Consider the following 65,416-nt stretch of genomic DNA (forward strand, 5'->3'; position numbering starts at 1 on the left):
CTCCATCGTCTTTATCCCGACAGAACTCAAAACAACATTAATTTCAGCAACAATGCTGCAACACTAATTGAATTCACTCAAATCACCACACAATGCACTCGGGGGGAGACACGACTACCAAAGTCTTACCAGGTCCCAGACACCCAACACTAATACAGATTTTCAAAAATGGCTCTGCTCACCTTAGTTCCTAAGGGCCCTGTTGACTGGCCGAGCCGTGGGTCAGACGATGGTCCGCAGTTTAGACCATACAGCAGACCTTCATACTCACAGATTCAATTTGCACACAAAACACAGCAATGAATCACACAACACTTAACACACACACACACACACAGACATACTAACACACAGTCACACAACAGAACACCAAGATTCTCGAAAGCCACAGCCACTAAATAGCCTGGTATGTGCTATTAGTGTCAACCACTAAATAGCCCTCGGATCAGGGTACTGGAGGACCTTGTATGTATTTACGCCAACCCTCCAAGGCACCAAGACCTGTTATTAGGTTGAGAGCTGACAGGATACGTATGATTTCGGATCAGAAGATTGCAGGTACGACACTTTCACTTAAGTCACCACACATAGATAGATAGACAAAGGAACTGATGGACAGGCCAATAGACAGATTGAGGGTCAGACAGACAGACGGACAGACAATCACACACAGTGTACTCCAAACACACAAATATCAGCTGTTTTGGCCCGTACATGTACCTTCGAACCGCAGCTTGGCAGGCTCTATTTTAGCGCCTTTTGGTTAATTTTAATGTGGACTGGACGGCTGGACTGAGGAGACAAAGACAGTGATAAGAAGATAGAAAGAGTATTTATTAAGTACTGGTACAAAGTTTTAAGAACATGCGCCAGGGGTCTGTTCCAGAAGAGAGAGCCCCAAATCGCTAGGGCCGGCTGGTTATATAGTCTCTGGTGACCTCTACGGGCAGACATCACAATAGGTGCAGTCACCGTCGATAGAGTAAAAGCTGAACATTGCTTTGTGACACAAGTTTGACATTTCAACAAAGATCATTATGTACGGACGTCGTGTGCACCCAGCACTGACTTTGAGACTGAATTACATGACCCTATAAGGTTACATGGAAAGTGAAAATAAATGGGGGTAAGGGTGATGACCCATTATTATTAGCAAAACATCAAAACAAGAGTGACAAAACAGATTTGTCCAATATCCAGCACTACTGAAAATAGAATTCTATATAAACTTTCTTGAACATTTCAATAAACAATGAATAGTCATATTATTAGTAATATAATTGAAAATCAAATTAGCAACACATTAATAGAAAACAAAAACACAATCTTACACAATCCAAATCTATTCTTTGGGCTAAGTGAAACAATAAAGGCATTTAAGCATTACTTAAAATCAGGTGCCAGCAGGTGTCAGGTCACTAGCCAAGTCAGGAACACAATGAGGACAAGTGGTCGACAGGAGAAGAAGAGCAGGCCCCTTAATGATGGCAGATGTTGGTGGACAGATAAACAAAGATAAATTCAATGATTTTTTCAATCGACAATCACACAAATGGCTGACTTACGGTACCACTGACACAGGCCACGGTAAAGGCTTTGGCAAAAGGGAGGAAATGAACATTGGCAGAAGCAGTGAGAGGTTAACTGTGGCCAGTTAGAGAATGGGGGGAGAACAATTTTATTTTTGAAAGATGAATTTGAAGAGTAAACTAACCAATCTATGAAGATGTTTTGAGTGTTTTTCAAAAGGTGAAAATGACTTATTTTTGGGTGTGAAAGACAAGATCTATATGACAATCATGAATTAAATGGAGAGATGGGGACTTGTAAAGTAACCAACAAACCACCATCCATACAAAGGCCACTGTAGCGGGTTTGCTACCCAGCTTCTTACAAGGATGCGTGATACAGAGGTAGCGGTGAACAAGCGCCGCCACAGCGGGTTTTATTTTAGTTTTTTTTCCAAGTGCTGAACATTCAACAAGACAGAGAACTCTAAAGATGGGCTCCGATTGGGATTTCTCCGGAGCGCTCCCGCATGCGCCCTGCCCTGGCTCTCCACCCTGTGAGGCGAACGGACATCGAAGAACCTTCCCAGCTGTTGTGATTGGCCAGTCAGTCCAATTGCCCACGGCTGGTACCACTGCTCCCGCTGCTCTCCCTCTCTCTCGCTCGATTGATTACTTGTGGAAGAAATTCCTATGCAAGATTGGTGAGGTTAATCTGCCTGCTGCAAGAAAAGAAAAACTGAGAATATTCAAGATATTCATTCTGCAGAATAAAGAGAGAGGTTCAGTACTGCTCCAAAGCAGTGTTCTGACCAGTCTGATGTTATTTCTGATGAAGAGGGCTTTATACAAAAACAGAGGGTGTGGCTTGGGTCAGAAGTCATTTACAAGACTGTGCCCCTCACCTGTCTCCCTGGGTGTTACCCCCAGACAGTGAATTCACAGGTACTTGCAAACTTGACCTGGCAGATATGGATTGCAATCGCTTTCAAAGCACCTCCAAGCTCCCCTGGGGTTATTCTTTATCTCCATACGAGGTAAACAGGAAGAAACGTGATCTGGTTCTTCAATGTTAGAATTGACATTGTAAAGAGAGAGAACATTTCTCATCACATCAACTCTGGGGGGCTCCTGGAAACACAGAGGCAATGTTTTAAAAACCCACATCTACAGGTAGAGGCCTTTGTCCTCATTCAAATAGTTGATCGTATGCATTTTTCTCTCACATCCTTCATAATCAAGTTTCTGCTGCTGTGACGTGACTGACTGTAAATAAAGGAACCTTAAAGTAAAAAATAAAATAAAAATCTCTCAAACTATTCATTACAGACCCGTGACTTTCCTGTGACATAACTTACTTATAAACTGAAAATAAAGGAACCTTAAAAGTCAAAAAATAAGTCTCTCTCTCTGACCGGGTGAAGACATCAACAGATCCCTGCGTACCTAGTTATCTCTGAAGAGAAATGTCTGTACTCTGTACTGACCTGTGTTTTCCTGTGGTTTGTCTCTAATTTGCCTCTAAGTTGTTTTTTGGTTCCCTTGTAATCAAGTTTCTGTGACATGACTTACTGTGGCTAAATACTTAAAAGGTCTCTCTCTCTCTCAAGAGATAAAGTGTACAAAGGAGGAAGTCTGGGCTACAAAGGGAGCTGTCCTTGTAGTGAACATCTGTCTCAAACCTGGTGAAGGAACCAACAGATCCCTAAATACGTAGTTATCTCTGAAGAAGTTTATACTCTTACTATTCATTATTAGCCTGTGACTTTCCAGATGTTTGTCTCTATTTTTGTTGTTTGTTGGTTCCTTCATGATCAAGTTTCGGCTGCTGTGATGTGACTTACTGAAAATAAAGGAACCTTAAAGTCAGTCTCTCTCTCCCTCAACTCACTCAACTATGGACCTGGTCCAATGTGGTCTCAATGGGGGAAACAGTAAAACCACCCTTTGCATTATCACAACTTGAAAAATCATTTCCCAAATCAGAAACTGTTAGAACTGCATCGTGGACTTAATAATAATATAGTCCAGGAGTGACAACTATAATTACAATAGTTTGACTGCTATAAATACGGATCTAGACGTGGTTTAAGGTGGTCTGCATGTACCAAAGTCGAAAGATTTCGAAGAATTGGAATGCACCCTGAAAACCGGCACTGTGAATCGGCTGCTCACTTCAACGTTAAGCTGAATCGGAAGCTAATTTCAGCGCCCCGTGTCCTTCCTCACTTGCCGAGTGTGCACCCTCGACTGGCGGGTAAAAGACAGGCCTCTTGGGATAGGAACTCATCTCATGGAGGAGATGCATTCAGTTGACCATGGCTGCGTTGTCTCTTTTATGTCCCTTTTCTAAAACCTCACCGAAGTGACGTGGCTCTCGTCGCCCTCGCGTATCTTGTGTTGAGCTGCCATCGCGCGGATACTCTTGGTACTGCACGCTGTAACACTTCGGCCCCGCTAGGGGGCAGTGCAGCGCCTCGTTTTCTCAAAAGGAAAATCCATTTTCCGCCGAGAAGTGGATTTCTTTGAATTATCTATACATTTAATTTGAAGACAATGATTCTAACATTTGAATACAATTAAAGTATTTATTAAAAAAAAAAAAAAAAGAAAAAAAAAGCATTATATAACTCGCACATGCGTTGATTTTAAAGGGATGGGGCTGCCGTTTGCAGGAATACAATAACAACCGTCGAATGGAATAACTTATTATTAAATTACTAAATGTAGACTTAAGACTTAAACGTCAATTGGCAGGCGTCTCCACTCATCATCGATTTTAGGTATTTATTCGTTTGTTTGTTTTTACAGATGTCAGTCGAAAGGGTCAAGGCGTCCGTTTGCGCAACAGCCGGTTGAGCTGATCAACTTAATCGTCTATTCGGGGCCGACGTCAGCCCCATGCATCCAGATGCACACGCCGACAGCTACAACTCAACAATTCAACCGTGTTACAATCAACTAAAAATGGGGATATCGTTTGTGTTTAAAGTGGAGTGTTCTGCTTTTAAACCCCCCCCAAAAAAAAAATTCAAAAAAAATAAACAATAAAAAAAACAAAAAAAAAACGGACCCCTAGACGCGCGGATCCCCGCCGCCACGCAGCCCCCCCCCCGTGCGCGCCGCGACCTAATCCGGAAACAAAGGCAGCGGATCGGCGGAGGAGACAAACAAGGCGCTCCCGCCCCGGCCGGGCTGGAGGGAGGAGAACGCCCACGTCCACTCAGGAGCGGTCGGCAGCTCCGCTGCTCCCTTTCAGAGGAGGGCGACGGTGACGCGCGCTCTCCGCGGCTTCCGCCCACGCGGCTTTAGCGGCTGACTTCCGCCCACCGCCCGCAGAGCCGCCCACCGGCCCCCGTTGCCGCGGCAACGCATCGGCGGTGACTGGCGCTGGGAGGAGAGAGAGAGGCCACCGCGGTGGGCGGTCCGACTCTGTATTTATGTTCCGTGGTGTTTTGTTTTATTTATTTTATTTTTTTTTTGTTTTTTTTTGGGGTCGGACAAATTCACGAGAACGAGTTGATCCTTGTTTGCTGACACGGAAACTATTTGTTGTCGTTATTTATACAAGAGCAGAAGTTCCCAAGGCTGCCTGTCGTCAGACTACTTATAATTATAAGTACTTGACTAATATGTACGAATAAGCACTTGACTAGTTATAATATACACCGATCAGCCACAACATTAAAACGACGGACAAGCAGCGGTGTAGTGCAGGGTAAACACAAATACCTGCTTGGTGTTCAGGTGGCATTGTGTACTGTTCACCCACTTCTGAATCCCCACTGATGTGTGTCGTTCAGTAGTGTCCAGCAACAGCCAAATCCTGAGACAGTCTGAGCACATGTTCCGCTCCCTTGAAAAACCGCACTAAATAGATTATCTTCACATCAACAGGGGCTAATTGTGTAGCTGTCTAAGCCTACAGTCTGCAGGCCAGCATCGACCGATTGCTCTTCTGTGGCTGATGTTAATTCCATAATGATCCAAGCAGCAGAAGTTAAGCGACGGTTTTCAAATACTACTGGCTCATTTTGGGGTAAACTAAATACACAAGAGTAGACTTACATGTCACTGTTTATGACACAGGGCGTTTATACTTTGCTGGACGGGCCACTTAAAAAAAATTTTTTTGGGCAATAATTAAGAGTATACTCAGTTCTCCAGGCACCACTACATCACTTCTGACAAGGGAAGTGAATATCATTGCTCATCTCGTTCCAATGGCACCTGTCAAGGGGTGGGATATATTAGGCAAGTGAACAGTCAGTTCTTGAAGTTGATGTGTTGGAAGCAGGGAAAATGGACAGGTGCAAGGATCTAAGTGACTTTGACAAGGGCCACATTGTGATGGTTAGACGACTGGGCATCTCCCAAACGACAGGTCTTGTGGGGTGTTCACGGTATGCAGTGGTTAGTACCTACCAAAAGTGGTCCAAGGAAGGACAACCGGTGAACGGACTCCTGGGTCATGCGCGCCCATGGGCTCACATCGGGAGTGATATCTTCCCTGTCTGGTCCAAATGCACAGAAGAACTACTGTCGCACAAATTGCTGAAAAAGTGAATGCTGCTCTGATAAAAAGGTGTCAGAACACACAGCCTCATACGCAGCTTGCTGCATATGGGCTTGCTGCGTATACTCTGTAGCCACAGACCGGTCAGAGTGCCCATGCCGACCCCTGTCCACCGCCAAAAGCGCCTACAATGGGCATGTGGGCGTCAGAACTGGACCATGGAGCAAGAATGAATCACGTTTTCCTCTACATCATGTGGATGGCCGGGATTAGGGTCCGATCCGATGGAGCATCTGTGGGATGTGCTGGAACAACAAGCCTGATCCATGGGGGTCCCACCTCGCAACTTCCAGGACTTAAAGGATCTGCTGCTAATGTCTTGGTGCCAGATACCACAGCACACCTTCAGAAGTCTTGTGGGGTCCACGCCTCCATGGGTCAGAGCTGTTTTGGTGGCACAAGGGGGATCTACACAATATTAGTGGTTATTAGTGGTGGTTTTAATATTGGGGCTGATTGGAGTATCTATTTGTGATGAGATGTTCTGCTCTTTTTCTGAGAGTTGGTCCTTGGCGAGTCACTCTTTAAAAATATTTGTTCAGTTGTCCAGAAGAAATTAATTCTGTCCCAATTATTGATTTTCGGTGGATGCAAAGTATAAATCTAGATAATATATAATATTCCATGACTTGCACTAAATGTCTTATTCATGTAATCCTCAGTAAAAGCCGAAAATTCCCGCTCGCCCACTCACTGAACTGAAATTTAAGCACTTGGTGGGGCTCACAGCAGAGCTGCTTGAGGAGCATAAGTGACTCCCAGCTCTTTTCGGTCACAAATTGAGAGTCGACGCCCAGCGAATGTCTGTGTTTGTTTTGCATTAACAACTCCCTTCTTCTCTTCAGAAATGTCTTCCCTTCGGAATTGCAGCCGCCGCAATTCCACCACAGACGCCCTCGGGGGCCCGCAGATCCCCCGATGTGGAGCACAAAAATGGTTCGATCCCTGTAATTCCTCGCATCCAACTTTGGGCCACTGACTCGCCACCGCGCCAGGCGTGGGTGTGTGTGAGAGAGAGAGAGAGAGAGAGAGAGAGAGAGCGAGAGAGAGAGAGAGAGCGAGAGAGGGAGTGGGGGGTGAGGGAGAAGGAGAGACGGAAGGAGTGGAGAGAGGGGTGGGAGGGCCTGCGTCAGAGTGAGTCATCAGCTAGTTTCACAATGTGTGTGATGTGACGCTAATGCAAATGGCGAGGCCTGGGACTCATCTCATCTCAGTCTTTTTTTTTTTTTTAAGAAAGCAAGAAAATAGATTTTGGCTGATAAGATCTCGGCATCCGTCTTGTCTTTTGTCGGTCAACCGTCTTTCATTACACCCGGCCTTTGAAGTATTACCTCATGGAAGAGCCCAGGACAAACAGTGGACACCCCTTTTTGTACCAATCATTCCTGCACAACTACTTAGTAAATACATGTTAGTTACCGTAGCATTTTGTACCAAGAATGACCTCTTAGGGTGGGTTGCACCAACAAGGATTAAATTAGCCTGATTTTGGAGTTGATCAAGGATTAGTCGATCTACCTGTAGGTTCGAGGGTCAGACACACGGGTCGAGTTTAGAAAGTAAATTGAAAAATAAAAGCAAGATTAAAAAAAAAAAAAAAAAAAAATGTTCTGTATCATTTTCGTTAAAGCTAGAATAAGGGTGGGTTGCACCAACGAGGATTAAATTATCCTGACTTTGGAGTTGATTCAGGATTCGCCTATCTACACTCAACAGGAAAAATGGGTCAGTTGCACAGGTGGAGTTTGGAAAGTACATTTAAAATTAAAGCACAATTAAATAAGGTTCATAATTATTATTGGGGTTTTTTTTAGCTCAAATTAAAGTTTAGTGCAACAGGATGCTAGACCTTGATTTAAACCGTGCTTAGACTTTAACCAGGCTGGTGCAGGCCACCCTTAGTGACCTTGTAGTACCGGTAATAACTGGACTGAAAAATAAAAATAAGAAAAATAATCGCCGCCACCCTGGGAATAATATACTACGTCTGTGAGTAGAGTTCCAGTGTGTCCTCCATGCTTCCCACATTAAAAACAGCTGTTTCGCAGCACAGAAACATCACAAGAATTTAAAAAGGGGATATTTTCATTTACAAACAGCACCGTCAAGACACCCAGTGATTACGCACAATGAGCTCTTAAAATGCTAAAATGTGCGTAACTGACACGAGGTGCTCGCGCAGGCGGCCGCCAGGGGCGGCGCCACATGTACATGTATGTGACGAATAACCTCTTGAATCTTGAATCCACTTGAACGGCTCGCCGCGGGAATTGAGGAGAGGACACGGGTGCGCTAGAGTTCAAAAAATAAAGTTTAATGTTTATGTGCTGTATAACAAAGAAAATATATTAGTGTTTAAAAAAAACAGGTGCATAACTAGGTGAAGCCTAACCTACCTCTATCACTTTACAATAAACAGTGAGGAACAGAGAGCGAAGGGCAGAGAAAGATGGATGGTAAGACGAGGTGCTGCGGGAGCTCCAGCAGTGACGGCCTGAGCGCAAAAACAACTTGTTTTGGGAGTGTTTCAGCACTGCCAGATATACGATAATTTGACCGTTTCCCTACAAAGACGTTATTGATCATGATCGCGAGCAGCGGTGAGGTCAGTGTGATTTGGAAACGGCCCACAACCAGCGCGTGAATGAATATTACATGATGTGGTCAACCCCCGACCCCGGATCTTGTGGGAATCATTGCATCTCCATGGAAGTCCATTTAAGTCAATGATGTCGACTACTGAATGACCTCTGTATGATCTGGCAGCGATTGTTTTATTTGGATTTTTTTTTTTTTTTTTAGGGTTGAATTTTGCCTGCTCACCAAATTTGGCAGTTGCAATTCCCAAAAAACAGCTACTTTTATCCCCCAACCCCCCCAGACACGTTTGGGGTGATGTTTGGTTACCTGCTCCGACTAACTGACCAGAGAGACCCTTATTCTCTCAAGAGGTGGAAAATCCGGCTCCAGAAAGTAAAACCCCACGCCGGGATTTTGAGTCAGCCGTGTGGATTTGCTGGTCAAGCGTCAACCCGGAGGTCCACTCAGCTGGACAGTGCACGGGTGGAGGGAAAACATGGCAGGAATTTTACTTAATGGACCTGGAGTTTTTCCCCCACCTATGCATTCGCTGCCTTTGATGACAGGCAACAGTCATGGAGCACATGACAAATGGACGCAAATGGAATTGTTACTCACCTAAATTTTGCATTGGTCTCTTCACAAAGTGACCACACATGACAGTGCACGCGGTGGATGGGCGGAGAGGAACGACAGCTAGACCACGTTGTTTTGGATGTAGGTTGGGACTGACCAAGCAAAGAAATACATATTTACAGTCGGGAGAAGAAGGGATGAGAACACGTAAAACCACAGTGAACACACATCTGCTATGCATCTACCTCGAAAAACAGCAAAAACACGTCTTTGAAATATGCATGGTCATTACAGGTGGGTTACGTACGGCTAGGCTAGTCAACACGATCATCTCATAAAGCATTTTTTTTTTTTTTTTTTTTTTTCCCCATTTTTATACACCAGGACACCTTCACACTTTGTATGTTTTTCTCAATGACACTAAAAGTTTTCTTTTTCTTTTGTCGCTCTACATACATAAACACCGTATCGACACAAAGATCTACAGCAAAAGTTACACGTGACAAAGAAACCCTGCATGAGAGATTAGGTGAGCACTGTTTTTGTTACCGTAGTACTATTTACAGACCCTAAGCCGCTGCTCCACACCGGCAACAGCGGTAGAATGAGAATTCCGCTTTTCAGCTGCTGTCATAAATAAAACTGAAAAACAAAAAACACATATCCACAACCACCATTATTATTCAAATTTCTTTGTCTTGCCGGAATTGAAAAGTTTACGGAGTCATTTACACTGTCTTGTGCTGGGTGCGTTTGGTTGGGACTGTGGGGGCCCCGGAATCTATTTAAAATACACTGTTATTATTTTTATCTTATTTTTTATTTTTTTTTGAAATGCAGGCATCAATGAAGCATTGTTTAGCAGATATGTGATTTTGGTTTGACAGCAGCGCTTTTGCTAAATTACATCGTGAAACGAACCAATTAGCGCGGCCTATGGCGTGCCAGCTCAGCAATCTTGCCAAAAAAAAAAAAAAGGAAAAAAGAATGACAGAGCTCCTCCGTTGTTAATCGCAAAACAGCTCCTATACATCCTCCATTTAAATTACCACCTCAAAATACAGTACACGTACACACACACACACACACACACACACACACACACACAGACTCAGACACACACACACACAAGCTGGGAGGAATATTCATTTTCTATCTCTCTCTCGCTCTCTCTCCCCATTTTAATTCAACAACGACAAGAAAAAAAATTAAAATAATCAATTCCACTTGAGGGCTGAATCCTAATTCCGTTTCCCTGCAGTATTCTGATTTCGATGATTTTTCCCCCCCATGGTGGCTTCACTTGTGCACGTTGTGGCCGGGTTACAGTACAAACAGACATTTAGGTGAGATTTGGGGGGGGGGGGGGGGGGGTTCAAGCGATGCGAGTCGATTTAAGCCGAGGAATGATGACCAGGCAGGACGCTTCTCGACGATGGATTGAGAGCATTTAGGTTTGTTTACTCCGCTCCGTGAGGCCAGCCAAAATACGGTGTGTGCGTGTGTGTGTGTGTGTGTGTGTGTGTGTGTGTGTGTTGGGGGGGGGGGGGGGGGGGGGGAGTCTTGTTTTAGTCTCAAACCCAAGCTCCTTGACTGCTGAATTCTGGGGAATTCTCTGGGATCTTATCTGTCATCTGAACTTCCCTCGCTGAAGTGACCCACAATGCCAAGCAAGTGCGATGGACCGTGACCGCTGCCCCGTCCCTGAATCATCCTCGGGTTTAGGATTCAGCCCCCACGCCGCGGAGAGGCCGTCTCAAATGTGACAACAAGGAACGCCCGGGCAGGAGTAAAAACTATACACATGGTGAAATTGTTACTTTTAAATTACATGTACATCCCGTGTGTATGATCAATCGCCACACAAAGACCTGTAGAGCATCTGTGTTGGTCCACACTCCCTCGGTGCTTTGGCAAATACCTTATTCTTAACCAAAACAAAACAAAAAAAATAAAGGCTATTCATGAGGCAACGTTGGTTGTTAAGGCTCTACTATGGCTGTGCTTGCTTAGTGTCTGTTGAGGGGTAAGAACTGCATACTGTCAGGTGTGAGTGGGACAGAGTGGGCATGGCAGGGGGCGGGGGTCACTATGTGGAGTCTTCTGGCTCTGATTTGATGGTCTTCTTATCGGCATTGGCCAGCGCCCGCTGTGAGGTACCGTTTTCTAATAAAAGGAAAGAGAGAGAGAGAGAGACAGAGAGAGAGAGAGCGCGGCAGGGGGCAGAGAAAGCAGAGTGTCATCAGCATAAAGTCATGTGGGTTTTAAAAACTTTTTTTTTTTTTTTATTCAAATCAGTTTGTTCTGGGCAAAAGGTGTATATTTTTATTTTTTTATTATTATTTATTTATCAGTTTATCCTGCCAGGTAATTCATATATTCGTATTCCTTTACTCTTTGTTCTGAGTAAGATATTGATTTTTACCTATAGTTTGATTCATTTCATTGAGTGTTTTGCCACAAAACCAAGCACAAGTTCTGGGGCAGGTGCCAGTTAAAGCTAAGGTAAAATATTAAAGTGGTAATCCATAAGCAGCTCACCGTTAACTTTGTTTCATTGGGGATTGTATAGGACCAGATTTTTCCGGTTTAGTTTTTGGGTCATTACTATTTGTATTTATTTATTTTATTGTTTTTCCTGTTATTTTTTAGGCTGCATTTGTTGCTTATGGGGGCATTAGCTCCTGAGGTAGGGCAGGTCGTCTAATGCTCGGAAGGCTGCCGGTTCCGCAATTTCAATAACTGCTGGGCGATAAAATGAAAATGGTGATTATCGCGATATTTGTATCCTTGATGTTTAAATAAAACAGACTCGATCATTTCGACAAATAGCGCCGCAGATTTGCCCATTTCCGCGCTCGGCAAGTTGCAGCGGACGATCGATAGCCGACCTTTCACCCCTAACCAATCACGTTTGTCGATATAGAAATAAGCCCCGCCCCCTCCCTCGTGGACATGTCGCGCTTATAAGCACAGTACACATGGAGCAGCGACAAGGACACATACATCTATAGTTTGGTGGTTTCTTTTGGATATTTCAGTTCGACCCAAAGCAGACGGTAAATATCCATTGTGTGAAATTGTCAATTTATTTTATTTTTATTTTATCAATATTTAATTTAGGTTAAATGTTAATTAAAGCGGATGCACTTGTTACTTATTGTTCACAAACAGGAATTATTTGATTTCTAGAAGTTATATTCGTAATATTAATTTGATTATTTTTTGAATGGCGCTAACTCACGGGAGTTTTTTTTATTTTGAACATTCAATAAAAAATATTATAAATCGTTATGCATTCATGATTTCATTGTTAATTTGTTATATAGCCTGCCTTTACATTGTTTTTAAGCTCAATAAACACCGATACTATTTGACCGGAATCTCTCCCATTTGTCCAGGAAACTGTAATCCTACAGGACACGTGGACCAGCACCAATTTTGTCGAAGGGAAACTCTGGTTCATTGTGATAATTTATGGTGTACAGTTAACCGTTATATATTTTCAAAGTTTTCCGTTTATTTTCATATTTTTATTCACTTGCTTTATTATTATTGCCTATTTTCTTATGTGAGCTGCTGTGACACTGCAATTTTACTCTGAGGATAAATAAAATCTATCCATTTATCTATCTATTAGAATTCCACTTGAAACTGCAACCCCCCTCCCAACATCCGGATTTACCCTCGTCACTTTTTCTTTCTGATCAATTTACTGTTTACTGAATGTACAAACCTGTTGCCGATGTTTTGCTGTCATCTGTGTTGCTGTGGTTGTGATGACGCTTCAGCTCATTGGCGAGCTGCTTGCCCAATGGGATGTCGCCTTCCTGCATGTTCTGACTCACCACCCGTAGGTTGATCGGCCGTTCATCTAACACACACACACACACACACACACACACACACACACACACACACACACACACACACACACACACACACACACACACACACACACACACACACACACACACACACACACACACACACACACACGGCATCAAAACTTCGTATCCTTCGACCTCGAGTGTCACACGATTTTCTTTCTAATTTAAGTAAATGTATCCTTAACACATTAAAACGACACAAATGCGTCTGGTTAAGCTAAATGAAATTGAACCCGGTTGCCAAAATAACAACCTTGAAGAAATTCCATAGAATTCAACAGAAGAGTAAGGTCAAGTATCGTTTTCGGTATCGACCAGATTGCATCAGTACATTCTGAGACATCGGTGGCCACATTTCATTGCCCATGTTGTTAAACTCTTCAGCTTCACTGAGCAAAAACATAAACTTAAGGTTTGTCCAGGAAATCACTTATTTGCGGGGGACAGGGAAAAAGCTTATTTTAAGAACCGGCATCAAATTTTCGATGCTGGTGTCGATGTTGGAATGTGAACAGTTTGAAAACGACACAGAGGAGGCTGTGCAGCCGACACTGTTTGTCTTTTAAATTGGTCCCTGTCTGCCACGCGGGGGACCCCACGGTGAGGCTCAAACCTGCGTCTGCAAAGTCTTCAGTTTGTCTTTCATCCCATAACACGCGCCAGAAAGGGGGGAGATAGAGAGAGGCGGCATCACGCCCGGAAGCCCCGGGCAGGCATTCAGCGCACCTCTACTTCAACATGAAATGGAGACAAGAATAACTGCTGCTTTGTTCTGTTTGTTTCAGAGGGAGAGGAGGTGAAGAAGAGGGAGTTAAAAAAGAAAGGGGGCAGAAAGAAGGAGAAGAAACGGAGAGAGAAAAAAAAAAAGAAGCACGAGAAGAGAAATAAGAGGAGGTGAAGTGGAAAGCAATAAAGAGGCCGTGGGTGTGGGGAGGGGGGGGCGGGGAAAGGAAAAAGTAAACAGAGAGAAACAGAGAGAAACAGAGAGAGAGAGAGAGAAAGAGAGAGAGAGAGAGAGAGAGAGACAGACGCCCCCCTCCAGGCAACTGGCTAGAGGTAAACAGGCGTGGGCGTTATAATTACAGGTGCATTGTGGGAATAGTGGGAACAGCGATATAATGAGCTGTCGGAGTGGGTGAGCGAGAAAAGGGCTGAAAATGAGATGAGGCCCAAAGGAGAAGAAAGATCTTGAATAATGATGTTTTGTTTTTTTTGTTGTTGTTGTTTTTTATTCTCTCCTTCCACTTCTCCTGTCGCTCGGCAGAAAGGCGGAGAGTCACGGCCCCGGTTGCGGAGGAAAACAACTGCTAACGACCAAACGCAAACCATTTAGTCTAAATGTCCACAAAAATACCTTCTTGCCCTCGGTTCATCACATTTAGTTGAAATCCTGTGACTATCTAACTGTGGAGTAAAAAGCGGCAACTTCTGCCACATAATCAAACTTGATGAGATGATGAGATGAGACGAGGCTTGAACGTCCATCGTTCTATTCTCCATTTACATTTTTCTGTGTTGTAAAACACTGGTTCCCATGACTTATAATCCTTTATTCGTAGCACAACCTAGCTGCAGCTTGTCATTGAAATGCAGCCCAATGGGGCAAACCATCATTATCGGAGAGACAGTCTAAGTGTTACCTAAAAGACAAATGGCCACAAACCATGTAGTTCTATCAGGTTTTTCCACTTTTACCGACTCTTTTGCACTTCCCCCAAATCAGCTCATTCTGATACATGCACGCTAACGTGAGACTAGGAACAGGAAGTTTCGCCGCTTTCTACTGGCAACTTGTTGAAGCCGACATTACGCTTTGCATGCGTTGTGGCAAAGCAAAAACTTGTTTTTAAATAAAATGCGAAATTACAGTTATACAAAACCTGTTTTAATAAATAGACTATAGAAAAGTGTGACTATAATGTGAGTTTCCAGTTTTTGAAAGGGAGATTTGATGTTTTCTCAGGCCTAACGTTTGCCCTGTTGGACTGCATTCAAGCACAGAGAGAACCTGTAGCAGAGTGGTAAGTTTCTCAGTAGTAAAGTGTTCAATGAGGTTGTGCTATGAAGATGTGATAAATGATGGAGACCAACATTTTAATAAGGCCTGGTCTGAAAAATGGTGTTGATGAACAGACATTTTTTGTTTTTATGCTTCTTCATAAAAAAGGTATTTGGGTGAGCTTGGTTCTCCCTACCGGAGTCGACGCTTGCGGCTGCAGAGCCGTTGGTACCGTGGGTGCTGTTGAGGTACTTGAGGGCAGCAGGGGGGATTCTCCAGTCCAGAGCCTGCAGCCGCTCCTGAACCGCGGCGTCCTGGAGAATCTCCATCTGACGGGCCAGCAGGCGCTCCAATTGCATCTGGACGCAAGAAGCGACGAAAAACATGACGACACCATCCTGCACTGAAGTAGAAGTATAAATAGTCCGCCATTCAACATTCTAGTCTGATGCATTATGATATCAAAGGTAAACGTATTTGTTGCACATCATGAACTCATTTCAGTGTGAGGACACATTCCATCCTCAATACTTTGACCTTTTGACAAATTGGTTGAAAAACCATGCACGAAAAAAATCACTTGGCGTGTTTCAAAGAAATCTAGCAGAAAATGGTACAAAAGCACAGTACTTGAGTTAAAGTACTCTATTTTACACACACACACACACACACACACACACACACACACACACACACACACACACACACACACACACACACACACACACACACACACACACACACACACACACACACACACACACACACACACACTGCTGCAGCTGAGATCTGTCTGAGTGGGCTTGCTAATAAGTCATCATAAAGCCTCCTCCTACACTAACAGGACTAATTATCAGCTAGCATGCTCGGTTGTAACCCAATAAGCAGGGCTCCAGACTGCAACCATTTAGTCGCAGTTTGCGACCATTTTTGGAGACAGTGCTACAAAATGTTATAACTGGGAGCGCCTGTGCGACTTGCAAATATGCCGACTTGGTTTTTTTTGTTTGTTGTTTTTTTATTTCTAATCATAACCGTATATTGTGTGAAACACTAGGAGGGAGCGAGAATTGATGTGTGTGAGTGAGAGAGAGAGTGAGATAGAGAGAGCGAGAATTGATGTGTGTGAGTGAGCGAGAGTGAGATAGAGAGAGATGGAGAGCTGAGGCTCTCGCAGTGTCCATAACGTCACCATTGAACGCCACATAGGGCTGCCCCCTGAAAGTCGACGAGTCGAATCATCAGTCGGAAACCCGTCAGTCGACTGAGATTCTTCGAGAGCAGTAGTTTTAAAATCAGTGAGTGTGCATTACAATAACAGGATAAAACAGATAGAAGCTTACAAAATTCACAAGGATAACATTTCAATGAGTAATGATAAATCAGGGAAATCATAGATATATTTTTATATACGTGAATCATCCGCATCCGGACACAGACACAAGTACGGCTCTCCGTGCACCCCAATTTATTTTATTTTATTTTTTTTAAACTCAAACAAATTAAGAGCAGAATTAACACTGCTTTACTTTCTGCGCATTACGCAGGAAAAATATAATAATATAATGCGATAATACCGCAATCTGTGCTCGGCACCCCATTGTCATCACTCAGAGCAGGGTCTCTTCGTGTGTGTGTGTGTTTGTGAGAGCCAGGTAGCAGGAGCTGGCCCCGCCCTGCCCCACCCCTAGTGATATTGATACCCATTTATTCATTATTTTTACTATTTAAAATGAGTAAAATCTTCTTTCATTGCAGAGCTGCCCGGTACCACCATGGCACCGCTTCAATGGGAATCTACTGGACCGAATTGTAACGCAGATTAAGGTGCCTCATTTTGATGCCGTGCCCGAGCTGCCGAGCTTGAAATATCCGCCCTCTGGTGCTCCAAAACTGCCAAAGGCGCCTTTCACTAAACATTGAAAAAATAATATGAATGTGTTGTGTTGCATGTCGATTTCAGTGACGCGCCTAAATTTGGGGCTGGTGCTCCTAAAACTTTCAGTAGGGAGCAGCAGTGCTACTGGTGGAAAACGTAAGTCTGGAGCCCTTAATTAGCAGCGGCTACGGACATACACTCGACTGCAGCCTAACAACATCAACATCACCTGCTTATGTGTTCATTAGCAGACTGGAGTCCAACACGTTCTGTACATTCAAAGCGGTTCTGGTGTTTTACGCTCTCATGGAGGCTACGGATGCCTCGGTCCTTCCAACACAACGGGAGTTCGGTCGCAGCAGGTCAGAGAAACCGTTTCATCATGTTAAACTCTGAGATCCGACAAGAAGAATCTTTTTTCTGCTAGGTACATTTTACGTCTCGATCTGTTGTATGTGTGCCTTAAAGTGTGAGACGAACCAGATCACCCAAAGGATCCCCCCTGTGAACATTCAACACGACTCTGTGTCTTTCTCCAGGCAACATACTGTCATTTGTCTATATTTAGCCACCAATAATACCCCTTTCCCACTGCACCAAAAACCCGCTAACACCCGCTAACATTTGGCATTTGTCACCAGTGGGAAAGGACTGGTTTCAGTCCAGGGTTCTAATAAGCTCCACCTCTGATCGGCTCTGAGGTGAACAGGACACCCCGGTCGACAGGATTATTTTGGCCCTTTTGACTGCACGATGCGTTGCGCGTAAAAAATCCGGACACCGGTGTATAAATAGACAGGAATATCTGTGTATCATTCGATTATTTCATATCCCATTTAGAATCCAAAATCAAAATCAGAAGTTTTTGACTTTTTTCTGCAGGGGGAGCACGGCAGAGAACTCCCACGCTCCCCGCCCTCTGCCGCCAAAGGACCAGTGCGTGCACCGGTAGCATGGAATATCCATGCCGCCGGTGCTCCATGCTGCTTCCAATGTAGTGTTGGGTCGTTCATGATCGAAACCAATTCTTTTGAATGGCTCAAAATACTTTTTTACCCCCTAAGTTTTACAGTGTTATGTCATTGTTTGTTTAAGTTTCTGTCACCTCTACTGTTTTGTTCCCAATCACACTGGGACCATGACACGCCCCTTTTCTGGCGTGTTCGTGAAGTCCAACGTGACACAAGAAAAAGAAACAGCATTTCTCCAGGCAATGGGAAAGGTGTCAACCCGCTAATTTTGGTGTGAAAACGGTATAAGTGTCTGCAAATAGAACCCCTAACCCCGACAGTGCTAGTGCCTGCCCCAAAAAACAGCCAATCACCTGCAGGTTGCGTCCCACCGTCTCCTCCCCTTTTGACTTGGCGCAGGCCAGCTGCTCCTTCAGCATCTCCTGGCGCATGTGGATGGCCTGCAGTGCTTCCTGGAGGTCGAAGAAGTTCTCCTGTAGGGCAAGGAATTAAAACAGTGCACTTGAGGTTTGCAAACTCGAGAGGAATCCAGCGACTGACTCTTGCAGGTTCTTTATTTTTATTGAGTGGCTTTATTCAAAAACGTAATGCTTTTTAACATGATAAAAGAGATTAATGAAATCTATTTTAGAGAAAACAATTAGAATTTCACTCGCTCTTGATGGATAATCTAGTACTTGGACGAAGCAGCAACCTTGAAGGTGAATTTCAGTGCAATGACCCTTTAGGCAGTACATGGTGGTACATGGAACATGTGTTTCACATTGATTCTTATCAAATCCAGGGACATTTTAAATCACACATGTTTTCAATCCTCGAGGTCTGACTATAAAGGGCCTTTCAGAGCCCAGCGTGTCAGGGCGCTGTTCCCATTCCCCCGGTGGTTCCCTCGCGGTCAAACGTTTGTACTCTGGTCAAGGCTGCACTGTAGCACTAGTATTCACTTAAAGGATGGGTTTGCCGTTTCTCAACCCAGATCTTATTAAAATGTTGGTTCCCATCCGTTATGACCTCGTCATAGCCTGTTTATAACCTAACTGAACGCATTACTTTTGAGAAGCTTACCACTCTCGGCTTCTCAGTGCTTGAATGCAGTTCAATGGGGTAAATGTTTAAGGCTTGAAAAAAATTAAAATAAAATAAAATACATTAAAAAAAAAACATTAAATGTCCTTTATGAATATAAGAAACTGACGTAGTCACAGGCGTTTTTGAGACACCACCAAATGTGCTGGTTGGCAGATGTATCTGCATTCTTTTTGGTAATGTTACGTTATGAACTTAGTCCAAAGTCACTCCAACACATACATAAACGCCTGCATTTGAGTTTATCCGGATAGTTTCGATCAATCGCTCGATTTTGAGATTCTACGATTGTACCTCCAGATTTAAGTTTGAGCCGGGGAAAAACTAACCGTCTACCCTGTCTACTGTTTACTGTTTCAATAAATATGAACAGAAAGGTGCATTTCAGAAACAGATTAAGTGCTTAGTCTGGATGAGCTCACCTCCGTTTTGATCCTTTTTGGGGACGGTTCGTCTCTGTCACCGCAGCGAGACCTGGAAGAAACACACAAAGCATTGGTGAGAATCAGTTTCACAGGTTCACAAGCATTTCTACATCGACGTATGGCGTTCCAGCTATCTTTAGAAAGGCTTGATACATGGAGGACACCAATCAAAATCAATCCCCTCTGTTTTATTAAAAACCTCTGGCTGTGATATTATTTGGCAACCAAACACTGAACTCCCCGAGCAAAATATATTGTTAAATAATCTGGGTAAGATCCGCAAAAAGAGAATTTTCCAAAAAAACTTGAATATCCCTTTAATGGCGTGTATAAATTCTGTAATATTTTCTGTTGTCGTATTCATATCTTGTTTCCAACGGAGAGTTAAACTAGGCATACCGGAACCCAGAATTAGAATCTTAATCTGATGCTTCCTTATTGGTCTAAGTATTATTGTTTGAGCAAAATAGGCAACGATGCAAAAAGAAACAAAAAAAAACAAAACTCGGATTAATAGTTGTGGAATATTAGAGTGAGTTTTGCTACGATATCATGTTTACTGTAAATCCAATCTGAAGAACCCCTGCCAGATTCTTACATAAGCAGCTACTGTGATACAGTATATTTAAATATTGTGCAAAGTTCCCAATGGGAATTTTGACATGCACACCCACGTAATCTACTGTCAGAGCTATAAAGAGATCATTTCCACCTGTTCATTACTATTACTACGACTACTACTATCACTAATAATAAAAAATAATATTATTTTACTACTAATAACATAATAACTGAGCATACTACAATAGTAATAGTCCTTATAATAATGATAATTATAAGGTTAGCTATTATGTTCGGTTTAGTAACTATTGTGCATAATCTGCGGGTACGTTGTGAAGGCATTTCACTGCATATATGTATGAAAGTATGTATATGTATGTGACAAATAAACCTCTTGAATAATAATAATAATACTCGTACTCATAACGCACTACCTTAGTGCACTACACTACAACTACTACCACTACTTATAATACAAAATAATAACTTTACTAACTTTACTATTAATAACATAATATTTGAATATACTGCACTCGTAAGAATCCTAATATTAATAATAATAATACTACTATACTAGTACTCATAACGCACTACCTCAGTATACTACATTACAACTACTACCACTACTAATAATACAAAACAATACTGTTTTTCTATGAATTATTCAATATTGACTGCACTAATAGTATCACTAATACTATTAGTAATAGTAATACTAATAATAAACTTAATACACTACCTCAGTGCACTACACTACCATTACTAAAAGCAGTAATTCTAGTAACAGTATCATCCTTAATTCTATTTCTAAAAATATAGTACCTTACATATACTGTATAATTTTACATATGATAAAATAATATACTAATAATAATATAAAATCCCAGCATTCTATATTGGCAGGGTGACATCCTGATGGGTTGCCTGTCAATCACATGGTTTCACACACACTTTAGGCAGGGCTCGACATGAACCTTTTGAAGCCCTTTTCTTTCGGCCAAGTAAATGTACCTTTCACATGCACAAAAGTCACTTGTCCGAGGTAAAATGACAATAACAATGACAATTCTTTCCATTTTGTTTGCAAATGCAGAATTCAGATTAACAAACAGTTGAAACACTAAAACAGTGTCAATATATTAATGATTCAATTCAACGTTTTCACCTCAACAAATCATTTCCATATAAATTTAGGTTGAATATAACAATAGAAAATGCAGAGTGATACCAGTGAATGTTCAGATAAGCCCCTAGGTGACCTGCTTTCACGATTTAACTTTTCTCATAACGGAATGCCATATGGCTATCATGCTTTTTAATTGAGCCTTTTTGTAGTTCTTAAGAGCTGCCTTATCTTTAGAGTTAACGTATCACACACTTAAAACGACAATAAATAGCTGGGTAATGAGTGGCTTAAAGGGCGATATGACCAAAAATGTTAACCCGATAAAATATTTCATACAATTTGTTAACGATATTTATCACAATACATATAAAATAATATAAATATATAAAAGAAAAAAAAAAGAAAAAAACACTGTTCTGTTTCAATGTTTTAGGGATTTTTTTGATAAAGAAGATGTTGTATGCCATGATGCATTTTTCCATTCATTGATATGAAATTGTCCGAAATAGTAGAAATAATAGTTTTAAAATATAAATATACATAGTAAAAAAAAACAACAACCTTCCAACAAAACCTTTAGTTTAGCATTTAGGAACCTGTTTTTTAACAAAATAAATAAAGAAAAATAGGGGTAAAATCTGAAGACAAAATGCTAAACATTACTTTTATATAATCAACATTGCACAGCACTCATAATCTGAGTAAGAATTGAACAAGAAGTAACAAGTGCAGCTGCTTTAATTGACATTTCACTTAAAAAATTTTAATTTAAAAAAAAATTTAAATATAAATTTTTAGATAAAATCAAAAACAATATGTTAAAAAACAATTCTATATCGACAAACCTAGTTCGCTAGAGGTGAAAGGTCAGATTCAGATCGTCCAAATTGATTGGCTTTTCCGTTTCCCTTGCCTAACTCTTCTATAAATGAACGAAATCATCAGGCCTATTTGATTTCAGCATCGGGGAACAAAATATAGAGATAATTATCATTATCGTTTTATCGCCCAGCACAATGCGAAGACACGGTATTTTTTGTTGTTTATGACTTTTAAATTATCTGGCGGGGCAAGGCATTTTCTCTTCCACTCGCCCTTCAAAAAAAATCCACTCGTGCCGGACAAGGCGGACGAGCCTAAATGTCGAGCCCTGCTAAACTTTAGGATTAGGAACACCGTGCCTGGATAAGAGGTGAGAGGCGAGGATCTTACTTGCTGGTGCGGTAGGTGTATTTGTAGGTCACCTCTCTGGAGATCTGGCGAGCCAGACCGAACAGCTCGTCACGACGTGTCAGCAGGGCGACGTCTCTCATGCACAACTGGGCGGCGGCTTCGTTCACAGTCAGCTGGAGAGCAGACGGACAGAAAAAAAAAACAACCTCCGATCAGACCTTTACTGGCAGACATGAGACGTCACTTTCAACTCAGATTAGACTCCTACTGACAAGACAGACGGACAGAAACGCACTGCGATCAGATCAGGCTCTTATCAATTTTCTATAGGGAAAAGGGTATTGGAGTGTCCAGCACAAAAACAGGTTCTGCCCAAATAGGGTGTTGGGCAGGATCTCACGATTTGATTCAATTTCTCAACAAAGGATCCCGATGCGATGTCAATGCGTATACATAAATAACTGCTACAGACCTTTCAGTTTCCCTTCCGGTGGACATTACAAAAATAACTCACGGAACAAATTCAGTCCAACACAAAAGTTAAATATTTCAAACCATTTGTGACGATGGTGGTACTTAATTTAAGCAGGAAAACAGTTGCATGACTTCCAAACCAAGCGTCAATATTACAATTTTCAAATCGATTTAGAAATCAAAACAACAGAATTGAATAGGGAGTATCGTTTTTTGTTTTTTTCTTTTAACCCGGCCCATCTTTTGCTATAACTGTAATGGTGGTTTTGCTGTGAGGTTTTAAGGATGACTTCAGAAGGGGGATTGATCTTCCAGGCGTCACAACATTTATGACAAACCTCGTGAAGTGTCAAGTGTTTCCCGTCCCTCCTCTTGGAGTCGAAGCGCCCGTAGATGGCGCTGTATTTGCGGATCTCCTCCTCCCGGCGCGGGTCGTCATCGCCCATGTCGAAGATGTGGCCAATCATCTTGGCCAGCTTCTTGTTGTTCTTCAGCTGCTCTTTGACCTCGGAGGGGTCGGTCTTGGGGAGACCCGGCGACATCCTGTCCACGCACTCCAGCACCGACTGGACGGCAGCGGCGTCCAGGGCCTCCAGCCCGTCCCGGGGCGAGGACGGAGAGCCCAGGTCGGAGGGCGACAGGCTGTGCTCGCTGTCGTTGCTGTGCCCCGACCAGAAGCGGGACTCGCTGCCGCCCTGCAGGGGCGAGCCTGCCGACACTTTGTCCCGCACCACGTCCAGCTTCCCAGGGTCGGCGCAGGCTCCGCCTGACGCCTTGGAGGACTTGACGCTGGACACGGCGCGGTCCTGAGAGGCGAGCAGCGTTGGCGAGCCCTCGGGGAGTTTGTAGACGGGGATGCTGCAGACAGGCAGCGAGGTGAGTGGCTGGTTGAACAGGGCCGGGTTGGTGACCCAGTCGCGCAGCGCCTTCTGCAGGCGGCGCACGTGCAGCGGCTTGCTGGCCATGCCCACCAGCGCCATAATCTCCAGGAACTCCTCCTCACCGGCCTCGCACAGCTGCTGCACGTCGTCACCGCCCTGCTGGATGAAGGCCTCGTAGTAGTAGAGCAGGTTGGCTCTCTGCAGGATCCGGTACAGCTGCAGCTCTCCCAGGGTCCTCGGCAACACCGCTGCCATGCCTGGCACAGGAAAAACCACAACACACTATGTTTGGGATGTCAGTATAATATGGATGCTGTGATTTCAGACTATCGTCTGGGAATCCGGTTGAATTAACACTGGGATGTTGTCTTTTCCTGCTCTCTCACGCTGTATTACTGCAAAATTAACCAACCCTCTGATTATTAGACTGTTAAAGCTGACTGAAATGAACAAGGAATATCGCTGCCATTATGAGTAATTCAAGGAAATTAAAGGACCCCCCCTCAGGGCCATGGGTGGTATTTAGCAATTTTCCTTCACATTACAGGGAGTCTTCTGCTTAATTTCCCAAGCAGAAATATGCTGTAATGCTGATTTAATCAAAGTTAAAACTGAACTAAAGGAGGCGTGTTCTTGGCAATATCACCCTACTTTGGTTAAACATCAACACTGTGTTATAAATGACGTACATTGAGGTTTTCGGATAAAAAATATATTATATTGGAATTTGTCAGCATCACGCGGGACTGAAATCAGGAACCATGTTTTCGTTGGAAAATGCAGATAGCAAACATCAGCATATAAGCCTGTCTGCATTCAGAAGAAAAAACAACGAGGATTGTCTTCATATCTGGCTCGATGCAAGTGCAGCCACATCACCATCAGGGTTAGTAATTCAATTCCCAGGTTACTCAGCCTTAAACACCACCGCCCTCACACAACACACAGTAGAAGTTAGCCAAATTTGGACCTGATCCAAAAGATGTAAGGCACAGGTGGATATCAATCTGTTGGCTTCCCCCGTATAACGAGTTAGGGTGGAAGACGTCCGACGGAGAATATAGCATGTCAGAACCGATGTTCCCGACAAAGTTCACTCCTCTGTGTCCGCGTTTAATGTGTTACGGCGGTGTGACAGTCTCTCTCATAGTTAAAAATGAAAATAAAGAAATCACCAAAACAACATTCCAAACTACGATATCTTCTGTACCTCAAAAAGGTCTCAAGTGCTGATGTGCTATGCTCAGCGCTCAGGCAGGATTTGGCTTGGTGTGTATCAAAACATGTCTACAAAACCTTCCAGGCAAAAAACACACACACACACATACACACACACACACACACACACAAAAATATTATCTGTCATTCTGTATGTATGGGTAGCGAGATAGATGTTTGATTAAGCCTTTGGGACTTAAGTCTCGTCTTGGATGAGTGTCAAGAGGCCCTGCTCAGGGGCTGTGTCGACAGAGGTGTGGCTGCACAGCCCCGGTTTCTGGGAGGGCCACATGCCTCAGTCCACCTCTGCAAAGTGTGTAGGCGTTGGGCTCGCCCGGAATAGTCCCTCCTAGTCTCGGTGCAGGCTAAGACTGGCCGGCGGTTCCGTAATATCTTCCTACAGTCTTTCAGCCGCGTTGCGTCGCGTGAAACTCAAAACATCGTCATCTCGCGACACACAATGGAGATCTCAATGGTTATTATCGACTTCCGTGTAAATAAATCCTTCTTTGTGGCTTTGCTTCAGCAGAGGCCTACACCACTGGCCTATGTCAAGACCTTTATCACAATTGCTGTGCCACATTCAACGAACAATTAAGATGCCCCACACCCGCACAACCATAAGCCTTGAGACAGACAAGACAAAACCTCCCAAAGGGAAGAAACAACGAGAAGGGACATTGAAAAGCTATGCATGGGCTGGCAAGAGCAATAGGTGCAGAGCAGGGCAGCTATACGCGGAAATAAGAACAGCAAAACAGACACACAAAGTGAAAACTACCACTGATCTGCCAGAGCGTAGTCAGAGTAAAGTAGTCACCGCTACAGGGCAGAAACCCCATTCGTCAACTTAACAGAGCGATCTGGGCCTAAAATGTACGGCTATGTGTAGTCAAAAACAAACAATGACTGTGATGCACAGTCGGTTAATGCATTATTGATGAGCGGACTTCCGGAAGTCACTGGATAAAAGTCTGACGGATAGACTACTGAAAAATGTACTAGGAAGCGGAAAACACTCTGGATAAATGGTGCCAAGTCACAGTTATTTGTCAGTTGTGTTGTCTGCGTGTTGTTGTAGTTCCTTTTTATCGTCAAACACGTGACATTCTCTGCTACAAAGTACCAGAGAGGCTTCCTGCGGAGTATTGAATGAACGTCTCACTTTGATATTTGCTTCTATACGCATCTGTGCAATTTATTTGTTGAAAGTGTGGACACACGCGCGCACACACACACACACACACACACACACACACACACACACACACACACACAATATAAATAGCAGTGCGAGCAAAATTCCTCATATGGTGACCTGCATAGTGTGGCATGTGTAAATCACATCTACACTAACAATACTAGTAGTTGACTGTCACATAGGACATGATAGATAGATTTCAAATTAAACCTGACTTGAAATCGGCCAGGCATCATGCACTGGCACAAGTTTTACACACACACACACACACACACACACACACACACACACACACACACACACACACACACACACACACACACACACACACACAGCCTTTAGACGGTAAAAGGGTGGATTGTTTATGACGATAAAACTATCGCGGGATATGAACATTGTTGGATTCCAGTACTTTCGGAGCACGCTGAAGTGTGACAGTGAAATATAACCGTACATATGCGTTTACATTAGCATGGTCCAACACGCAACAGAAGATGTGTGCCTACTTGCACGAAGTATTAAGCCATATTGACATTGGGGTTTTTTGGTTGTTTTTTTTCTGAAATTTGTATGAATGTATTTCGTATTTTATACCGCCTACATGTATTTCATTCTATTCAAGAGGGCAACACCGCCACGCACCTGGAGAGTTCGGGCTTCCTTTCGGTCCGCTTGCACCGTTTACAGACGCGCGGCGAGGTTCCGTCCGGAAGGTAAATCCCGGCACCGAGGATCGTCGACGGGCAAACAAACGACGGCAGAGACGGCCAGCTCCAGACGCTCCCTCATGGAAAACTTCCTCCTCTTCCTCTCCTCCTCCTCCTCCTTCTTCTTCTTCTTCTTCTTCTTCTTCTTCTCCCACTCCGGTTCCCCCCTCTCGCCGGAGATAAACTGGGATATTCCGCGGTTGCCACAGCGCCCCGCGCCCACGCACCCGCGTGACGCAAATCCGCGCGTGGGCGGACAGGGGCGTGGGAGGCTTTGTGCGCGAGGTGGAGAACACGCCGCGCGCATCTCGACTCCGCCGGGACCGCGGGGAGGTTTTCCACGCCTGCGCAGTGGGGCCGGTCGGGGCGGCGCGCACCGCAGCCCCCCCCCAGCCCCCACCCCCAGCCCGCCCCCCCCCCCCCCCGAGAAAGTAACTTTAGATGAGTTTAATGTCAGCTGGGGGGGGTGATTTCACGCGTGTGTGAATGTGTCTGTGTCTGATTCATTTTTGCCTGGTTAATAGAAGTAGGTAAGTATCATACACGTTTCAAGTTTTTGGGTCATCGGCGACCCCGGAGGATCACGGATCATTCCGTGTTACTCCGGCTTGTGTTCACAATTTCAGTCCAATCAGAATGCGGGTTGTTGACGCAGATGTTATGTTGATGATGTATATTGTGGTTTTTTTCTACTTTTATTTATTTGACTTGATTTGATTATTATTGCCCAGTGGTTTTGATGGGTGCTGCTGTAACATGCAATTTCCCCCAGGGATGAACACTATCTTTCTAGCTAAATAAAAAGCCCGGACATGTTGATGATTGATGATTTGCTGACTCTGAGAGTCTGTGTACTGTCAGGAATAACATAGCTGAACAGGAAGAGGTGCTGTTTCTATATTATGAAGGTAATATTAATTTCTGGGCAAATTGGGCATCAAACAAATTGTATGGAGTTTATAGGCGTTATCTAAAAAAAACACAGTACTTACTAATGCGTGCTTACATACTGTACTACGTACTTGTTAAAAGAACAAGGTATAAAATAAATAGAATACTGGCAGTCAACAGCAACACATGGTAGGTACAGTGGAGCTGTGTATACACAGCTTGTTTGTTAGACATAGTCATTTCATATTACTCAGAGTAACCTTGAGTAATATGAAACAGATGATTCATGATTCAACATGATTCATGATTCACATCATTGTAAAGATTCCCAAGAAGGGTGACCTCAGGGAGTGCAAAAACTACAGAGGAAAAGTGCTCCCTTCAACACTAGGGAAGGTGCTCAACCGAATTCTACTGGAGAGACTCCAGAAAGCCACCGAGAAAAGGTTGATGAAAGACTCAGAGAAAACCAGGCTGGCTTCAGGAATGGTAGCTCTTGTGGAGACCAAATTGCCACCCTCGGGATTATCATCGAGCAATCCTTGGAATGGACCTCTCCAGTCTATGTCAATTGGATAGATATTGAAAAGGCATTTCACAGTGTTGATTGTGAGACACTTTGGAAGAAAAAAAAGCGCTCTATGGCATCCCGCCGACTTTCATCAGCACCACCAAGAGAGGGATGCAATGTGGAGTTCTCTATGAAGGATGCCCATCGGAAGCCTTTGAGGTGCTGACTGGCATGCGGCAGGGATGTTTGCTCTCCCCCTTCCCATTCCTCCTCTGCATAGACTGGACCATGAACCAATCAACCAACAACAGCAAAACCGGCATACGTTGGAGCCTGGCCGAACAGTTAGAGGGCCTCGATTTTGCTGATGATATAGCACTACTTGTACACACTCACACCCAGATGCAGGACAAATTACACAAACTAGAAAGAACTGCCTCTGACGCCTCCTGGGAGTCTACTAGCCAGACACCATCACCAATACCAACCTGTGGGAGTGCACCAAGCAAGAGCCTTTTGAACTTCAAATTAGGAGCAGGAAGTGGAGCTGGATAGGCCACACGCTCGGAAGACACAATTAATTAATCACCGGAGGCAGGAGAAAAAGAGGAAGACCTAGAACCACCTGGAGAAGAAACACATAGCAGGAGATCAAGGCTGAGGGGCTGTCACGGCAGCAACTTGATGAAAGGGTACAAGATCGGAGACGATGGAGGGCTTATGTTGAGGGCCTATGTTCCTAAGGCAATACAAAGGCCTAAGTAGGTAAGTAATACAGAATGAGTATGCATTATATCACAAATGTTAGGTCTCAAACAGCTTAATCTTTTTTTTCTAGATTAACACATCAATCAGAATAGATTCTCCAAAGACCTGAAGAATATTCACACAGCCCCATTTCACTATCCTGGGAACCAGACGAATCTGCAGCTCATGTCTCATTTGCTCTGCAGAGTACGTCTGGCCACCCTCCCATTCAAACAGATTTCCACCTGATCTTGCCAGGGTCAATCCAATCACAACTGTTTCTATAATATAAAGCAGGTTTGATACAATGACAATGCAGAGGAGATCCGTTGAGGCACCTTACCAAGATGGTTGCAGCTGATGTGGAACGGTCTGTTGAATCCGCTATGGCCATTGAGGCACCTTACCAAGATGGCTGCCACTGATGTGGAATGGTGTGTTGAATCCACTACCGCAACAGTATTAAACAAACTGGACAATATATTTTCTCTAAAAAGCTTTTGTTGATAAGAAAGATGTGTTTGCCGTACTTCAGACAGGATTTGGTAAAAGTATAATTTACCAACTCATCCACTCAGCGCTCCGTCACACGTTTCATTGCTCTGATTGGTTGTTGGTCTATCCAGGTGTGTCCAGACGTTTTGGTCTGCGCCCGTTAGTAACGCCCCATGGAAATCGAAAATGAACGGAGAGATTCCAGACTAACATGCATTTGCAAATTGGTCTAACAAAGCCAGGCTAGCATTTCATTGTTTCCTGCTTGGAACAGGAACAAATTCACAGCCAAACAATACATTGGTGAAACTGGTAGTTTTCATGCAAATTATCCCGATTTCACAATCTGACCACTGGTTAGAGAGAGAGAGAGAGAGAGAGTGTGTGTGTGTGTGTGTGTGTGTGTGTGCGTGCGTGTGTGCGTGCGTGCGTGCGTGCGTGCGTGCGTGCGTGCGTGCGTGCGTGCGTGCGTGCGTGCGTGTCTGTCTGTTTGTCTGTCTGTCTGGAGCTATTAATAGTGGAAGCTTCTTTCTGCTTTGCTACGTGAAAAGTCCACATAACAGCAGACACACACACACACACACACACACACACACAAATACACACTTTGGCACTGCATTATATATTGAATAATATTTGGAGGAATTTATTATCACTATGATCACCGGGATTTTAGCCTTTTTACACATATATTATGTGCATCTGAACTGCTTTTAAGCACAGTGAGAAGCTGCAGCAGAGTGGTAAGTTTCTATATAGTACAGTAAAGCGTTATAGTAAAGAGCAAAACAGGAAACAGTTATAAATGATGAACCAACATAACACACATAACACATCCTTTAATGCGTTAAGAGGAACAGTGAAAACTCAGGACAGCTAATGGCAAACATTGACAAACCGCATCAGCAAAACAGACTTAGGCTCAGTTGATAAATGCAACAAATGTACAGCCTCAAAAGTATCCACAGAAATAGAAAGAATCAGCACTTCTGTAGCCCAGTCTCAACATGATGTTCTCATATTCCATAATGATGGTATGACCATACACGCCGCTAAACACATTCAAGAGCGCTTTCATGAACACCGGGATGCAGTCAACCCAACAACTCTCTCTCGAATCATCTGATCCGAACACCAGTGAACCGTACCGAACCAAACCAAAGTGCTTCACACTCTTTCTGCAGGAAAGAGTGTGAAGTAGATTACTACGCCCCTTGATCCCTCAGAGTACTGGAGCCTTGTCTACTCGATATCAATATTCTTAATATCCTCAATATTTCAATATCCCACGATGCACAATTCAGAACTGACAAGACTGTAAGACAATGATCACAAAGGTTCTGAAAGCAAAGGGCCTTATTAGCCCTTTGATATCAATACATTTTTGCCATTATTTTGTCCACTCCTTGCATACGGCTACGAAAAGTATATCAGAACATAACTATGGTTTTTCCAAATAAACCTCTATTAAACCGTGAATATTTCTGACCACACAGAACTTTCAAGACATATCCTCTCATTATCAATCACCAAGCTTTCAAATTGAAATTTCCATGACATTATGATCCATAGATAACATTGATTTATCGCCGAGCCCTGCAGTGTGTGTCTGGGTTTGTGCGCATGCGCATGTACATACAGGCACATATGTTTGTGCACACTTCTATTTTCTTCAGACTTTTAACCGCCAACATTGACAAAATAGTGTCTCCCAAATATGGCTTCCACATAACACGACTAAAATACAGCAAGAGATAGACAGAGAGGAAGGCAGCGAGAGAGAGAGAGAGAGAGAGAGAGAGAGAGAGAGAGAGAGTGAGACAGAGGTTAAGAAGGAATAAATTCCAGCTGAATCTTGGTGTGTGTGTGGGTGTGTTGGTTTCTGAGCTCATGGGACACAATTCCCTCATCACGCCCTCCCTCCCCTCCTCTGCAAGTCCATAATATACCCTACAACTCTCCATCTCTCCATCACTCTCTCTCTCTCCCTCTCTCTCTCTTAATTTAATTCACTGGGGCTCTATTCAAATGATTTTTGATGTAAAGGACATGTTGCATGAGCAGAACAGAAAGTAAGATAATATCATAAAATTGATGACATGTACCACCGCGCATGAAATGGATACTAATAACATAAAGGTAACACAAAAGATAATGGCATATTCATAAATAAAGTCTCCCCAGTCATGTATAAAAAAACAAAACAGTATTTCATATTCTGTGACATCTAGTTACAAAATCTCCAGCCAGTTCTGCTGAATTAATTTAATCTCTCTCTTCTTCTCCAAGTTTATATTACAGTATATAACAGTTTATTTGTATAATTTCAATATAAACGGTGTTAAAAGGAGTGCAAGACTCTTAGTTTGTAACTATTCATTAACCAGAGGTAACTAAAAGGTAATTATCAATTGGTATACTCCAGTGACTATGAGTTAAATTGTTTTGTTTAATTGTATAGAGTTGACCCTTTGTGGACCTTTTTTTAGCGTTCTACAGTATAACACAAGGATGGCGGAACGAAATAATCAATGAAAAGAATGTCTTTCATTTCCAAAACAGTTGGGATGTAACAAATGCAGATATTAGTACGGCATACCAGGTTTGAATTATCAATTTAATATATCAATATATCAATATATATCAAAAATCTGATATCAAGAGCCATCTGAAAAGAGTTGCCTCGATTTTCTGCTGTTTTGACACATAGAGACATATTGTCACGAATCCTCCCTTATCTCCCAGTATTTTTACTTGTTTCATTCAGTTCACTCATTTGTTTTCATGGTTTGCTTTCATCTGGTTGTTTCTTCATGCCATGTCACTAAACTCCCATGCCCTTTCAGATCTTTTCACTTTGCCTGGCAGTCACTCCTTTTTCTTTACCTGGTTTCCCCCGCCTGCAGCTCATTCCCTTGTCAGTCCCTCTGTTTAAATCAGTCCACTCCCCTTTGTTCCTTGCCAGATTGTCTTTTGCATTACGCTGAGCTTTCCCGCACTACTACCTGATTCCTGTACCTACCGTCCCAACATCTGACTGTTTCCCTGGATCTTGATTCTCTGCCTGTTCCCTGCCGGATAAGTTTGCCTTCTCTGTCTGATCTCCTGGTTTTGACCCCTGACTGTTTTCTGGAATAAACCTTGTGGACTTTGACTTCTTACCTGATAGTTTTGGTGTTGTGCTTGTGGGTTCACATCCATTCTGAGTCAGTGAGCATACCAGTACAATCTATCCAAAGATTAACCCAGCTGACTCAGAGACTTTGGCCTTTGGCTCTACACCAACATGAGCAACAACTCATGAACATTGCGGGGGCTCTCCAGGAATCCTCCGTATGCCATGACGAACGTTTGCCGGCTCTCTGTGACCGGCTCCAGCAGCTCACTCTAGTCAGTCAGGCAACGGCTGTTGCATCTTCTACCAGTTCTCCTGTTAGTGCCGTATCCAGTCCAGAACCTCACCTCTCCTATCCCGAACACATCTCCAGAGCTCCAGGTACCTGCCGCTCCTTTCCTACTCTCTGCTTATTGACCTTTGAACTACAACCCCTCAGGTTTCCCACTAAGAGGTCATGAGGGGCTTTCATGGTCAAGCAGCTCACTGAACTGAGCTGCTCCTGACTCTGCTCTTTGGTGATAGCCTTCTTTGATGGCTCCCGGAGGGTTTTTGACCATGCTACACCTAGCTGTGAGGGTGCTCGTGGCCTGGGTCCAGGGGGCCCACCAATTATCGACTATTCCATTGAGTTCCATACCCTTGCAGCAGAGACTGATTGGAATTCCTCAACACTGGCTGATGCCTTTTACAACAGGCTCTATGATGTCAACAAGGATGAGCTGGTGGCCTGGGTTCCTCCGGCAGATCTGAACACTCTCATAATACACAGCCATCGGCATCAAAAGACTCCTGAAGCAGAGGCAAAAGAGGTTCCTGACCAGTCATTCCCAAGATCTTCCTTGACCACCAGCATTGCCTCCTCCTTCATTGTTGGTACCAACCTCAAGCACTCCTAGCGACTCGGCAGAGCCCATGCAACTCAGCAGGGCCGTGCTGTTGTCAGTGGAACGACAGTGTCGCCAGAGGGAGAACTGCTGGTCAGGGTGGTCTTTACGTGTCCAACTGTCCGGTTAAAGGAGGGGCTCACCAGTCAACCAGGGGGCGCTAGTGAGCCATTCCATCCACTCCAAAAGACCCTCTCATCCTCTGGTACTTACTCAGCTGGGATTGACCGAGACGTCTCACATGGTGCTGGTTCTCATTGACTCTGGAGCTGATGCAAATTTTTTGGACTCCCTCCTGGCATAGCAACTGGGCATTCCCTGGGACCTTCTGGCGAAACCCATCGACCCCAGAGCTCTCGATGGTCACCTTCTCTGCTACACCACTCATCATACTGTTCCTGTACATCTTGGCATATCAGGTAACCATCAGGAGTGGCTTATATTCCACCTGATACATCCTCCTCAACTGCCGGGGATCGTGGGTTTTTCCCTTGGCTCCTGACACATAATAATCTACAAATTGAATGGCGAATCCATTCTACAGCGGAGTTTATATTGCAATTCAGTATACCTCAGATCTGCTCTGTCTCCTGTCCCTATTTCTCCTCCCGTAGAATTCCCTGACCTCTCTGGGCTAACTCCTAAGTACTCGCCGCTGAAGAAGCTGATCAACAAGGTTCGGGCCACCTCGCTTCCAACTCATCGCCTTACGACTGCAATGTTGATCTTCTTCCTGGTTCCATGCCCCCCAGGGGCGGACTATACTCCCTGTCCATCCCAGAGACAAAGGCTATGGAGACCTCTGTCCAAGAGTCGTTGGCAGCGGGTATTATTCAACCTTCATAATCTCCAGCCGGAGCTGGCTTCTTCTTTGTGGGGAAGAAGGAAAAGTCACTATGACCTTGTATCGACTACCGTGGTCTGAACAATATAACGGTGAATAACAGGTAGCCACTCATATCTTCTGCTTTCGAACTCCTGCAGGGGCATTATGAGTACCTGGTCCTGTCCTTTGTTCTCAGTCTTCCAGACCATTGCATATGATGTTCTCAGAGACTTTATAGTCTTTATATTCTCCAGATATGAATAGAAGCACGTCTGCCATGTCAAGTGTGTTCTGGAGAACAAGCTGTTCATAAAGTCAGAGAAGTGGTGGTTTTTGAGGGGAACGTGCAGATGGAAACAGAAGGCTCACCTCGAACTATAGCCTAGTGGCAGTGCCACTCACTGCATTGACCTCCCCAAGTTCTCCTTTCCTCTGGTCGCCTGCGGCAGACAAGGCCTTCAGTGCGTTTAAGAAAAGGTTCACTCCTCACCCATTCTAAACCTGCCTGACCCCTCCTGTCAGTTTGTGGTGGAGGTGGCTGCCTCAGGTTTAGGCATTGGGGCCGTAATCTCCAAGAAAGCTGCTGCTGACCATAAATGTCACCCCTGTGCCTTCTCCTCTCACAAGTTATCCCCTGCTAACTATGACATGGGGAAGCTGAGCTGTTGGCATTCAAGAGGGCATTGGAGGAGTGGAGGCACTGGTTGGAGGGAGCGGAGCAACCGTTCATTATCTGGACTGACCACAAGAACCTTGAATACATCCGGTCAGCCAATCAGCTGAGTCACAGACAGGCCAGGTGGGCACTGTTTTTTTTAATTGATTTGAATTTTCTCTTTCATACCACCCAAGATCAAAGAACACCAAACCTGATGCCCTTTCTTGCATCTACCAATCTGAGGGTCATCCTTCACAGCCAGAGGAGATTCTGCCCCAATCCTGGACAGTTGGTTTCGTTACCTAGGAGGTATAGCAGAAGGTAAAGGACTATTCTTCCAACCACCCGTCTCTCAGCACTTGCCCTGATAACCGCTTTTTTGTGGCAGCCGATGGATGCTCTCATGTTCTGCAGTGGGGACACTCCCCCCAGTTAGTTTGCCATCCTGGGGTAGCCAGGACTCCCTCCCTTCTCCAACAAAGTTTCTGTTAGGAATCCGTGGATCGGGACACCCAGGAGTTTGTGGCCTCATGTCCTGTATGCTCGCAGAACAGACACTCCCGTCAAGCCCCAGCTGGTCTCCTCCAGCCTCTGCCCATTCCCTGGTGTCGTTAGTCTCATGTCTCTCTGGACTTTGTTACCTGGCTCCCCGCAACAGAAGGCAACACTACTATCCACACTGTGGTAGATAGATTCTCCAAGGCTGCTAATTTTATTCCGCTGCCTAACAGCCCAGGGAGAGGACTGAAGTCATCTTAAATCAAATGTTTAGACTGCATTGCCTCCCTAGAGACATTGTCTCTGATAGGGGGCCTCAATTCACTTCTCATTCGTGGACTGAGTTTTTCAGCCTCCCTTTGGGTTTCCATCCCCAGTCCAATGGCCAGATGTAGAGATTAGCCAACTGTTGCCTCACTCCGGCCACCATCTACACTCTGGGACAGAAGGTCTGGCCCTCTACACAGGACCTATCCCTCCAGGTTGAGTGCAGGAAGCTGGGCGCACGCTTTGTAGGGCGATTCCCCATCAACACAGCAGCTGTTCTCCCGCCTCTACCCCGGTCTCTCCATGTCCATTTCACCTTCCACGTCTCTCGACGCTGCTTAGGAAGAGCCCGGTTCTGGATCATGATTCTTTCAGCCTGTTCCCTACCTGATAAGTTTGCCTTCTCTGACGGATCTCCTGGTTTTGATTTTGGCCTGTTTTCTGGAATATATAACGTTTTAATAAGTCTGCAGGGCTCCATCGCATCGCTAGTGTCCAGGCGGTACGACAAAGTTTCGTAAGACACGGAACATTAAACAACTGCTTAAAAAAAAGTAAAAGTAAAGCGGTTGTCTCAGGGCGAAACACGCAAAAACGTGCTTCTGTGAAGTTTTAAAGGAATATTTGCACTCAACTTTGCAAGGAGAAGGAGCACTGCAGACGAAGGGAAAGAAAGGCATCAATTCATTAGGACCGGAGGCAGAACCTCAAATCTCCACGCAACAGCTCCTCGCTGACTGACGGCTTACTCCATCAATGAGCTATTTTGGGGAATTAGGCCACCCGCCAACAGCGTGGCACCCTGGGGAGTGCCAACACCCTGGAACACAATAAAAAAAGTACAATTTAAACACATTGATGAGAAATCTACTGATAGTGTGTGTGTGTGTGTGTATGTGTGCGTGCGTGCGTGCGTGTGTGTGTGTGTGTGTGTGCGTGTGTATAGGGAGGGCGCTGTTTTCCAGATCTTTTTATGGAGCTCTGATCGAGCCGAGCTGCTGAAACAGCTCAGGAAGAAGGGCGCCACCGTGTTACACCGAAATGTGTGACCCGCCTAATTCTGAAGCTGCTTTGCGCACGTTGAGTCCACAACTGTTGAACTCCACAAATGTTTTTGTGCGCACATGGTTGAGAGGAACAAAAGGCTCCCGATGAGAGTTTGATCTGAATTTTTCAGGCAATTTACCGTATTTAACATAAGATGAATGTTTTTTTTCAACATTATTTTGGCATACTGAATACATGGACCTGTATTTAACTTGACTTTCTGCTGTTTTCTGTAAGATAACGCATCACTCACACACGATCACTCCCCTAAAACTGCTTTTTTTCCCCCCAAACTTGCAAAGGAGCACATCTTTACCGTAGATTAATTTGATAGGTCACACACTTCAGCGGAACACCGGCTTTTCCAATAAATATCAGTGATGTGTTTTCCACACATGTCCGTGGAGCAGGTAGGTTCAAATTCCAGCACGCCCACCTGCGCCATCTAATCCATGTCTGGCTGTGCACGTGTGGGAAAGTGTGTGTGTGTGTGTGTGTGTGTGTGTGTGTGTGTGTGTGTGTGTGTGTGTGTGTGTGTGTGTGTGTGTGTGTGTGTGTGTGCGTGTGTGCGCGTGTGTGTGTGTGTGTGTGTGTGTACGTGTGTGTATGTGTGAGTGTGCAGACAAGGCCTTGTGCTTCATGCAAGCCCGTGGCTGTAAGCCTTGCAGCAGAAATAAACCAATTTTTGAGGAGCAGAAAGCGGATCAGTTCCATATCTGTGTGGATATTAGCTCAGAGCTGCACCCTGCACCCAATAACCACAGAATCAACAGATTAAAATGAGGCGCGCGGGTCCACCCACACTGTCAAGTAGGTGGACATGTGGTCTATTCTGACAAGCCCCATTTTTTTTTATTTTATTTAAAAAATGTTTGAAGGGAAAATGTTAATCCTAATGTCTTCAGCTCCTGCATTGCTGAAAGTTTACATTTAATTGTCTCAAAGAAAGGGAGGGGAGTGCATTAGAATTTCATTACACCGACAACCGATGAATGAAATGTTCATATTATTATAAAATTATAAAATTGTTATCTTACTCATCTTATATGTCATATGTCTTATATGTCTTATATATATCACAGATTAAGAGACACAAACCCCCCCCCCCCTTTTTTTATTTTATTTATTTATTTATTCAGTTAGTTATTTATTTTTCAAATTTGGGTAGTGGGTGGAGTCAGTTCATTACGTTTTAAAATGTAATTCAGGTCTTATCTTATCACTGTGTTAAGTCTTGTCATACAGACTCTGAAGAGTCTGCGGGAACAAATACCAACAATGTGATAATATATATTTATATGTATTTTCTGACAATTCATACGAATATACAGACAATATGTATGTTCTGTGTGAAATTAGGTACAATATTTCAATGTTTGTAAAAGGAAAGACTTTATTGCAACCAAAGTTGGAGTGGGGATCACTTCGCAAAGTAAAAAAGAAGCGCGGGAACGCATTGGATGTGCGTCCACATGAATGCAAAAAAAAACATGCCAGTACTGCGGAGCAGATATTTTAGAATTGAAGCAACAAATCTCTGACGCAGGTAGCGGGAATTTTGTTGTTTAATACATTTTTTGATTTTGTTATTTATTTTTAAACTATATATAATAATATACTAATCAACATGTTCTATTTACCACTAGTGTGTTTTTACAAAATTGATATACATACATTTATTTAGACTTTAATGCACCTTGCTAAACGTGTCATCATTGGTCGTCATAACATTTCATCTGTCCTAATTATCTCCTGTATTTAATGGATTTTAAATCTTTGGAGACTTTAGAGTCCTCTCCACAAGCCCTAACTTTTTACAAGAGTCCGTTTTAGAACTGAAAAGCTTTGCGCATTTCTCAGACTGGAAAAAGGTCTTGAAATCACAAGAAGAACGGCCATCATTTTGAAACAGTTAGCGGCTCAGTTTTGTCCTTTGGACGTTTTGTGTCGCCCATTCGCGAGGACACCAGATGTAGCTTTGGCTTGAACATCACCATCTTGCCGACTTTCCAGGCGACCATCTCCCCGAATTTGCCATGAGGCACTTTGTCAACCGGGGCCTCTTTACGAGCCACTCAGAGCTGCCACCTGCACCCCCACCCTCCTTCAACCCCACCCCTCCACCTCACCCAGGCCTCCTCCCAAGTAGAAACACATTTCAATGCTACTCCCACGCCTGGTGCCTGTCAGCCCCTTGCCCTGTCAGAACGCCCACGCTGCCCCCCTCCCCTCCCTTGCCTGCAAACCCACTGCCTCACTCTTCTTCTGCTCAACAAGGAGGGTCGCTTATCCCAGCGCCTCCCCGGGAAGGAAGGAGAAACGGAAGAATAAAGGAGGCGGAAAAAAAAATTAACAGCGGCCGTGTCTGAATGAGGTTCGCAGGGACAGAGTCTCATGTGGACGGAAGACAGACTTCACTTGAGAGGTAAATAATGGAGACTTGGAGCATTTCGGGGACTCTCTCCATTTCTTTCTACCCATCTATCCATCTCTATCTATCCCCTTCCCCCCCCCTTCCCCCTACGCCATTACCCCAAATAGGAGGAAGAAAATGACTTCCATTTCAGAAACACTCACAGTTTAATCTCATCCCTTGATGGCCAGAAGACACACAATAGACACCTCTTCACCTATTTCCAATCCAGTTCCCAAGCCGTGGCAAATTCTCATTTAACCAGAATTCCTTTATCATCAAATAAAGACACGCACAGCTTCCGTACATTCATCTATTATTTATAGATTTATAGTGCAATCCACCTCCCCTCCCTCCCTCCCTCCCTCGGAGTTTGAAGTGTGTTATTCCGCCAGCCGTCGCCTCCACCCAGCAGGGCTGAGCCACTGCTCTGGGGCGTCGGGAAGTTCTCGACAGGCGTGAACAACAACCTGATTTACTCAACCGGTGTTTCAAAATCCCTTCAAGACGTCCGAGCAACTTGGTGCATATCAAAGTGGAAGGGGTGTGGGCTGTGGGGGGTCAAGTTGAAATTATTTGAGATTTAAACAGAACAGGTTGGTCTCGAGAACAACGCACGACGGGAGCGCTGACAGACAGGGTCCCGATGTTGGCATGCGGTGTGGAGCCAGAGATGTTTGTCGCCGGCAGTTACCGCGTGCATGAGCAAGCCCACTTGGCTGTTTGTGAGGGCGTGTTGCGTGTGTGTGTGTGTGTGTGTGTGTGTGTGTGTGTGTGTGTGTGTGTGTGTATGTGTGTGTGTGTGTGAGTATGGTGTGTGTGTGTGTGTGAATTTGCAGGGTTTGAGAGCTGGCTGTTCGCAGTTTCCCTCCGCCGAGCAGAATCCTACTTTGTGTCTGTTGAGAAAGTGTGGGATTATGTGAGCAGCTTATGGCTGACTGTACATGTGTGTGACTGCGTGGGTGGGGAGTGTGTATAGGGGCGCACCGCATGTGTGTGTATGCTTGTGTGTGTGTGTGTGTGTCTGTGTGTGTGTGTGTGTGCGTGTGTGTGAGTGTGTGTGCGTGCGTGCGCGCGCGCTTGCATGCATGTGTGAGTGCATGCCTGCTCCTGGCGTGGGCGTTTTGGGCAGGGATGTGTGTGGGAGTTTGTGAGGAGGCGGAGACTGCAGCCTTTCTGCAGAGCTTATGAGGCTGTGTGAAACTTTACAGCAAATTGCAGATCGCCGAGCGGCTTTGGGGGCCGACTGCCTCCAATTTGCCAGGGTAGAAAATCCAGACGCCCGGCGGAGAAAAACGTTAGATAGATTTCTTCTTATTAGCTCTGCTTCTCGCTCGAAACTAACCAGACCCAGATGCGGTAAATCACACCGTGGTAATGGCTGATATGTAAATAAGAAGACGTGTGTCTGCTGTACTTTTTGACATGTCAAAGTGGAAATACACAACTTTTTTGCTTTAACCTGTCATTATGAAATGAATGTTGATTGCACAGTCTAATCAACAAATCCTTGAGCTGCAATGTTCAGATGTCAGTTTGTCGTCTAAATCAAGAACCACATTTCTTACAACAGGGGTCATTCTGGCATCGCAAAATGAAATTCAAGGACTTTCAAGTACTTTAAGCATTATTTTTTTTCATTCTGAAGGACTTCACGCTCAACAAGTATAATACATTTTCAATGTGATCTTTATTAATTAAATTATAATATAAGCTTAATCTCATTGTCTATTATATATATATATATATATATACACACACAGTTTATTAATCTCATTGTCATCTACAGTCACTAAGTGACTGTTTCCAACCTGCTGGATTAAATGTATATTTCCCGGGCCTCATCTGTGTCGTAAAAGGTATTCTGGAAAATGTGCACTACCATTTGAATAAAAAAAAAACAGGGGGAATATCAGAGGTTTTCAATGATCGCATTTTATTCAAGGACCTTTCAAGCACTTCAGCACAAAAGGGGCTATTTTCAAGTTATTCCAGTACCTCCCCACCTCAAGGGCCTGGTAAGAACCCTGTCACAAGAACATTTGCACAGTCATTTAACTTCAACACTTGAATGAGTGGACATGTGCTGTATTCACTCACGTTTGGGAGAACTGTAGTTCTGAACATTCTTCACAGGGACATCCATAAAATATCAATACCGTGATCTGAGATGAGATCTGCTCTGGGATTTCTTGTTATTGATTTCTTGTTCTTCTTTAAAAAGCTGTATCACAGTAAAATAATCACTTTTTTGATTTAATTACGTTCTTGCAGTGGATACTTCTGCCAGTTAGTCATCAGTTTCACATGAAATAACCATTTTTCTACGTTTTGACATGTGTAGCAAAGAGATAATGTTCAAATGAGTGTACGTCTTGCCAATGTCCTCCAACCTCGGGTGGGTCTACGGTCACGCTCGATGAGATAAGACTTTATTAATCCCAGGGGAAATTAAGGCAAAAACATAGTGATATTGTGGAAATTGGCTGAGCTGCGTCCATCTTCTGCTTTCGCTGTTATTTTAACTTTATTTCATCTCCAAGCAATCACTATGACCAATGTTTTATTTCATTAGAAATCTCACTTTTTCACAATTCTGTATGTCACAGAGTTTCTTTAATTTTGAATGTTGATATTCAAGATTCAAAATTTGTCACATACAGATACGTACGGTCATACATATATGCAGTGAAATGTCTTTGCAACGCACCCGGAGATTATGCACAATTGATTCCCAAAACACAATGCAGTTAGTGAAAAGAATAATATAAATAAAATAAAATAAGACTCAAAAAGATAATACAAAGTGGGGGTACAAAATAGAAGGGAATAGGGTTATGGATATGGGATAGGCTATTTGTATATTCAGATATGTGCAGTAAAGTGCATGTGAAGAAAGTGATATCACGGTTTTAAAAGTAAATAATAAAGTCGGGTGACTACAGTGCCTTCTACTCATTTGGGTAATGATTTCACTTGCAATCAGATGCAATATTTGGCATTTAAAAGTAATTCTACTTGAATAACACATTTCCACACAGTGTCTGTGTTCAAAGGTTGGGGAAATACAACACACACCCCGGTACAGTCAGAGAGAAACTGGAGGGGGGTGTGTGTGTGTGTGTGTGTGGGTGGGCGGGGGGGGGGGGCTCACTCTAATGTAAGTTCTTTCTTCATCCGTCATCGGCGAAGTGCACAGAGCTTTTGGTCATTTAGCGGAAATGTCCCAGAGCCCGTTGATCAACGGATAAACTTTGACATTCGAGGTTGAAGTGACCGTGCAGCTTCCCCACGCTGGAAAAACAAAGAAAGCAAAAAAATAAAAAATAAAGAGAGAGAGAGAGAGAGAGAGAGAGAGAGAGACAACCCAGACAACCAGGAGGAGGAGGGGGAGGAGGAGGAAGAAGAGGAGGAGGAGGAGGAGAATCTGCCAGAAAAATGCTGAAACAATGTGATGTGAGCTGCAGGAGTGCGTGGAGTAAAAAGTTGAGGTTGGCTTTGAAGTGAAGCCACACATTTTTGCATGGCTATTGCTGTTAAGTTTTTGATCTGGAGCCAGCAGGCATGAAAAACAACAGCGGCTTAGGATAAGTCCCCCCCGCCCCACCAACCCACCCCACCCCGACATCACCCCCCCCCCCCCACCACCACCACCCCGCCTCCCCCCAACTCCCCACTCCCACGCCGAACGCTGGCATCCAAAGTCTCTGACTCAATTAGAAAATAAAGAAGAAGAAGGAAAAAAAAAAAAAAAAAAAAAAAAACATGCTCAAACTTCACACCACGGGCACATACGCACATGCACAGACCCACAGCGCTCACAGCACCCACCCAAACCCCATCCAATGCAGCGCCGCATGTTAAACTAACAACTAACACAAACAAGACAAACAAACAATTGGACGTCAATTATTATGTTCAAATGAGCATAGCAAGGCCTAGGCTGGCACTGTTTAAGGGGAAGTCATGAATATATCTTTGGTGCTGTAGAAAAAAAAAAAAAGACCATCAATCCGCCTATCTACTTATGCATCTAGGAATCAAACCCCCCCCTTTTTTTTTTTTGGAATGCTGAATCTTATTCTGTCCGAATAAAGCCCCGGTCCGTCGACTGTGTGAGAACGAGACGGCACGACCCCATTCACTCACTCAGAGCTTGTTTTGAAGCCAAAAACATGGCGGCCACCTCGCTCGCGGTTGCGCGGTGGAAGATAATTGAAAACCTCACCCGGAAAGGACCGGAAGGGAACGCGGTCCTGCGTTTCCGTAGTAACCCGGAGTGTGCAGCCGTGCGCCTCTCTGCTGCCCCGCCTGCAGCCCTGTAAGCTGTCAATGACAAATGAATGGATATAAGGAGGGATATTAACACGGAGGGAACGTGGTTAAATCACATAGAACCCTTTTTATTAAATCTGTGTTTAGAACTTTTAGCTTTCCTGTCCGCCATTCACTTGCATTGGTGTGGGGGCGGGGTTGTTGTTCTGGAAACTGCCACCAGAGGCACTTGACATATCGTGGCCTCAATTCACACCAGAAATTGTCATCGCTTATCTTTGCAAAGTAGGGGGGGTCAACTATATATAGTTGTCGAGCAGGTTAAGCAGATCACCAACCACAAACACAAATTAAGGAAAGATCATTTGGATGACTATATGTGGGTCTTCTGTATGTCGTGGGCCCATCTCTCTCACTCTGTCTCTCTCTCTCTCTGTTTCTCTCTCTCGCTCTCTCTCTCTCTCTCTCTCTCTCTTGCTCTCTCTCTCTCCCTCCCCTGCAGGAGGGGCCCGGGGTCTACAGGAGCCCACGGAGAGCCCGGCCGGTGGGTGGCATGTGAGGAGCGATTGATGGAGGGCAGGACAAAGTCTCTCTATTGTCACCGTCTCCCACGGACGCCGTCTCTGCACTCCAACAGGCAAAGCAGGACTTCCTGAAGAACAGAGCCGGACTCAGCAGAGAATTGCAATTTAGCGTATAAACGGAGAATGTATGCACTGAAAAGCAGCCAGGAGGTGTGTATGCGTTTAAAGTTGTGTCAAGGTTCAGTAGTCCCCGAATATAGGATTCTATTGGCAGTTTTATTTCTTTTATCCGCGGAGTAAAGGGCTCTAATCATATAATTAACCATTCTTTTCCCAGTTAGGGGTCCTATTCCCTGAGTAAGGGAGTTATGGGTTCTATTCCAGGGTTAGGAGTTACCAGAGTTAGGCATTCTATTAGTTGATTTTGAGATTCTGTTGTCAGAATTAGAGGTTCTATCCCTTGGTTTAGATGTTATATTACCTGGATTAGAGGTTCTACCCCCTGGTTTGGGTTTTATATTACCTGAATTAGAGGTTCTATTTTTTGATTAGAGCTTCTATTCCCTGGATCAAGAGGGTCTGTTCCCTGGATTAAAGCTTCTATTCTCTGGATTAGAGGTTCTGTTCCCTCAATTAGAGGTTCTATTCTCTGGATTAGAGGTTCTGTTCCCTGGATTTGGAGTTATGCTCCCAGGGTTAGGGCGAGTGGCTAATGTAGAGCAGAAAAGTTAAACATATGACTCCAAATCATAAAAGCACCGATGCTGTGTTGATGCTCAGACATAAGTGGTCACTGCAGGTTGTCCAGAAGCCCCCAGAACCACAGCTGTGAACTCCATTCATTGCATTTATTCTTGTTGTTTGACATTCAACATTTTAGTTGTTCTGGGATTTATTTTATCTTTGTTAACCTCAACTCAAATTTGTGAGCTGCTGGGAGACTGAGAGGGAGGGGGCAGACCGAGGGATTAAAAAAAAAAGCTTTAAATAATCCTTAACTATTTGAACATGATTTTTATTTGATTTCAAAATTATATAACTTCATCAAAAATTGTAATAGAAATAAATAAATAAACAAATAAACAAATTGTGACGTGGGGATGGTTTGGTTTGAGCAGCGACACATGTCCTGGGTCTAGGTCATTGGGGACCCAGGATCAGAGTGGCTGCATACCTGTTGATCGTTGGTTGGTCTAACAAGCAACAGGTAAAACCCCCATCCACACACACACTCAGGAGAGGAGCCCTTGTCATGACACATGTCCATCTGCTCCTGGGTTTATCCCAACTAGACCACTCTCTCCAATAAACTGTTGCTACAACCCCGTCTTCTGTGTCCCTGGTCCCTCAAAACGCTACTTGGGTGGCGGGTCGCAGGCGAAACTGCCACACAAATAAATATCACATATAGTAATAACATATAGTATACTGTATATACAGTATATAAAACACAAATCTGAACTAAAACTTCATTTTAACTTAATAATAATCTCAAATAAATGTTGGTGACAGCTCATCCCAACATATCCAGAACAGAGAGAATCAAATTAGGGACTGATCATCTGGACTGGAGGTCAGAGAAATGAGAAATCCATTTGCGAGCACTTTCAACCTCTTTTTATTTTTACCATTTATAAGCATTTAACCATTGGTGGCAATTACATACCATTAAAAATAAGTGGGTCAATTTACCTTAAAGTGGCAATCTATAAAACAGTCTATGCTGGGTGTATTACAGAATTCCATTTTCAACCATTTGCATATAGAGGAGCACATGCAAAACACAAATACATTGAATGGTAGTTTCTCAAATGGTACCTGCTAAAACAAAAAATAATCAAATATGGCATCTTTTCAACAAAATAATTGTGCTAATATTTATATAATCATATAAAAATTCCATGTCTTAAATATTAAATGGAACGTATCAATATCATGGTGACATGTGAGTCAGTGTACTGGTGCAGACCAGTGTAGCTGGGCAGGTCTCATGGTGGCATGCAGAGACAGCAGCCTTCAGCAAGTTTTTTGTTTTATTATTCCTCTGAAAGCCGAAACTCTGGTGATTGACAGGAGGTCTTTCTATTTCTCTGTTATTATTCCCATTCTTTGTGCCTCTGGGCAAGGTGTTGGATGCCTAGTTAATTATGCATTGTAATTCTTACTCAATTTAAAGTGCCCTCTAATTGGTAGAGAATACAGTATCTGGTGTTTTTATGTATTTTTCTTTTTTTACCACCACTCAGATGGTAACAATGGAATGAAAAGGCTCGCAGTCATTCAATTAAATTCAAAACTATCTCATTAAACCGCACTGATGGCCACGATGCCTTGAAGGACAACAAGACAATTATGCTGATAATTATTTATCGCCTTACAAAGCACAGGCGGCTGATTTTTCTCCGCTGATATCAGACGGACAGAGCTTGCCAAGACGAGCTTCTTTTTTTACTTGTCTAGATTCTAAAGAAGCCCATTACTGTCCTCCTACACACTCCCATCAGCAGCAGGCCCACCGCGACCTCAATAACCCTCCGCACACACACACACACACACACACACACACACACACACACACGCGCGCGCACACACACACACACACACACACACACACACACACACACACACACACACACACACACACACACACACACACACACACACACACACACACACACTCTCTCTCTCTCTCTCTCACAGGTAAGAGTCCATTAAATGGTCTATAAATGAGTCAGGTCAATGCAGTACTGCCCCCAAGTGGCGGGTTTGTTAGGTGCCACGTAACGTAAAATATATCTAATACATGATATATGATACAAAACACACATATATATATATATATATATATATATATATATATATATATATATATATATATATATATATATATATATATATATATAAATTATTGAGTGTGATTTTTTTTTTGTTTGTTATGTCAAAACAAAACATCGGAAAAACAGCAGATTAAAAAGTATGTTTCGTTGCGGCCCTGCTGCAATTCCTGTACGGACCGGCAGGGGGCCGCGGACACCAGGTTGTGAACGGCGTGGACCATTCTTACGGTCGAGCAAAACACCGACATCATGTAGCTTGATAATGTGTTCAAGATTTTTAAAAAACTATTCATGAAGACCTGTACTGTGTTATAGTTTATTATAAACGTCCTAATAAATGTGTTTATTGTTTAGACATGACAGTTTATTTTACTTAAAAAACTTAGTGACGTGTAGAAATGTGCCGTTTATACTTGTTTTTCCTTTGTTGTGTTTGGCATTCCGGGCTTCTGTTGAAAAAAAACCCCCAAAAAACTATTGCACATCTCTCAATATTGGAGGTGCAAATGTGGTTTTTTTTAATTATTTTTTTTAGGGAGTGTGATTAATGGTGTTAAGCCTGAATCAGTAGGGTAACTGCTACTGGAAGCCTTCCGAGTGGATGGAGGCACAAACCCCAATAAACAGATACATGTCCAGGACATAAGCTGTGCTGGGAGTGTTGCCGCAACATGTGTCTTTCTTTCCGTCAGATCTCTCTGGAGATATTCCTCTTTCGGATGAACAGCTGCTTGGCTGACAGCATGGAGGGATTCAACAATAAAAACGCCTTCAGAGTTAAAAGAAAACAAATACGAACAGTCAGCTGCACGACCGCTCCAACGCCGCCAAATCTCATTCTTTTTCTTTTCTTTTTCTTTTTTTTTTTTTTGTTGCATCAATACTGTCAAAGGTCAAACTAATTCTGTGGCTTGTATCTCATTTGTATATGTGCAATGCTGCCAAGTTTTACCAAAAGTTTGGAGGTTACGAAAACATCTTTGGAGTGCATCCTGTCAAATGAATGTGTCCCTGGCCCCAGTGGTGAGTGGAGGTGGAACTGGACGATGAAAGGGTTTGTGCACATGGACTGGAGGGGAGTGCTGTGGCGTTCACTCCTCCGTGTATCGCGGAGGAGTGATCAATCTGTTTGAACTTGTTGGAATCTCAATTTAAACAACGGTTCCTTTGCACTTGTCCAAGTTGGAGGCTGATTTTTTTTTTTTTTCAGAGCTCCACCTTCAATGGAAAGCAGCATTACGCTTGTGCACTGTCTCCTTTAGTCCACTTTCATCGAATGCAGGACCATACGTGCAGGATCACACACACACACACACACACACACACACACACACACACACACACACACACACACACACACACACACACACACCGGTATAGTCAGAGAGAAACTGGAGGGTTTTGTGTGTGTGTGTGTGTGTGTGTGTGTGTGTGTGTGTGCGCGCTTGTAAACAGAGAGAGATACATCAATTACTAACAGAAATAACAACTCCCAGCATTACAATATAGTCCTCATTCATGACATAGAACAACCAATAATAATAGCAATAAACTAAACGTAACACTCATTCCAACTTCAATATCAAATCAGTATAAGGAACTCTAAACTATGAACGTATCCTATCAAACTCTATAAACGTACTATCTGGCAACAGGAGAATCATTGGTTTGCAGTAAATATAATTGACGTTCTAGTCATTGAGTCAGTGAGTCTACACTACAGTACAAACGGGAATAAACTCTTTCTTCACCCACTTATTATCTCATGACATAATATATTATCACACGGTTCTGTGGAATACTCGATTATGCTTGTCAATAGTGGCAATCAGCGGTCAGTTATTTTCTGAATAATGGCCGCCGTCTGTTAATGACCGTTGTCACAGTTGACGCCATCGCCGTCTGGATTCGCATCCCTGTCCAATTTCAAATTTCCACCAACAGCATATAGACTCACTCAGAATTTAATGAGGAACACTCCACTAATACTGGGTAGGGCCTCCGTTTGCTCTCACAACAGCCTCAATTCCTCTTGGCCACAAGATGTTGTAAACATCCCTTTGAGATTCTGGTCCATGTTGACATGATTGCATCGAACAATTCCTGCAGATATGTCAGCTGTACGTTCATGCTGCGAATCCCCCGTCAAATCACATCCCGAAGGTGTTGTATTCGATTCCGATCCGGTGACCGTGAAGACCACTGAAGAACATTGAACTCATGGTCATGTCCATGAAACCAGTGTGAGAGTTTGAGACTTACAGAAAACGTAATCCTACATATTTAGAAAGGCATACAAGAAATATCAATCATACTCACCGTTATGAAGAATTAACATCATTAACACCATTGGAAATTGCGATACTCCATAAAGGCCCACAATGCACTGCTAGGTTTGATGGCGTTCAAGGGTCAAGGGGTAAAATGGTTCGTCCCATTTACCTGATTATCTTCCAGTACAACAAGTCGGAAAAACCAAGACGGACGCCTCCTTTGTTGTGCTTGCTCTTTCGGGAATACAGACAGCTACAGAACGAATACGGAGTGCTCCTCTGGGCGTCCACGAACGTGTTCACGTCCAAAGAGACTTAATAAAAAATTAAAAAAAAACTTTGTTAACATCACAACTATTACTCCAGCTTTGTCTTATTGTTCATGTTTGTTCGAGCAGCCATCTTGGAATTATAAGGTCGGAGTTGGAGAGGTTCTTCTAACTTTCTCTGTCTGAAATCAGTTAAGATTTTTGATTTTTCCTTAATGAATAAACCGAATTTAAAAAATATTAATACAACATTAGAAAATTAAATAAATCCCTAAATAATAAAGCACTTTCCGCCATTCAGAGCCTTTCCAATAATTAGGAGTCTAGGAGACAGCCAGGAGCTCGGGGAGAACAGATATATAGCTCAACCGCTACTCATACACTGGATTCCTGCAGTACTTCTTTCCTTTTTGTTTTTTGTCCGTTAATTGAGTTCAATCACACTAGTGGTGGAAAATCCCTTTAATATTTTTTACATAGATTTTTAGAAAGCGAGGGAATTGTTTTTTATTGGACATCATAAAACCATGCATGAGAAAAAAGTTCTGAATAAGTAATTCTGCTTCTTTTTTTTTTTCATCTCACTGGATATTGATACATGATATTGTTTACTCAAACTCTGCGAATAATGTCAGTTGTAAATTCAGAGTCCAATCATGATTTCCAGCTGCTCAAACCACAGGCTACAAGCAGTGCGACACTTTCTGTGTCTGAATTTTCCCCATGTTAAGCATTGTAGTGGTCCAGTTTCGTGACAAGAGACTATTTGCAGCCTCAAAAAAAACAAAAAAACCCTCCGGACGATGTGATCAATGCAATGAGTGCGGGAGAAAAAAAACACTTTTTAGAATTCCAACATCGAATCTTCACTTTCCACAGTCACACAACAAAAGACAAAATATGTTATTTGTGTAGTTGCTTTCTCAAAATAACTACAGCTACTTTTATTTCAACACAATAAGAACAGTAGTATACCGAGAGATATGTGTCATTTCCTCCACAGAGCCGTATAATAATAATAATAATAATAATAATAATAATAATAATAATAATAATAATAATAATAATAATAATCTCTTCCACAACATTGGCTATAAATTAGCTTCAATACTTTATTACGGTTGGGACCTGGGACAATGTTTTAAATTGTGACATTCAAAGTAGAAGTTTTCATTGGTCCAGATGGAATTCTGCAAAAGGTAAACTGACTGACAGCTGGTATGTTTTCTTGTCGCAGGCCGCTGTGAACGTTTCCCGTTTCCATTAGAGCCAATTTAGTTTCATGCAAATAATCTCGGCCGAGATTCTCACTCGGTATGAAACGGCTTCAAGAAAAGTTAGAAAACAATACTGTCATGAGTTTGTGTCCTGAGCAACGCTGGTGATATACTCTGCACCCTACCGCTCGATTCACACTTAACGCGTCTCCGCATCCGACAGTCAGATCCTCCCCTCTTAGTGGCTGTCGGGTGAATTGAGTTTTGCCTCGCAAAATATTTCGGGGAAAATGGGAGAGCTCATTTTTTTTCCAGAACAACAGCGAGTAGTTTGCTCAGCTGGACATTCATCGTTTTCCATGAGCGAGAGTTTGATACTCCCTTTTTATCGAGCCTTGATCAGCACTACAGAACATCATAGCTTTTTTTGCGTACGGAACCTGGCTCTACACAGGAATGAAAAGACTTCCAGTTTGTACTTGTTGTTTGTCATATTATGTGTGAAGCAGCACGACAACAGACGGCAACAGGGACCACAGGTTAAAAACTGGATTAGATGTTACCTGGCAACCGGACGTTGGTATAATTTAAAGCAACAAGGGCTCAGGGAACTCACTGGGCAACATGGTAGAGAGTTCAATATTGGTCCACCATTTCAGTCTCACAATGTTGAATCCCAATCATTGCAATGAAACAAAAGACTAGCCAGACAGGAACACAGACATATAAACAGATGGAAAGTCTGAGGTAGAAAGAAAGGCAGTTGGCTACAAAAGCTGATGCATTGGCAATATTTGAGATGAATATACTGATGGAAATAGTGTGTGAGGGAGAGAGAGGCATGACAGTGAGCAACAGAGAGTAAGCGGGTGAGATGTCAGTTGTGGTCCGACTCGTCCGACACGTCTCCCTGCTGCGTCCAGTGTTTCCCTCTCTTCTTCTTCTTCCTCTTCCTCTCGGCCATCACCAGGGCCCCCAGCACGGTGATCACCACAGTGGCGGTGATGATGAGCACGGTGACCGTCTCGGCGATGCACAGCTCCGTGTCGACGTCCATCAGCCGGTAGTTTTCCAGGACGGGCGGGGCCTGGCAGCTTAGGTTGTAGTAGTCGTCCAGGAAGAGTCTCTGGACGCTGCGCAGCTTTCGGAACACCCTCTGCAGGTCGCAGTCACAGTTCCAGGGGTTTCCCTCCAGCAGGATGTGGGTGCTGTAGGTGTGGAGGCTAAGGAAGGTTTTGAAGCGGATGGTGGTCAGCTGGTTGTGGGCCAGGTTGAGGAGAGCCAGGCTGGTGAGGGGCTTGAAGACGCCCAGCTCAGTGTTGCTGATGTGGTTCCCCTTCAGGTTCAGCACCTCCAGGGAGCGCAGCATGGAGAACATCCCATTGTCGAGGGACGTCAGCTGGTTGTTGCCCAGGTGCAGCTGCCTCAGGGTGCTCATGGAGGCAAAGGTCCTGAGCTGGACGGAGTGCACAGGGTTCCCGGTCAGGTTTAGCCTCTGGAGGCCGTCCAGGTGGAAGAAGCTCTTGCTGTCCAGGGTTTGGATCCCATTGTGTGCCAGCTGCAGCTCGCGCAGGGACCCCAGGCCCAGAGAGAAGCCTTCACTCAGGCTGGTGATGCGGTTCCAGCTCAGGTCCAGCCTCTGGAGGAACTCCAGCTGAGAGAAGGCGCCGTCCTCCACCACGCTGATGTTGTTGCTCTGGAGGAGCAGAACCCGCAGCTTGCGCACTGAGCTCAAGGAGCGGCAGGGAATGAGGGTGATGAGGTTGTCAGAGACGTCCAGCAGCTCCGTGCTGGAGGGGACGGACCTTGGCAGGTGGGTGAAGACCCCCGGGGAGCAGATGGTGAACTTCAGCTCCCCCTGGCAGTCACAGCCCGGCTCACACCAGGAGCTGCCATGAGATTTTGACCACACCTCTGCCACCAGGAGGAACAGCAGCAAGACCGTCTTCATGGCTTCACCACTCTCTGAAAGAGCCAAAGACAGAATTTGGTGATTACATTGCTTTTCTGAAATGTTGCTGTGAAATATAAACCCTGGATTGATACTTCCTGTCTTCCTAAATACTTCCTAAATCATGAAGCCAGTCAAACCTCACTTAGCTTCCAAACATTTTAGAGCCTCGAGTAACTCAAGTCTTTGCATGACAACAGCCGACAATAATTCTTATTCTATCTTGACTTCGGGGTTTCCTGAGCTGTATTTTACTTTGTAGAGATCTACATGGTAAATATTAATGTCAAACATGTCTGTCTTGTCTATAATTAACCGAACATTATCCAAACAAGCAGCACAAGCTGCTCCGTCTCGCAGGATCGCTTGCAACAAAGCAAACAGCTTTTGCTCAAGTCACTTCCGCTTCGCCAACTCAAGCGATCAAACACACCCCGAGCCATGTCATTGCTTTTGGTTAAGACATCAGAATGCAACATGATCCCTGAAAAGGCCATTTATCTTCTGCCTACTTGTGTTTTCAGAGATCTGCTTGGCGGCCTTTTTATCGCGGCCCAAGTTCTGCTCCAAAGCGAAGTTCACTTTAAACCAAGAACATGAAACCATCAGGATGTGAACTCACTCAATTCAACATATGGAGGATGCATTGGTGGGTGACCCAGATATCTCAGCATGCATTTTAACAAAGACACAACGACAAACTGGGGAGATAATACTTTGTAAGAACACAAGTCTCTTCTTGGGGTACTTGGTCACCTGCAGTGAGGCAGAGTCAGTCGTGCACACACAGCCACAGTCATAAATTAAGCAGCATGTGATGGTCATTTGTCACCATGGTGACACCAACTAAGAGCCATTACTTTGTAAAAATTACATTTCACAAGAAATGCAAGTTATTTTGATATTTTGTTCTGATATCTGATATTTTAATGTCATTCTATTAACTGTTTCATTTTTTAAGTTTATTTTTCTATTGATTTTTGTCAATTTTTATGGGTTTATATTTCATGTTTTGTCCTTAGGTTTATTGTACATTACCATTTTTTTTTAAATCACCGTAGCTTCAGCTTTCTGGTTCACTGCTACCCTTACTTGATTAGTTCTTGTGTATGACCACATTTTCAGATTTATTTATTTATTTTTATTTGTTTAATTTTATTGGGATATTTTTTTTTTCTTCTTTTTTTCCTGTTATTTTTTTGGTAAATATATTTTGTTGTTTATCATTAGGTTTAGTGTATATCGTCATATTTTATTGTGTACAATCAATGATGAGGTTTTATTGTATATTTCCACATTTTCTTTTTTATTCCATAGCGTTATTATTTTTAATTATTTGTTTATGTAAGCTGTCTTTGACACTATCTATCTATCTATCTATCTATCCATCTATCTATCTATCTATCCATCTATCTATCCATCTATCTATCTATCTATCTATCTATCTATCTATCCATCTATCTATCTATCTATCTATCCATCTATCTATCTATCTATCCATCTATCTATCTATCTATCTATCCATCTATCTATCTATCTATCTATCTATCCATCTATCTATCTATCTATCTATCTTAAACCATGTAAAACATGGACAATCCCAATAAGATAATATAGTCAATTTCATTCTAATGAGCTTTATATGAAAGGCAGCAGATGTCGCACTAACAGACAGAAATCAGTGGAACAGAAGGGCGGACTCTATTTTTCTTTGCATTTAATTTTTTTTTTCTTGTGTCTGAGAGATTCAGTGAATTTCTATGACTAAGTTCACAGTTTCCTGGTGTCTCTACTCAAGGCTGTCGCTAATTCATTGAGCAGCTGAAATGGTGGGATGTTTCTTACCGGGGCGTCTGGAATGGTCTCTGTCTACCGTCCAGAGAGCAGCAGCTTGGAGGCAGACATAACGTCTCTCTCAGCCTGTTGTCCCAGAGCAGAGCTGTTTGCAGAATGCAGAGCTTGAGGCTCTGTACAAAGACACCTGGTGGAAAGAGAGAGAGGGAGCGAGAGAGAGAGAGAGAGAGAGAGAGAGAGAGAGAGAGAGAGAGAGGGAGAGGAGAGGGCTCGTCAATTATTCACATCAGATACACATCACATAGGATGATGGGGAGTCTTTGTGTGTGTGTGTGTGTGTGTGTGTGTGTGTGTGTGTGTGTGTGTGTGTGTGTGTGTGTGTGTGTGTGTGTGTGTGTGTGTGTGTGTGTGGCGGGGGGAGGTTCAGGTTATTGGATAGGAGTGTATATTTTGTTTTTGGACCTTCCTTTCTTTTGTTTCTTTTAGTTTTTGGTTATATTTGTTGTCGTATCACTAGGTTTAGTGTATATTGCCATATGTTATTTCATACAGTTTACTGTTGGGTTTATTGTATATTTTCAAATTTTCCATATACAGTGGTACCTCGACTTACGACTGTAATTGGTTCGAGTAGGACGTATGTTAAAACAGTCGTATGTCAAAGCAATTTGTCCCATATAAATTATGAAATCACAAAGGGTGAAAATAAACAAAATACACAGCACAAACACAGTAAAGATGAAAACAATAAGCCACGAACTATGTACACACACGATGTAGGTGTTCTGCTGAGTGACTGCTGACTGGCCGCCAACGCGCCAACTGCAAATTTCCACGGTCGTATCTTGGAGCAGTCGGTCGCAAGTCAATACAAATTTTCGCGACTATCGCCACTCGTATCTTGGATTAGTCGTAAGTAGATGCAGTCCTAAGTCGAGGTACCACTGTATTGCCATTTTTATAGTATTTCTTCTTTTTTTTTTTCTTTCTATTTTGATGTGAGCTGCTTTATTATTTTTTACTATTTGTTTATGTAAGCTGTCTTTGACACTGCAATTTCTATCTATCTATCTATCTATCTATCTATCTATCTATCTATCTATCTATCTATCTATCTATCTATCTATCTTTCTATCTATCTATCTATCTATCTATCTATCTATCTATCTATCTATCTATCTATCTATCTATCTATCTATCTATCTATCTATCTATCTATCTATCTATCTATCTATCTTTCTATCTATCTATCTATCTATCTATCTATCTATCTATCTATCTATCTATCTATCTTTCTATCTATCTATCTATCTATCTATCTATCTATCTATCTATCTATCCATCTATCCATCTATCTATCTATTAGATTTCTCTTTTTCACTGGGACACTTAAGTGTACACACTTTAGTATTATATTTGAAAACGAATCTTGCAGGTGAGAGAAAAAATGGATCGTTTAAAAGTTGATTAACCGATTTGTTTTGAAGTAAATCAGCATTCAAGTTTCCCTACGTGAGCTCAACAAATTTTGTGTTACAAAACAAGTGTTAAAAAAAAAAAGTCTATAATGAATGAAATACCTAGGTTAAGGAATATGCTGACCACTGAAATGAACATTAGAGTTTAGAATACATATAGTTATTTATAATATTCCTTTCTAAGCCATGTTGACAAAATCCTGTCCGTATCTTAATTCCTCCCAAAATCCTGATATTCCTTCTTTGATCGGTAGTGGAATTTATCAAACCCCCTTGGCTTCTCCCATTCCCACTCCCACTCCACGATTTCGCTTAAAAGAGCTTTAAATATAAATAAATTGTAAAGGCACTCAACAGAAGTTATTGAACTGCAGCTCACCCTTTGGAGAAGGAGCCTCAGTAACCCAAGTAGATTTACCTCATGCTGCATGAAACTCAAGGTGTACTTTTAGGGCTCAAGAGCACCAGATGTTATGTGCTGTATGTTCACGCTGCGATGGGGTTGGTGTGACGGACGTATGGAGGAATCAGTGTTGATGTTGGTCACACAGAGGAAGATTACACTAATACTCAATCCTCAAATCCTCAACCTAGATTTGCAATCCTCTTCTCTCCACCTACTCTGACGGTGTCAGATTTTAGCTTATGTACTGCAGCACTAGCATGACTCTCTGGTCTACCTTATCATGGTATAGATTCACTGTGCAGCATGCTGTGCCTCAACCTGTTTTAGAATGTGTCTCAGGGCGTCTACTTGACAAGATATGTTGGCTTAATACCTTAAGTTATTCATTTATTTGGTAGACATTTGTCACAATCAGAGTACGAAAGACATTTATCACAGTTACAGTGTCAAAGACCTTTATCATAGTTACAGTGTCAAAGACCTTTATCGTAGTTATAGGCTCAAATACCTTTATCGTAGTTACAGGCTCAAAAACCTTTATCGCAGTTACAGGATCAAAGACCTTTATCGCAGTTACAGGCTCAAAGACCTTAATCACAGTTACAGGCTCAAAGACCTTAATCGCAGTTACAGGCTCAAAGACCTTAATCGCAGTTATAGGCTCAAAGACCTTTATCGCAGTTACAGGCTCAAAGACCTTTATCGCAGTTACAGGCTCAAATACCTTTATCGCAGTTACAGGCTCAAAGAGCTTTATCACAGTTACAGGCTCAAAGACCTTTATCGCAGTTACAGGCTCAAAGACCTTTATCGCAGTTACAGGCTCAAAGATCTTTATCACAGTTACAGGCTCAAAGAGCTTTATCAGTTACAGCCTTAAAGACATTTATCGCAGTTACAGGCTGAAAGACTGTTATCACAGTTACAGTCTCAAAGACCTTAATTGCAGTTACAGTCTCAAAGACCTTTATCACAATTACAATCTCGAAGACGTTTATCACAGTTACAGACTCAAAGACCTTTATCGTAGTTAGAATGTCAAAGACCTTTATCGCAGAGACAGTCTAAAAGACCTTTATTGTAGTTACAGGCTCAAAGACCTTTATCGTAGTTACAGGCTCAATGACCTTTATTGTAGTTACACTCTAAAATACATTTTTGATTTCATGAAGATCCATGTCATGTGTTTAAATGTGACAGAATGTCCACAGACGCTGGTGTGAGTCTGGTAGCGTAAAGTTTAATATCTGACTCTGCTCTCCGGAGGTATCGGGTGTCCTACAGCGTCCCGTCCCCCGACCCCGCCTCCCCACTCACAAAGACACAGGGTTTGTGTTTCAGGCTGACCCTCGCCCCCCAGCAGAGCTTGACCTGGAAAATAAAAGCGGCTGCATCTTCGCTCTAAGCACAGCGGCTGGAAAGTGTCCAACCCAACACCACCACTGAGCCTGATTAGACAAAGAGCTGCTGCCACTGATGCTCTCTACGGGTGATGCATCGTACCAGTGTCCCCCAGGCTTTTATGAGTTACGTTGAAATATACCAAATATATGAAATCTGACACTTATTTATTTCAAATGATGGCTTTAAAGCTACCTGAAGCGATATTTCTGCAAATGAAATGACTTAGAAGACTCCCTGTAAGGTTAATGGGCTAAGAGTTAGGTTAAAAAAATGATCATTAGTTCCCAAACGTTGTGATGTAAAATAAGATAAAGGCCAAATGAGAGACATGATCCCAAAGACAGGAATATGAACGGAAATAAAACCTGCAGAGGACATTCTATCTATCTATCTATCTATCTATCTACCTATCTGTCTGTCTGTCTGTCTGTCTGTCTGTCTGTCTGTCGGCCTGTCTGTCTATCTATCTATCTATCTACATCTGTTAACGCAAATACATCTATTAATCTACTCCATCAAAAAAAAAACCCCAGACCAAGCAGAGTTCGAAAAAAAAATAGGAAACCTAGAGAGAGAGAGAGCGAGACCCACTGACTGTACCTAACCCACTGAACTCTCTATCCCATGCATCTTTTTTCCAATTAGGAGAACCGTGATGCTGGGTTGGGGGCAGAGCATGTCAGTAATCCTCAGGATGAGAAGATTATTGATGTGTTTGATTGTCAGGGGGAGAGAGAGAGAGAGAGAGAGAGAGGGAGACAGGGAGGGAGAGAGAGAGAGAGAGGGAGAGATAGAGAGAGAGAGGGAGACAGGGAGAGAGAGAGAGATAGAGAGAAAGAGAGAGAGAGAGAGAGAGAGAGAGACAGGGAGAGAGAGAGAGGACATGGCTGTCATCTCGCCTCATCCGACCCAGCTGAGTTTGCAGTTACTATTTATCAGTAAGCGTTCACAAATTGACTGTAATAATCAGTCAATACGGGACACTACCGGTATACTATGACTTTTTTAAAATTCACATGTCAAAACATTAACCGATAAATGCTTGATTTTTCTTTCTTTCTTTCTGGTTGTACATTCTTTCATTGTCTTCTTTCATTCTTTCACTACTTGCTGCACTAGCAATGGGGCCAAATAATTCTATAATAATCCTTCAAATAAAAAATAAAAAAGTGGAGGATATTTCATTTCACTCCGTTCCTTAAACAAAAACAAAAAAAAGCACCGTGCGGGGTGTGGGCGTGTGTGTGCGGGGAGATGGGGGATCCAAAGAAGTATTTGCCCATCACCATCATGTTACACCACTGTATGAATTACTTATGGTGTCAAATATGCATATGATGGCCATGAAAACAATGAACACCATACAATTTTATTTAAACTATGCAAAAATATTGATTAAATAGTGTCACTGACTTTAGAATTGAATATCAAAAAGTTGTTTATAATGGGCTGTCTCGTGGGTTTCCCTGGGTGAAGATCGCCGTTTCCATCACTGACCACTAGAGGGCGAAGAATACCCGTTTTAGAACCAAGTGGAACGTTACCAAACTTTCATATTCCTATGAAATGAATTCAAACTGCGCCCGTATAATCCCTCAGTCATGTATTGAGTTTAATTTCCGTGCACTTGACCGTGAGTGAGAGTGACAGAGAGAGCGCAGCTGTCAATCATTCTGTATTGTCCAATCAGATCATCAAGCTGTCGCACACAAAATGTCCAAACCAAGAAATGCGTGAATGAAGACTTTCGACATTTACTCCATTACACTTCAAAGCAAATATCAATGCTTTCGATTTGATTCTATTCCTCTCTATCTATCTATCCACACGTGTCTGTTTTCTCCATCAAAGCTGTATGAATCCATGGCCAGAAACAGCTGGTTCCTTTATTTGATGGTTATCGGCGCGGTCAAAGACTCCTTTGTGGAGGGCAGCTCCGATCGACCCGGCGAGTTCCGCTTACATCGACTGACCCGCCATGCCTAGGAATTCGGGTTGACCCCCCCCCCGGGGGTCAACTGGCATCTGGGCGTAATGAGTCAGAGCTGCAGCCTCCAGTAGCCTGAGTCAAAGCCGGATAAACAAAAGTGTTGTGGTTGATGTGTTTGGGACACTGTGTTGTTCAGACTCTGGCCAGCGGCAGGGCGATCGGGAGGAATGGATAAACGTGTGCCTGTGTGTGTGTGTGTGTGTGCGTGCGGGTGTGTGAGTGTGTGTGTGTGTGTGTATGTGTGTGTGTGTGTGTGTGTGTGTGTGTGTGTGTGTGTGTGTGTGTGTGTGGATGTGCTGAGTCTGTGGTCCACTCTGCGGCGGGACCGCGATACTCGACGGACGAGGGAGGTCGACTGTTTTCGACTGGGCGACCGTTGCGAGAGAGAAGGGAAGTTTCGTCTATCATCAAATGATACGCGATTTGTAACACTCCACATGTCGACGGAAATCGGAAAAACCTCGCTTCAAAAGTTATTTCCCCACACACACTACACCACACGGGGGTGTAGACAGTCGGGAGCGATGGCTATACAGGGAGGTTTACTCTTGGGTTTTCTATCTTTGAAGAACTTCTCGTCGAAATATGAAGAAGTACTTCAACAAGACATTCCTCTTCAAAGTGCACCCTCCATCCATCCATCCATCCATCCATCCAAGATAGTCCTACCTCAGTCAGAAGAACAGCAGGACGGAGGTCTGGTCAGTCACTGTCTTAACCCAAATACTTTCGCAGAAAAAGAGAGAGAGAGAGAGAGAGAGAGAGGGAGAGAGAGAGAGAGAGGGAGAGGGAGAGAGAGAGAGAGAGAGAGAAAGAGAGAGAGGTAGCGAGAGAGAGAGAGAGAGAGAATGAGAGAGAGAGAGAGAGACATGGAGAGCGAGGACCTGGCTGTCGTCTCGTCTCATCTGACCCCGCTGACCCTACCTAACCCACTGAACCCTCCGTCCCATGCTTAGACCTTTTTTTCCAATTAGGAAAACCCTGGCGGTGTATTGGGGGTGGGGTGGGGTGGGGTGGAGCAGAGCGCATCAGTAATCCTCACGATGAGAAGATTATTGATGTGTTTGATTGTAGATCTGATTGAACAGAAGGAGAGCGAGAGAGAGAGAGAGCGAGAGAGAGAGAGAGAAATACTTCGACTGGACATTCCTCTTCAAAGTGCACCAGCATTCTCTTGTTGTCAAGATAGAAAAAAAACAAAAAACTTTTATCTGCTTCGGCTTCTTGGGAAATATGACTAAACGGCTTTTCGGTAAAGGCCTGGCCGCGCATTGTGTCGACTGACAATTCAACTGGGGCACCGTTGCCAAAGCAGCCAGCGAGAGCAGAGTGAGTCAACGCTGCGATGGGTGGAAGCGCGCGTGTGTGTGTGTGGTCCGGCGTTATTGACCACACACACACACACACACACACACACACACGCCGTTTTTGTCGGCAGGGCTCCGGCGGCTTTTTTCGACAGGACACCAGACGGGTTTTTTTGTGCGCTAAGCGGTTGTTGCAGAGACACTTAAGAAAAATCAGTCACCGTGAATTTTTTTCTCGCGCAGCTCAGACAAGAGATCCCCCTGAGAGGGAAGGGAAGGGAAGTATGTGAAAAGGGATCGGGACGAAGCCGAACGTACGACAGGGACGTCGTCATGGCAGGACATGAAGCGTCGCCGGGGCAGTTTCCGTCGACTTCCAGACGGAGAGAGAGAGAGAGAGAGAGGGAGAGACAGGAAAAGAGAGAAGAGCAAGAGTGTGTGTGTGCGCGCGTGCGTCCGTGCGTGTATATGTGTGTGTGTTTATCATCTAATAAACTGCCAGTGTTTAAAACCAGTTAATTGGAACCGTACGCCCACTGAGGTTTGTTCGTTCGCAGGCCACAGAGAGGACAGCGCTTTTAAAAGCCTCTAAAAAAAAAGGAGCGAGGAGCTCTGTGGGCAGAAAATTAACAGCTCGCTGGTACTTGTTGGAAACTATAGAGGGGGAAACGTGTGTGCACGGCAGCGCGGGAGGGACCTTCGCGGACGTACGGGCGCACACCAGGATATACAGGAGTGTGTGGGGACGACCAGGGACGCCCGGGGTTTCACGGGTACGTACCAGGATTAACAGGAGTTTTTTGGAGACCTTTGGAGAGGTTTTTTTTTTTCCCTGTCTTTGTCTGTCTCCCTGAATAAATGTGCAAAAGGTACGGAAGTACAAGAAAGATGGCTGCTGATATGTACTGTACCTCAGGCTGGGCAGCTCCACGAAATGGAGATTTGGATGGGTCTCACACACACACATATGCGCACGCACGTACACACACACACACACACACACACTGACACACACACACACACGCGCACGCACACACACACATATACACACATACGCAAACAGACATACACACAAACACACACACACACACACACACACAGACACACACATACACACACACACGCACACATACACGCACATACACTGAACTTGAAGAGATGTCATGATAAAACATCAGACAGAGAAAGGAAGAGAGATTGAATTTTGCAATGTGATGGTTGGTTAAGTTTTAGTCATACGAGGCTATGCGTGTGTGTGTGTGTGTGTGTGTGTGTGTGTGTGTGTGTGTGTGTGACACCCCCCCCCCCCCCCCCCACACACACACACACACACAGTGCTCTACGATTTTCTGCAGGTGTTCCAAGCACAGGAAAGAAAGAGGAGTTTGTGATTTTTTTTCCAGGAAAATGTTGTCATCATTTTTGACCCCTAATGAAACCTATTAAGTAAGAGATTGGAAAGAGATTAAAGCAACTCAGATCATTGGTATTGTAATGAATTTTGAATGAGATTCTTGTGGTATTTGTACTGTTTTTTTAGTATTTTTAAGTATTTCTCGTCTTGTACTTAGGTATCCATGTGATGTGTACATGGGATATTTTTGATTTGGATTTCATCACACTTGTAATGCTTTCATAACATGCCACCTTTAAATAAAAGCTGAATTTATTAAATAATAAATCAATATACTGTAGCAACAGTCTGTCTCTAGGGTTCACCTGATAATTACGGCATTAGAATGCCACTTAATATTCTGCCAATGACAATATTTAACATTGTTTTGAATGATCCTGTTACTAGCGGCAACGATTATAGCTGTTTTAAAATATGAAATGTTTTTATTTTTATTTCTAGTAGCAGCACAGTACCTTGAGTCATCAAATAATCAATATTCGCAAAGTAATAGTGCTTCCATTTAGGGACACATTTTAAAAACCCTTTCCAGCGCTGGAGGAAGCTACACTTCCTGTAGTGGCCAGAAACTGAGTTTATTCCCAAGAAGTGAACCATTGCTCAACAACTATGCAAATAAGTTGATAATAAATATGTTTTATTCTGAGGTTCTATTGGGGTTGTGTACAACTTTGTCATGGAAGGTTTCACTCCGGGGGATAAATTACAATTTTGGGAAGAATATCTTTGCGAGTAACATTACCGGCTTTGAGTGTGAACGTTTTAATCCTCTCCCTCTGCCAGCCGGGAAATCCATCCCTGTTTGTCACGACCCGCATCCGGCGCTGAACTGAGATCTTTCCTTTCGGCGGCCAAGGAAAGAGTGAGCTCAATTTGTTTCAGGGATGAAAACAGGAGATAAAATGAGAGCTAAATTTCCCAGCAGCGCACCGTCATTTCCCAACAGGATCGGTGTCTCTCGGCCCGAAAAAGCCCCGAAATCTTTCGACAGCGCTCAGCAAGGATTTCACGGTCGAGGGATCCGAGAACATAGAAAAATAAACATTTTAACTGTATTAATATTCAGGAAAGTGTCTATAATGAAGGAAAGATATATGTTTGTCTTCTGGTGCTTTGGGGGGCCCCTGTTGGACCGGCGTTTTTCAAAGTTGGGTTCTTTTTTTCTGGGCACCCACCTTTTAAAAACGATATGTCGTCAAAGGTCGTTTATCTGTATCCTATCTCTTTAACCATAAACTGCCTCGTGAGGCTTGAAGGTTCACTGTGGATAGAGCCACACAGACTTTGAAAAACAGCGGTCCATGGCACAGGGGTCAAAGTTTGAGTTGTTGAATCAGGATCATTCAAGAACTCAGACCGATGTGAATCAATTATTCTAATATTTGCAGAGGTGAATGGGTTTGTGTGAAGAACTTTGTGTGTGTGTGTGTGTGTGTGTGTGGGGGTGTGTGAGTGAGTGTGTGTATGCAGCCGAAACTGTGGTGTTCCTAATCAGACGCAGATGAGGCGAGACGACAGCCAGGTCCTCTCTCTCTCTCTCTCTCTCTCTCTCTCCCTCTCTCTCTCCCTCTCTCTCTCTCTCTCTCTCTCCCTCGCTCTCACACACAGACACCTCCCTGAAGTGAAGTCACCTCCTCAGAATGTTGGACCCCTGCATCACCTTAGCGTGCGAACTACTGACCGTAAGAAAACTTCGCCACACAACTGCAACCGCCGTCTCATTTTCCAGTTCGGTTGACCAAACAACTTAATGAACTTAGTTGTTTCTACTACACCTTATTAAGTGAGCGGGCCGGAGGTAAGCGCCCACAGCTCCCGACCGAGCCCCTCGATTCGACCCTCTGCGGCTGGAAAGCGCTGGGAGAAGAAGCGCGCCAAAGCTTTGTCGAAATAACAGGATTGTGAAAGGTCAGGGGGCCGAGAACCGAGAACACTTTGATGCATCATTTGTCCAAGTCGAGTAAGAATTTTAGGAAGTTTCAGCCCCTTCCCGTCGGCTCACCTGGCCCCTCCCTTTGTTTCCTCCACTGAGCCCCATAAGATACATACTGTATGTTTAAGGCAGGGGGAGGGGCACAGGAAACCAAAGTAAAAATTCCCGTACACGCACATATAAGAAATAAAAAACAATTGCACATAAAAGCTAAATGAAACTTCCAATTTTGAAACCAACAGATGCGCACCCAGCACAAACTGAATGTACTGCAGCCAGCTCCTTTATACGAGAGGGAATGTGGACGTGACCCTGGTGACTAAATCACAGTCACGATCGCAGTCACAATCAGAGTGCTTTTATTTCGCCAGGTGCATTCACAGGGGGAATATGTCATGATGATAGTTGGTGCGTGTCTGCAGACGATTAGTATTCAAAAATAAAAGTCTGAGAAAGACTGAGAAAAACTAAGAAATAAATATAAAACATTTGAATAATTTAAAATAAAATATAATTTAAATTAAAGTTAAAAAAATAATATATATATATATACACAAGTAGTGATAAAATACTAAACAGAAATAGTATAATATAAAAATATACAGAATATACAAATGTGAGTCTATACACGGGATAGGTTATCGTAATGGGTTTAATATATACAATATACTAAATATATTTATAGTTATCTAGCAAAAAAAATCAGCAGAGACATTAACTTAAAAAGTGGGAAAACTGGAATTAAACCGACAGCATTCTGTCGTCCGCTCCCATCGACTTCCATTGAAAACATTGTGGTATTGAAAATGATTCCCTAACCAGCCAACAGAGAAAGCCAATGTATAAATTGAAAAAAATGACCAAAACTTTGCTGTCTCACAGGTCGTCCTGGAAAATCAAACCCAAATTTTATCCCACAATCAGCTCCAGCGAAACCGTACCCCGGTTTCGCCGTTTCCCCCTCTTCAGAGTCAGAAGAGGGCGGTTAATTGTTGTCGCACGGTAGTTTATCTCGTTGATGAGCTGCTGGACTCGGTTCTGATAATTCGTTCTGTGACTGAGTTATTCCAAAACATTTCACTGGTTTTGTTTTTGACAATAAAAAAAAAAGAAAAGTGAGTCATGTAGGAATCTGGAGGTTTGGACCCGTCTGTGTTA

At 43.4% G+C, this 65,416-nt stretch overlaps 2 protein-coding genes across 2 annotated transcripts; both read right to left on the reverse strand.

The window, feature by feature from the left end:
• Positions 1 to 10,820: 10,820 nt before the first annotated feature.
• Positions 10,821 to 26,984, reverse strand: LOC307244734 (NGFI-A-binding protein 1-like). Its single transcript, XM_080020036.1, has 8 exons — positions 26,767 to 26,984; positions 23,163 to 23,962; positions 22,390 to 22,523; positions 19,488 to 19,539; positions 18,333 to 18,452; positions 15,326 to 15,488; positions 12,977 to 13,114; positions 10,821 to 11,406 (listed from the first exon to the last, which is right to left on the reverse strand). The coding sequence occupies exons 2-8, from the start codon at positions 23,958 to 23,960 to the stop codon at positions 11,330 to 11,332; spliced, it is 1,482 nt and encodes a 493-aa protein (XP_079876162.1). The 5' UTR covers positions 23,961 to 23,962; positions 26,767 to 26,984; the 3' UTR covers positions 10,821 to 11,329.
• Positions 26,985 to 47,510: 20,526 nt separating this feature from the next.
• Positions 47,511 to 52,532, reverse strand: LOC307247737 (uncharacterized protein; the record flags this gene model as incomplete). Its single annotated transcript, XM_080023860.1, is given in 3 exon segments — positions 47,511 to 47,557; positions 51,475 to 51,511; positions 51,513 to 52,532. Coding segments are annotated over 3 exon segments (1,104 nt in total).
• Positions 52,533 to 65,416: the final 12,884 nt, after the last annotated feature.

The sequence above is a fragment of the Zeus faber genome (assembly GCF_960531495.2).
Source record: "Zeus faber genome assembly, chromosome: 2".
NCBI lineage: Eukaryota > Metazoa > Chordata > Actinopteri > Zeiformes > Zeidae > Zeus > Zeus faber.

Coding starts and splice junctions, on each gene's coding strand:
- LOC307244734 (XM_080020036.1), bottom strand. CDS start 23,960: ATGGCAGCGGTGTTGCCGAGGACCCTGGGAGAGCTGCAGCTGTACCGG. Junction 18,453..19,487: donor CAAAAAGGATCAAAACGGAG/GTGAGCTCATCC, acceptor CTTGCCCTACAG/GAGAACTTCTTCGACCTCCA. Junction 15,489..18,332: donor CGGTGGGACGCAACCTGCAG/GTGATTGGCTGT, acceptor TCTTGCGTCCAG/ATGCAATTGGAGCGCCTGCT.